The sequence below is a fragment of the Phragmites australis genome, chromosome 2, assembly GCF_958298935.1.
Source record: "Phragmites australis chromosome 2, lpPhrAust1.1, whole genome shotgun sequence".
NCBI classification, from domain to species: Eukaryota; Viridiplantae; Streptophyta; class Magnoliopsida; order Poales; family Poaceae; genus Phragmites; species Phragmites australis.
The window spans coordinates 36,460,936-36,524,727 of record NC_084922.1 but is presented as its reverse complement, the minus strand read 5'-3'; the positions used below and the strand labels follow the sequence as shown (position 1 = coordinate 36,524,727).

At 44.1% G+C, this 63,792-nt stretch overlaps 3 protein-coding genes, 1 long non-coding RNA gene and 1 pseudogene across 13 annotated transcripts; 3 read left to right on the top strand and 2 right to left on the bottom strand.

The window, feature by feature from the left end:
• The first annotated feature begins 15,268 nt into the window (after positions 1-15,268).
• LOC133908599 (ras-related protein Rab7-like) lies at positions 15,269-19,857 on the top strand. Of its 2 annotated transcripts, XR_009908232.1 has the most exons (8): positions 15,269-15,542; positions 15,731-15,757; positions 16,240-16,339; positions 16,424-16,570; positions 18,562-18,642; positions 18,720-18,865; positions 19,549-19,715; positions 19,752-19,857. XR_009908232.1 is itself a non-coding variant. In XM_062350703.1 (7 exons), exons 1-7 carry the CDS (start codon positions 15,487-15,489, stop codon positions 19,610-19,612), a joined length of 621 nt encoding a protein of 206 aa, XP_062206687.1. In that variant the 5' UTR covers positions 15,269-15,486; the 3' UTR covers positions 19,613-19,857. The 2 variants fall into 2 exon arrangements, 1 of the variants encoding a protein (XP_062206687.1); XM_062350703.1 differs by having other exon boundaries at positions 19,549-19,857.
• A 6,806-nt stretch (positions 19,858-26,663) lies between these two features.
• LOC133906407 (probable galacturonosyltransferase-like 3) lies at positions 26,664-27,466 on the bottom strand (annotated as a pseudogene).
• Positions 27,467-30,279: 2,813 nt separating this feature from the next.
• LOC133908598 (probable WRKY transcription factor 24) lies at positions 30,280-32,164 on the top strand. The gene is made up of 3 exons (XM_062350702.1): positions 30,280-30,794; positions 30,931-31,077; positions 31,274-32,164. The coding sequence occupies exons 1-3, from the start codon at positions 30,442-30,444 to the stop codon at positions 31,467-31,469; spliced, it is 696 nt and encodes a 231-aa protein (XP_062206686.1). The 5' UTR covers positions 30,280-30,441; the 3' UTR covers positions 31,470-32,164.
• Positions 32,165-36,795: 4,631 nt separating this feature from the next.
• On the top strand, positions 36,796-54,320 carry LOC133908597 (uncharacterized). 9 transcript variants are annotated; one of them, XR_009908229.1, is made up of 5 exons: positions 36,796-37,053; positions 37,793-38,379; positions 41,245-41,697; positions 42,223-42,329; positions 54,302-54,320. It is a non-coding gene; the product is annotated as an uncharacterized LOC133908597 (long non-coding RNA). The 9 variants fall into 9 exon arrangements; XR_009908227.1 differs by lacking the exon at positions 54,302-54,320 and having other exon boundaries at positions 37,793-38,209; positions 38,320-38,379; positions 42,223-42,446; XR_009908230.1 differs by lacking the exon at positions 54,302-54,320 and having other exon boundaries at positions 41,324-41,697; positions 42,223-42,446.
• On the bottom strand, positions 43,515-44,416 carry LOC133908596 (uncharacterized). Its single transcript, XM_062350701.1, has one exon. It carries the CDS (start codon positions 44,283-44,285, stop codon positions 43,770-43,772), a length of 516 nt encoding a protein of 171 aa, XP_062206685.1. The 5' UTR covers positions 44,286-44,416; the 3' UTR covers positions 43,515-43,769.
• Positions 54,321-63,792: the final 9,472 nt, after the last annotated feature.

Below are 63,792 nucleotides of genomic sequence, written 5' to 3'. Positions count from 1 at the left end.
TTCGTGCCTATTGAGTCATGTCCTAGCGAATTTGAAGTCTTGATCTTTAAGTTCACAAGCAATATGGTTCATACATTTTCTTGGAGTTTTCTCCCTCATTTCTTTTTGGTTCTTATTGCCTATTGTGAGAACTATGTATGGTATAACATTTTTGGGTAAATATTTGCACATGAGTGTTTGAGAGGGTAAGATCTTCACTTAAACTTGTCCAAAAATGTGTTTTTGTTGAGTGTTCATTTGAAATTTGGACTCTATGAGAGATTTTAGTTCAGCAGAGTCTTTTTCTTCTCACCGTATGCTCCGGTGTTCAGTACTTTCTTCTCAGCGGATCATCCGACGTTCTGTTCTGCCAGCACTGCAAATTCGCTAGAATATAGTCTGGCGTTTGCTCATGGTCATCACCGGACCTTCCGACGGTCATATCAATGGCAAGTTATCAGAAGGTCAGGAAATCAGTCTAACGAGAATAAATTTTTCAACACTGGACCTTCCGGCGTTCGTAAGTCAATTTGTGTTCAGAAAAGGTCCGGCGTTCAGTGCCTTGATCAGTGGACATTCTGGCATTTAGAAATTAGTTTTGGTTTAGTTTGCAAGGTCTCTGCAAGAATTAGTTCGGCGCTCCTTCCAACGGTCAGATGGTTTATCGCCGGATCTTCTGGTGTTCATGTTTTTCGTGGGTGCCACCTTTCATATAAGGTTTCATCTCGGTTAACCTTCTCTCTCGATTTTGATCTGTAGCACCGCCACCCGAGCCTTTCCATTGTCTTGCTAACTCCTGTCGACCCACCACCAGCCATGCTCCGCGAGCACTGCCGTAGCCTCACCAACACCACATCCCTGCTCCACCACCCTCGCCGCACCGCTGCTCCACTGCAGCCACCCAGAATCACATCGCCATGCCCTAGCATAGAGTCGGCATCATCATCACTCCAGCACCACCGTTCCCCGCCTCTGGCCACTAGATGTCCTCCCTCACCTATGTTTTCCTCTACAGATCTTCGTGGTGAGCATCAATCTCAGCCGGTTCATCAAATTGCAAACCCTAGATGCAATTTCATGCAAATTTGTCCAAATTCGAGCTAAATTTGATCAATTTGTTCAATCTAAAGTATCAGGCCCTTGTAGTGGCCAATGCAAAATTATCTCAGGCATTCTTTGACATGGACAGTGACAGCGACTCCGATGACGATGAGTACTTCCCTCCAGTCACTAGGTCACGTGATGTTGAGGCAGGAGGTTCGTCTCAGGTTGCACCGCAGACTTCAATGCCTCTTTCTTCAGCACCTCAGATGACACCTCACGTACCTCCTCCTGCTCAGCCTACAGAGCTCACTCTTATCCTGTAGTAGATGCAGCAGTAGCGGGCAGCACATGCAGAGATTCAGCAGAAGCTTCATGCTGACATGGTACGCCAGCAGGAGCAACACTTTGTGCTTACAAAGTCTATTCAACAGTAGCAGTAACACTCCCTCCAGCAGCAACAATAGGCTATGTTTGTAGCTCTTCAGTCCGACAGAGAGAACAATGACACGATGTTCACTTTCATCTCTGGTTGCTTGGGATCTTTGTTCCAAGCTATAGTCCTTCAGCTGCTAGGTGCACCTCAAGCACTTGCTCTAGCTTCTAGTCCTCTCCTAGGCAGTATCAGCGGACTCTTGGGTACTCCGGTGTTAGACTTCCCACTATCAGCGCTCTTCTCCACCGAAAATTGTACCTCTCAGCTTTGAGGACTCTCCACAACCGACAGTCCCAGCTCAGTAGTAGTCAGTTGATCCACCTCCAGTAGCTGCACAACTAGCGCTTGATGAGACAGACTCTACTCTTCAGGTAGTGTAGAGTCAAATCGACCAGTAGATGGCCACCCAGGCGCAAAGTCCTTCTAGCTCCAAGTCCGACTCAGGATCTCAGTTTGTGGTGTGCCCATCTTCTGCAGCGCTGGATCCTTCTTCACCTCCATCTCCAGATGTTTAGTTGTCTCTTTTTGGTGCTTAGATGCCAAAGGAAGAGAGTGCTTAGAAGTCCTAGGGTGAGAGAAAGTTTAGTGTTAGGGGAATTTGGGAGAGAGAGTTAGCTTGAGTGTCTAGAGAGCTTTTGAGTTTCAGCGGGAGCTTGGTTTAGAAGCTTCGGTGGTTTGGTTTGACATGTTGGATCTTATTAGATTTTGATGTAATAACAAACTATTTGACTCTCTCTATTAATGTGTTTCACTTGTCATCGCATTGTGTTTCCTTTCATGCTTTCAACTAGCATATAGGTTGTTCTAGTGTTAGGCTTTCTCTTACTTATTTGTTATATGCCGTTAATTGCCTAGTGTGATCGGGTGTACTTCATTTCATATCTTTATCTTCTTATATGTGTTGTCATCAATCACCAAAAAGAGGAGGATTATAGCATATAGGCCCCTAGATAAATGGTAAGTGTTTTGGTGATTAATGACAACCGTATCATTGTGATTGACAAGTGTGTTTTGAAGGGTATCAAAAATTTGATTCACAATGATGGTTGAGCATTCTTGGTCCCTAAGGTGATTCTATGGACGATCAAAGGATACGAGTATCAAGATTAATGATCTTCTAGTTGTAAGTGTCACAATGATATGAAGGACATTTAGAGTAGTAAATGTTTTTTCTTAGTCTTTTTGACCGTACTATAAAGAGAGGCTAAGAGTAGTAGCTTGACCTAAGTTAGTCTAGACTTAGTTGGACGCATAGTTATGAAATTCTAGCACTAGATAGCTCAGAGAAGCCCTTGAATGAGTTATCGAGAAGTTAGAGATCAAGAATGATTGATTTGGATGAGTTTAGAAAAATTTGCATATGTCAGATGGTCCAGCACCTAGAAGTTTGAACTCGTTGGAATATTCTGATGATGAAGAAAAATTTCAAGTCAACATGCCAGATGGTCTAGCGTTAAGGATAAATAAGCTGGAGTATTTTTTAGAAGATGTGAATTTTTTGAAGAAGATGAAGTACAACGCGTCGGATGGTCCGGCATACTTTTAAAGGCTTCGCCGGAGCACTTCTTGTAGAGAAGATTTCTCATATGGTTTTTTGTGGTTGTACCCGCCGGATGATCCTGCGTGTGAACCGAAGACTTTGCTGGAGCATTTCAGAGCAGTAACAGCTATTGACAGCTGGCTTTGGCAGTGTTTGAAAAAGATACATGCCAGATGGTTCGGCGTGTGTGAGCTGGTGCATGTCAAAACTTCCAATGTTCACAGAAAGTGTGGTTGGTTGGGCAACAACTAGATTCAGACCTCTAGCCTATAAATACCCCCTTATTCTGTCTCACTTTAATCTCTTGGAACTCAAAGGAGTTCATACACTGTGTGTGTCATCATGAAGCAAGAGAGAGCACTAGAGTGATTTGCAAAGTCACTAATTGAGGATTAAGGATATTGTTAGTGCTTAGAGAGTAGCAAGTGTGTATCTAGCTGAAGTTTAGGTTTGATCTTAGTCAAGTGAAGCTATTGGCTTGTTACCCTTGATGGTTGGTAACATCTAGCCAGTCTTTGGTGATTAGAGGTGTCTCGGTGAGCTATTAGAATTCTTGTGGGAACCCTAGGGAGAGTGATGTACATGATTTGATAGCCACCAATTCGGAGATAGAGAAGTGACAATCATGAGGGAGCACTTGAGTCTTGATGACTCAAGGGGTAGCGATATCCTTGGTGGATGCTCCAACATGGACTAGAGCTCCTCGATACCTCGGGAAAAAATCGGTGTCCTCTTTTCCATCTTTTTACTTTCCCGCATTTACTTTGAGCATTTACATTCTTGCAAGCGTTTAATTCCGTAATTTGCTTAGTATCTTTGCTTGCTTGTTTTGTTGCCTTGCTCTAGCTTATTTGCGTAGTTGCATTATATTTCATATAGGATAAGATTGCTACTCATTCTAGTATTTGGTAGAAATATTTTTAATTAGAGCTCAATTTACCGTCCCTCTTGGGCCATTCGATCCTTTCACTATTTTGTAAGCAAAAGCATCTTCCCAATTGGAACGTTTAGTATCATTAATGGGTATTAACAGTAGCGACAAGAGGAAATAATGACCAACAAACTACCACATGAGAAATCAGCAGGGAAAAGACTAAACCAAATAAAAATGTGAATAAAACATTAGGCATGTCATTTAGGTCAATGAAACATACAAACACAAGACAGCTCACTAAAACAAAATATGCTCCAAATTGGTTTCAAAATTTTATTTTCAAACCCAAATTTAGGATACCTGAAATTAATTGATGTAACTCATGCATGCTAAATTTAGGAAGGGACAACTATGACTGTCAAACATATATGAACAACAAATATGTCAGTTTAACTATATATAAGTACTAAATATAGAATTATAGTAACAATTTCCAAACTTCCAGAGGGAAGCTAAATTTTATGTGACATCTTTTTTCAGAGATGCACACAAAAATTTCAAATATGACAAAAGGCATATGAAGAAAAACTCAGCTAAACATTTAATTGCAGAGCCCCTCGGAGAACACAAGAAGTCATCATCTATGGGTATGCCATAAAAAAAAAAGCATGGACCATCAATCAGTTATAAGTACAGCATAATTATGAGCTACAAAGTGCCAAATCCTAACCTTTATAAACAATGACTTAATGGATTTTATCGAAGAACCACCTCATATAGAACCATGTCCAGGCACCCTCTTCATCATGAGTCTACAAACATTTAACAAAATACATCTGACAGTTAGGTATCATTCTTGCTACCTAACACTATAGAAATCCTACATTACCTCCTACTTCAGGGCTTTCATACTATCCTTTATGTACTCTCTTTTTTGTCATCTTGTTTTCTTCAGTAACAATAGCCCTACCCTTTCTTAGTAATCTCAATTCAATGAACAACACATTACAATACCATGAGTTGATCTGTCATCACCAAAGAAACTCTTCAGTTATAAACTTATAATGCAAGAAAGATCAAATGTAGTATAAAAAGAAAAGGGAAATTAATGGTGCCCACAACGTCAAAGCAATGCATCCGTCAGAACACATCATTGTAAAAATCAAGCAATGTAATAGCTATCGGCTACCACTTTCTGTTTCTTCAGTAACACCAAGCACCGAGAAGACCATCCTAGTCCAATTGATCAAGCCAAATATATTTTTCTCCAAAACCCTGTTGACATGAGGATGACTCAAAGTCTGCCACTCATTATATTTATTTATTATAAATGTATGTCTCATGAAACTAAGCCATCAGTTTTTGGTAAATTGTCTTGTGATTCACTTGGTTACCTTCTATTATGAAAACATTGAAACAATGTTAGAATAGATCAAAATTTGTCTTGTAATTCACTTGGTTACCTGCTAACTCCATGAAATTTGGAACTCCGTTTAAGGGTGATGCTTTTGTTAGAATATATGAGCTTGGGTCATTATATTTGTGTAATTCCAAATAAATCTCAAAGGCGTAACCATGTGGAGGTGTGAGTGTATCTTTTAGTCATACCTTGCTAGTGGAGGTGGAGGGAGACCAACTTAAAAGGAATTCTCTCCTTCCCCACTTAGCATGTGTGGATGAGAGGACTAGGAGAATGCATGCGCTCGCTCGCTCGCCTCGCCTTGCCTCACTGGGCCGTGGCCGTGTCACGGGCTCGCGACACCTGTGTGAATGGTCCGCCGAAATCAGGTCTAGTTGCTTGCGTAGGTGTAGCTTCCTTTTGTTGTTTATTATTTTTGCTACATGGGCAAATAGATAAGGATATGAAAATCATGTCAGTTAAGAGTCCGATCGTTGTGCACCTCAACCGCGCAATCCTCCCTCTCTATATATCTGCTAGCCGCCACCACAAAGGAATATACACAATTAGGGTTTTGCCAATTTCTCTCTTTTGTGCTATTGCACGTAGTCTACTTCATCCCGCATCCCGCTGCGCCGAAGTGCACTGACGAACGGGAGAGCAGGTCTCCAGAACCTGTTGCTCTTGGGATCTTGCACCTGGAGAGGGCGAAAAAGATTTTTAGGAAGTGTTCATCGTGACTGCTTGTGATCTGGTTACTCTACATGAATGCGATCTACTTTGACTACTTCATCATCTTCGTCGTCTTCTACTGCTTCGACATCATGGGGGTCTCTGCATCACACATCACCATCGTGTACATACATTGCTATCTAGTCGAACCCTACTCGAGTGATAGTCGAATCTTGTTGAGACTCGTCGAAGCTAGTTGAGCCCTACTCGAGTGATAGTCGAATCTAGTTGAGACTTGTCGGAGCTAGTCGAAACCTAGTTAATATTGATTATCTGCATCTGTTCCTTTTCATATTATATCAGGAACTGAACTAAATTAAATCTGAAAGTGCTATTTTTCCAATAGAACTGAATTAAATTAAATCTGAAAGTGCTATTTTTCCAATAATCCTAAAACCTTATTGTATGCACTTTGATCTAACGATGGTTGGTTTTGCCGATGCTCTGAGACTGGACAAGTTTACCGGTGTGCACTTTAAGAGATAGTAGGTCAAAATCACTCTGTGGCTTATGGCTATGAACTGCTACTTGGTTGCGTCTAGCAGGCCTGAAGGAACTCTTTCCTCTGATGAGGAGAAGTTTGAGGAAGCCAACATGTTCTTTGTAGGATGTTTTCTTAGCGCTCTTGCCGATTGCCTCTATGTTGTGTACATGCACATAAAGGACACAAAGGAGTTGTGGGATGCACTAAATGCAAAATTTGGTGCCTTAGATGCAGTCAGTGAATTATATGTCATGGAGCAGTATCATGACTACAAAATAGTCAATAATCGATCGGTAATCAAGCAGGCTCATGAGATTTAGTGCATTGTAAAGGAACTTGAACTCCTAAAGTGTGCCTTACCTGACAAGTTTGTGGTTGGGAGCATCATTGCCAAATTATCTCCCTCGTGGAGGAATTTTGTCACTGCTCTAAAACACAAGAGACAAAAAAATTTTGTTGAGAGTCTGATCATATCTCTTGATGTTAAGGAGAAAGCTTAGGCTAAAGATGTGCATAACAAAGGAGGTGATGAACAGTTTATCACAAATATGGTGCAATAGTCCTCTAATAGTATGTTCAAAAGAAAAATATCAAGGCAAAATAAACCACCAACTTCAAAAAAAAGATGATGATAAACCTTGTTTCATGTGCGGCGAGGATGGCCACTGGGCTAAAGATTGCCAACAACATAAAGGGAAGAAGGTTAATCAAGGAAACAATACCAAATCCATCAACGTGACCATTGGCAACACTAGAGATGGAGCTAGTCAGTATGGTAATTTACCTATTATTTTTTTAGTGAGTTAGTCTACTAGTTGATGGATTGATAGGGGTTAATGTATATGTGTGTGCTGATATTTCAATATTCTCTTCTTATCAGATCGCTTGGAATTCTTCTATCTTAATAGGGAATAAGTCTCATGTTTCTGTTCATGGTGTTGGCATGGTAGATCTAAAATTTACTTTGAGAAAGATCATGTAGCTGAGAAACATGCAACATGTCCTTTCAATAAACAAGAATCTAGTTAGCGGTTCCCTTCTCTGTGGAGATGGGTTTAAGGTGGTATTAGAGTGCAATAAAGTAGTTGTGTCGAAGCATAGACTTTTTATTGGTAAAGGCTATGAGTGCGGATGCTTGTTCCACTTTTACCTTTCTGATTCCTGCAATTAATTTTTGAACCATATTTTTAGCAATATTAATGGAGATAAGGCTAGTGTTTGACACCCACGGTTATGTCACATAAACTTTGGTCGTATGACTCGGCTTTCCAGCTTGAATTTATTTCCAAATTTTTTCCATTATCAGAGGTTCTAATTGTCAAAGTTATGTGCAATCTAAGTAACCTCATAAGCCTTACTAGGCAGCCGAGAAGAGAAACTTGGCACCATTAGAACTCATACGTTTGGACCTATGCAAAATGAATGGTGTGTTGACGAAGGATGAAAAAAGATATTTCATGATTTTGATGATGCATCTAGATTTTGTTATGTATATTTGTTGAGATATAAAGATGAGGCTCTATACTACTTTAAAATCTACAAGTCAAAAATTGAAAATCAATTAGAAAGAAAAATAAAAAGACTTCAGTCAGATTATGGTGGAGAGTATTTCTCTAGTGATTTCGACTTATTCTATAAGGAATATGGAATTATTCATGAGAGAATGCCTCCCTATTCGCCCTGATCAAACGGGGTAGCCGAGAGGAAAAACCACACCCTGACCAACTTGGTTAATGATATGTTAGATACTGCGGGTTTATCTAAGGCATGTTGAGGAAGGTCTTATTAACGTCATGTCATATTCTAAATAGAGTTCCTACTAAGAATAAGGGGAAAACCCCATATAAAGAAGGGGAAAGAAGAAAATCATCGCTTTCTTATTTGCGCACTTAGGGATGCTTGACGAAAGTCAATGTACCACCTAAAACAGTGGATTATGTCTTTCTGGAATATGCTCATCGTAGTATTGTCTATAGATTTTTAGTAGTTAAATCTGAGGTACCCGACATGCTTATCGATACAATAATTGAGTCAAGAGATGCTGCATTCTTCTCAAAATATTTTTACCATGAAGGATATATATAACACTTCTAATCAAATTTCTGAGATAATTCCTAAACCTGCCATACCAATTGAGTATTTTGAACAACCACATGAGCTAGTTCGTAAGGAGGATGACAGTGAAGCTTCAAGAAGGAGTAAGTGACAAATGACAATGAAATTATTTGGTGATGATTTCACTATGTACCTTGTGGATGATACTCCTAAGTCTATTTTAGAAGCAAATGCATCTCTAAATGCAGACTACTGGAAGGAAGCAGTTCGTAGCAAGATAGATTTCATTCTCTCCAACAGGACTTTGGAAGTCACATATAGACATTATGGTTGTAAACCTGTGGGTTGTAAGTGGGTGTTAAAAAAGAAACTTAGGCTTGATGGTACTATCGGCTCGGCTTGTAGCTAAGGGTTATACCCAAAAAGAAAGTGAATATTTTTTTATACTGTCGGAGGATTAACTCCTGTCGCAGGGATCCCGAGAGACCCCTTTTTAGAGATTCGGCCGGGGGGATGATCCTGAATAAGTTCGTCGGAGAAATAAATGGAGGTGGAAGTAAATGCAACGGCCGATGGTGGGGGATGAAGACCTAGTGCAAGAAGAAGTAAATGCACCAGAATTTAGACAGGTTCGGGCCGCACGGCGGCGTAATACCCTACTCCTGTATGAATGTAAATAACTGTACTGAGGAAGTCCCTCAAGGATGTTTCTGGTTACAAGAATATTTGTCTAACTAAGAGTATGGGGCTCCTTGTTCTTGGGCAGGGACTGTGCCTTGGGTTGGTCTATGGTTCGGCTCTTGGTGCTTCTTTGTTCTCTTGTTCGCTTGTTGGGTCTTTCTTTCGATGGTTTGTTTTTTGGGCCCCCTTCCGGATGTATTGCTGGATATATCCCGGATGTGTCTCGGATCTCTTCTGTGCTGCCGACTCTTTTATGCACTCGCCGCCTGATACATGCCCCGAACGGGAAGTAGGGGGGCACAAGTTTCGAGGCGCCGTGACTGGGAAAGTCATCATCATTTCTTCTGGGCGAAGTGACCGGAGGGTGGAAAACGCGGCGCACGCCCGGTCACCTGTCACCATAAACGCCCTGGCAACGGGCGCCGTAGAGAGGGCCCACCGGGCAGCCGCAGAGCAACCCGGCGTGCCCGCCCCGTCTTGTTCCTCTGCCATAACAGGGTGGCAGATGGAACGCCTTGATCCTTGCGATATTATCCCGAGACACACCGGAGGATACGGGACGGGACCCGTGCAATTAATAGCCCACGCCTCTCTGCCAAAACATGGCAGGAACTGACACCGCGGCGGGAACAGTTGGGGATGTCAGGCCACGCACGCCCATTAAATGCGGCTTTGGACCTCTAACCCCTTAACACCTCATCGGTGGGCCCCTCGGGGGCCTTTCTGGGTCGTCGGGGCACCGAGTGCTCGGGGGTACTGTTCACCTCCCCGAGCACTCTCCCCCGAGAATGCCTATCCTTGCCCTTGGGGTACCGGGTGCTCGGGGGTACTGTTCACCTCCCCGAGCACCCTCTCCCGAGCACTCTTGCACGAACCTTCGGGGAACCGAGTGCTCGGGGGCTGCCACGTGCAGCCCTGAGCACTCCCTCCTGAGTACTTTTGCAAAGGTCTTTCGGGGAATCGAGAGCTCGGGGGCTGCCACGTGCAGCCCCGAGCACTCTCTCCCGAGCACCTTCACACTGACCCTCAGGAAACTGAGCGCTCGGAGGTTGCTGCACGCAGTCCCCGAGCACTCTCTCCCGGAATTTAGCTCTTCTGATCGTCGGGGGACTAGGGTGCTCGGGGGTGACCGGGCACCTCCCCGAACACTTTCTTCTCGGTACTTAGACTCTACGGATCATCGGGGGACTGGGGTGCTCGGGGACCAGGGACTGTGGCCCCGAGCACCTTCTCCCGGGACCTTGAACTTTCCTCACCCCGCAGGAGGGACCTCGCGGGATGGCGACACGTGGCGGATGGCTGGCCTGGCCTCGGGATTCAGGGACCCCCGGTTCTTGATACACCGACAGATACTTATTCACTTATCGCTAGACTGACCACGATAAGAGTACTACTTTCCTTGGCTATCTCACATGGTCTTCTCGTTCATCAGATGGACGTTAAGACATATTTTCTTAATGGAGAGTTGGATGATGAAATCTATATGGATCAACCTGATGGGTTTGTATTAGAAGGTTAGGAGGACAATGTATGTAAGTTGCTAAAATCTTTGTATAGTCTCAAACAAGCTCCTAAGTAATGGCATGAGAAGTTCGATAGAACTTTAACATCTGCGGTCTTTGCAGTTAATAAATCTAATAGATATGTGTATTATCGCTATGGTGGGGGTGAAGGAGTTAGTATGTGTTTGTATGTTGATGACATACTATTTTTTGGGATCAATCTTGATTGATTAATGAGGTTAAGTTATTTTTGTCTCAAAATTTTGATATGAAAGATCTGGGAGAGGCTGATGTGATTTTAAACATCAAGTTGATCAAAGGTGAGAATGTGATTACACTTTCGTAATCTCATTATGTGAAAAAAGATTATGAGCCACTTTGGCTATATAGATAGTAAGATCGCTCAAACACCTTATGATTCTATCTTAATACTATGTAAGAATAAAAGGATTGCTAGGGATCAACTGAGATACTCCCAGATAATCGGATCACTTCTGTAACTAGCTAGTGCTACAATGCCTGATATCTCATTTGTTGTGAGCAAATTGAGCCGGTTTACTTCTAACATGTCTGATATCTCATTGTCATGCACTTGAGAGAGTCATGTGCTACTTGCTAGGTACTATTAATTATGGACTTCACTATCCTGGATACCCATCAGTACTGGAGGGTTATAGTGATTCAAATTAGATATCCGATATTGATAAGATCAAGGCCATAAGTGGATATGTATTCACTCTTAGTGGTGCAGCTATTTCATGAAGGTCTTGCAAACAGATCATATTGATGAGGTCAACCATGGAAGCAGAACTCACAACGTTAGATACAACTATTGTTGAGGCAAAATGACTGCATGAACTCTTGATGGATTTGCTAGTGGTTGAAAAACCGATTCTAGCTATACTTATGAACTGTGATAATCAAACAATTATTATCAAGTGAACAATTCTAAGGATAACATAAAATCCTCAAGATATGTAAAGAGAAGATTGAAATCTATCAAAAAACTAAGAAACTATATAGTGATAGCATTAGATTATATCCAAACGGCTAAAAACTTGGCAGATCGATTTACAAAGAGACTATGATAGATAATGTATCGAAGGAGATGGGTATGAGACCCATGTTATTTATACCATAATAGTAAGTCAATTTTATGTGATTGGAGATCTTGTGAATTAGAACTTAAGAAGAACAAGCTATTTGTTAACTGAAGGAGAGTACCACACAACCCACTCGAGTGAAGATGCAATAATCTCAAAATCTGTAAGACAGGTTGATTATTGCCTTAATGTGTTATATTGGTTTTAATTAGAAAAGATGTTATCCTACAGGGTATTCTTGAAAGAACACGTATATACGAGCCTGACTGTTGGTCGTAGTCTATGAGACTTAGGTGATCTCTAATAAACTCATAAAGAGACCATAGAGTAAGACTTATTTGCTCCACCCGAGGAGTAACTTACTGGAGCCAAGTATCAGTTATGATTTTAAGTAAAATTTGTTTGCACAAAACTTGCAATTCAAGGCTTAGACTATTGTCCAAGTTATGAACGAGTGTAACTTAATGTTCTAGGTGGGTGTTCAACACTAATAGGTCTACATCGAAATACTGGTATATCAAACAATATTGAGAAAAAGACAAATTTTCATAGGACTTTGAGATCTAGTGGGGGATTATTAGAATATATGGATTTTGCACATTATATTATTGTAATTCCAAATAAATCTCAAAGATACAACCATGTGAAAGTGGGAATGTATCTTTTAGTCCCACCTTGCTAGTTGAGGTAGAGAAAGACTAACTTAAAAAGGGATTCTCTCCTCTCCCACTTAGCATATGTGGTTGGGAGGACTAGGAGAACATACGCTCGTGCTAGCTCACCTTGCCTCGCCTTGCGGGGCCGAGCCAGGCTAAGTTGTGGCCGTGGCATGGACGCGCAGCACCTGCCTGTCGCGACTGTTTACGAGAAAGGTTTTTGGAAGCACTCGTCGTGATGCTTACGATTTGCTTTCTCTACATCATTGCGATCTGCTTCGACTACTTCACCATATTCGTCATCTTCTACTACTTTGACATCACGATGACCTCTATGTCATACATCGCCATCGGATACGTATATTGCTATCTAGTCAAATCCTATTTGAATGATAGTCGAATCTAATCGATACTAGTTAGAGCTAGTCGAGCTCTACTCGAGTGTTAGTCGAATTTAATGGAGACTCATCGGAGTTAGTCAAAAATCTAATCAATATTGATTATATGTATCTGTTCTTATTCAAATTATATTAGAAATTGGGTTAAATTAAATCTGAAAATGCTATTCTTCCATCAGCTTTCTGTGGACTTTTCACAGTTGCTTCCGTTGGCGTTGCTTGTGATGGGGTGAGCAGAGATGTCCCCCTTCGTCTCCTTTTGATACTTGTTTCGCTGCCTTCCGACGCTCCAGTCATCATGTTCCTAGAGTACGTTGGCATTGCGTTACCTCGAATTAATAAGATCTCTTACTGATTGTGTTACCTCAGCTGTTCATCATATGCATGAGCACTATGCATAGTTCTAGTCTAGTGTTAGTATGAACATCTACATGCTTTCTTTTTTCCATTTCACTCTCTTTAGTTGAAGATACGGATAATGAGACTCCAAAAACCTGACAAAACCAGGCACTCCTGCAGTTCTGAAACTCTTTAACAAGAAGCCAAGATTGAGTGCAAGGCAAGTTTGGCAGCTTGCTGGGTTCTGGCGAGAGACAAGGGCAGCAAGCTTGGAGCTGAGAAACCTGTGCTCTCCAGTTTGTCTGAATGTTGCTGGGCTTTGTCAGCGCTGTCGAGTCGGATCAGATTGGGGATCGCAGCTCTCTTGTGCAATTCGCCCCTGTGGTGGTCTGCGTTTTGTTCCTTACGAGATGTCAAAAGAGTAATGACGTCATCCGTTTCTGCTGAATGAGTAGAGGTTTCAGGTTTCTTCAGCTCATCATTGCCTTGTCACTTGCTTAGTGACGCAAGAAGAGCCACCCAACTAGCCCCGATCGAAACGACGAAACTCTACTTGTTAGCTGGCGAGCCGCACGAGTTTCACAACTCTCAAGCTCTGCCGACCTTGCCCATGCACGTGCACTTGTGCCTCAAAACTCTCATGTACCACCGACATAGCACGCAGCACACCTGTAGCACACGCAATGTAGGCATGTCCACTAGGCTTGTCACATTGTCAGTCTAATTCCGTTCCGGCTGAAACGACCCATTCCGCTAAACAAAACTGAATGCAAAGTCTCGATCCGCGGCCGAAATTCCGGCTATTCCGGCGCGTGCCACAGTGCCAACCGTAATATGCATACGGAGCTCAACACCGATGGGCATCCAAGCTCAAGCCCTTCGAATCGATTCCATATCTGCAGTTTTTTTCCCTAAGAGAACGTGAGATATCACGGCTTTGACAATACTTTTGAACCAGGGGTGGATTCTAAAAGACCCGTTGATAGTACAGACCCCACTTAAATTCTTATTTTTAATAAAATTTGTTGTACAATTTTAGATAAGTCCGCCCCTGCCTAACCATCCAATCGAGCAAGCTTCATCACCGAGGCACTTGACAATTTCACTACACTAGCATCGGAACCTGTTTCAATGTTATCGATACTTAGAAATTTGGACGCGAATCCCACATGATCTGTAGCGGTTGACTGATCCATAAAGATGGAGGTCACTGTCCCATCTAGACACACAGGCCTCACCACCAGCGGCTCCGTGCCCACGTGACGTGAGGCTCCTCTTTCAAACTGGCGAGGCTGCCTGTGTGGGGCTGTGCAGCTGTGCCTGACGAGGCGCGTGCCCAGTGGCAACCGGCCACCATCTGTATCCTCGCTGCCTGTCAGTTCTGTAGCAGGATCCTCTACATTAATACTTTCTCGGTTTTTAATACTCCATTTAATTATAAATATAGATCATTTTAGATTTATGCATAAGAATTAAGAAAGTAGATTAAACATTCTGGTTACATTTTATTTATTTTGTATTAGAAAAGATAACTCATTCATTTGTGAGAGTGATAGTATTTATTAAATAAGAGCAAAAACAGAAAAAAGAGGAAAAAAATGCATAAAAATTTGAGAATGATTTATATGGAGAGAATAATTGAGGAAACCAAAACGACCTACATTTACAATCAGAAGGAGTACTTATTATTTTTATCAAACATGCATAGTAATACATACTAAAATAGTATAATTTTAAATAGAAAATGACAAAAATATTTTTAGGAACTAGTTCAAAAATTCTAGAACTAACCGTAAATAAATGGATAAAAGATATTTTATAAAGATAAAATTAAAAATTATATTAAAAAATATGAAGTGATAAGCATTTGAAAATAAATAAAATGATAAAAATAATAAATATTAAAAAACGGAGGAAGTAGGCTGGCATGCGGGCTCGAAGCCGTGTGAGCAACCGAGCCGCATGTCAACGGCAGCGTATTATTGCATAGGATTCGTATCCGGCACGCCCTCCCCTGGGCCCCTATCCAAGACTCCAAATCCAAAACTGCACGGCCACCTCACGTCACCTCTTCAAGGTCACATCGATCAAATCCATCAATCCTTCAGAATAAAAAAAAGGGCGGAAGAGGTGAATCCATCGGCTCCAGCGTCTCCGTGATCTCCCTGCTCCGCTGGATTTCGTTTTCTCTGCCCCTAAACTCGTGCGCATCGAGGGTCGCGACGAGACGACAAGCCGCGAGGTGGGGCGATCGCGATCGAGCAGCCATGTCGACGTCGCGGAGGCGAACACTCCTCAAGGTCATCGTCCTCGGCGACAGCGGGTCAGCCCATTGCTCCATTCCCTCCCTCCCTCCCTCCCTCGGATCCGCGCGCCTGTGTTTTCCCGGCTTTTCCCTGGATATTTTGCGGTCTCTAGGCAGCTTGGCCGCTCGATTTGGGTGCGGTTGCTGTAACCGCTGTGTTGGGTCTGGCCTGTGGGTTTGATTTGGTCCGGTTTGGTCTTGTGCAGGGTCGGGAAGACGTCGCTGATGAACCAGTATCCTTGCCTTGACCTCCGATGTGTATTAAGCTATTGATTGATCGATGTGGAGTTGATCTGTACGAGGTGGGGTTTGCTTTGTGCTGCCTTGAATCAACGGACGCCCTAATGTTCGGTAGGCTAGCCAAATCTGCAGGTCATGCTTCAAATTTGTGCTTTTTAACATTGTGAATTTGACCCGTTGAGATGTTGGAAAGCATCTCTGAGCCATATCGTTTTGGGATTTGGAATTATTTGTGCTCGCAGTGAATCTCTATTTAGCTGCATTTTCGTGCTGCTATTTTATACGTTGTGCTGTGCGTTATCCAGGCATTTGTGAACCTCATCATGGATTCTCTGGTACATTAGTATGTCATGCTTACTACAGTATGCTGAGTAAATGTAAGGCGATGCGAATGAAATTGTCTTGATGTGTCTACTCTGAGATGCTAGGTGCATGTTCATACTTCGAGTGCTTTGATATTCTTGACTTAAGTTAGATATGTCCACAAGAAGTTCAGTCAGCAATATAAAGCTACAATTGGTGCAGATTTCGTCACAAAGGAGGTTCTCATTGAAGACAGGCTAGTAACTTTGCAGGTGGGTATTGCTAACCTTAGTTGGAGAGTTTTCACGGAGAAGAGACTGAGCTGTGGTTGTAATCACGGGTTGCTTTGATTCCAGATCTGGGATACCGCGGGACAGGAGAGATTCCAGAGTCTTGGTGTTGCGTTCTACAGAGGGGCAGATTGTTGTGTGCTCGTCTATGATGTCAATGTGAACAGGTCATTTGATACGCTCAACACATGGCATGACGAGTTCCTCAACCAGGTAGCAATGTCTTATCTTATGCATTGTTGTGATGTTTGGTCATTACCTGACAACTTGATGTTCCCAATAATTTTGTGAAGCTTAAGCATGCTTACATATCTGTAGGGGTTTTTGCTATGATATCTGACAATATATTGAGTTTAGCCTTGCCAATTGTCCTAACCAAACATGTGCACTTTATGAACTTAGAATTTTGTAGCATATGTTTAATCCATTTGATGCTATCATATTTTTTGTGTCAATATGCTCACTGTCAATTTAGCATGCTTTGAACACATGCAAGTTGCGAGTGGCTAGCCTTATCAAGAATTTTATCATCCTCTTGAACCTGTATAAGTATATTTAATGGTTTTACAAATTGTGGTTAGATCTGAATTATCACTTCAAGTTGAGTAGAAAGATAAGACAAAGTTTGCATTAAGTCTGATCAAAACAGAATGCAAAGGAAAGTGAACAAATCTTCTTGAAGTTGGAAAATTGGCCTATAGAGCATTCGCTAGTTGATGTCAATCTATTTAAACTAGCAGAAGTTTCTGAACTTTCTAAAACAGTATTTCTTACTGATTTTTGGACAAATGAAGCTATCCTAAATGAGTTTTTTTTTTTATGGTTTGAACTCATGCTTACTAACAGATATTGCAGGTTAGTTATTATGGCGTTTGGTTCCATAAACTATATTGCATTTCCAATTTACTTTACTCAGTCTTTGAATAGCTGATCTCTTTGGTGGGAAACTAATAATTGACATTGATTTCATAATTTATTAAAGATTAACATTGATCATATACTTGGTGAAAAAAGGAATAGCCTAGATCACATAGTTACGCACTGTCCATGTCTTTTGATCACTTGTCTTTGAGGATGGTTTCAGGTAGAAACATCACTCTTCTCTCGTTACTGTTACTTTGATAGTTCTGTTTTCTCCTTGAACATGCTAATCATTAGCTAGCCATGATCTGGGGGAGAGGTTTCACTATGTCTAGACTCTAGTAACGACATGCCATAATTGTACAAGTTCCCATCTACAGTAGTGCTATTGTTTATTTCTGTGGCTTGTAACCAAGGTTGTTACTTTGGCACTTCCTGATCAGAAAGTATGAAAGTTTCACAAAATAAAATCTTGGTAGAAAAAAATACATATGATTCGGTCTTAAATTTTGTGAATTTTCCAAGACTGGAAAAAATAGCTAATCAACTCAATGATCATTTCGTATCAATGGTATCAATATCATTGCCGAGTAGGGTTTAATTGTTTATAGTTGTTATTAGCAGGCTCCTACCTTATTGCATAGCAAATACAGGGATGTTGAAATAGTGAACAGAAGTGTTGATATAGTGACTATTGTAGTCCTAACCTCTACTTGTTACTATGATGACAATGATTGTAGTCTACATGTCTAATGTCATATTGGTACAATTATATTCTTGTTGAATTCGCAGGCAGTATTTTCTATGAGAGGTGTATATCTAGCCATGAATCCATCAATACAAGATAAAATAATGCAATCGAGTCATAGAGTGTACTTTGTGCCATGTAGAACTGTAATCCACCATATAAACTCATTCTGCTCGATTAGTGCTGGAAGTTTTTGATAATTCTGCAGTACATAGCACGCTCATTCAGATTGTTGAACTCTTATGATCTTTTATTATAAATGTGTGTGTGCGTGTGTGCGTGCGAGTGCGCATAACTCATGTACTGCTGTAACAACAAAGCTACTCTTTGCACTTGTTACCTGATTGTTTGCTGTGACAAAAAAAATTCAGTTTATTTTTTATTTTTTATGCAATAATGGCCTTTCATTGATTTTCTAGTTGTAGTTGTTGAGTGGACTATTTGGTAAACTGCCTCGTGCTGTACTATGTTTTGTCTAGAGGTCCGGTTCATTATAATATACCAATATCTGAATACTATAGCATTTGCATCTCTTATAGTGCCCTATAGCATCTTGACAATTTTACTTGACATGGCTAATTTCATTTCTTCTCAGGCTAGCCCATCAGATCCTAAAACTTTTCCCTTCATCTTACTGGGGAACAAGATCGATGTAGATGGTGGAAAGAGCAGAGTGGTTAGATTTGTTTATATATAATAATTTGTAGCTTTCATCTCTTGATATGCCGTTACTTCATTACTATTTCCACACAGGTTTCTGAGAAGAAAGCAATGGAGTGGTGTGCTTCCAAAGGCAATATTCCTTATTATGAAACTTCAGCAAAAGAGGACTACAATGTTGACAACGCATTCCTGTCTGTTGCCAAGCTTGCTTTAGAGCATGAGCGTGACCAGGACATGTGAGTAAATTCATCTTCCTCACTTTGTTGTTTGGTAGGAAGCTCATTCTTTCCTTGGAGTAAGCTTGTCTTGTCAATATGTTTCCTAGCTGCCAGCGTTTATTTAGTTCTTCTAATGTTTTCAACTAGGCTTGTTAATCCTTTCTTTTATGCACCCATCCATTTTGTGCAATATTGTTCACTCCAGTTTGGTAGTTGCTACTCTTCTTTCATCGGTGATCTCTCTTTATGTCGTCGATGCTCTTGTTCAACTCTGTTCCATAAGGAAAGCTCATAATGATTACACATCTAGACTAAAAGAAGCTACCTCTGTGAACATCTTACCACTTAGTGTGAATATGGCCCATATTAGTTTTGTTCTGTGCTGATAACTTGACATAGATATCTTGCCTTTTATGAAGGAACAAATAAAGTAGTTTCACTAGTGACCCCTCACATATCTGAGAACAATAGATGCTTAAGGGGACATGAAAACATTTTGTAGTAGTAGTAGAACTGCGTGACTGCATTGTTGGTTTTAGAATTCAGACTTTCAGTGGCGATGATCTGTGTGTATTAGTAAATACTTTCATGTTGTTTTTATTATATTTTATTACATTGTTTCAGCAATATAGAACAGCTGTTACATATCTTCTAATTTTGCCTGTTTAGTTATTTACACCTTTTTTTTTTCTGCTCTTCAGCTACTTCCAGACAGTTGCAGATCCTGTCCCCGAGACTGAACCTAGAAGTGGATGCGCATGCTAGCAGTTAGTCATCCTTGGTCCCTTCCAGATTTTGTTTATTGATTGCGGCATTCTTTTCAAGTGATGCTGGCAGGCATTCTTTTTAATTTCTCGCAATGTACACTAAGGTTCCAGTCATCAAACTCGCATTTGTAGCCACTGTACGATAGTTAGCAACCAAGGTTTTGGAAATGGAATATTGATGGGATGGCCAGACCTATTTCTTCGTCTGAGCAATAAGAATGCACAGAGGTAGACAATTTATGATGTGACCTGTCAGAGGTCAAACTCCTAGCCTCAATTGTATTTTTGCGGCTTTAACTTGTTGACCTCCAGCGCGTTGAGCCTTTGTTGATACAGGCATATTGCTTTTCCTTCCCCAAGTGATCCTGAACATTTGCAACCGTGCCTTGTCTGTGCAAGATGTAGAGATCGATGTTGCATCGATGTGGGTTGTAGAAGCAAAGTTGTGTTCAATTCATGGGCTCATGGCATTAGTTTGCTGAATCACGGTGCCGAAGTAAGGACCCTTCCTGGATCCTGCAGAGTCGGTGGCTAGAACGTTCGGGATTCAGATACGGTGGAGGAGGATTAAACGTGTCCGTAAGAATTTTCGCCGTCAAGTATCGTCTCAGAGTCAAATCCCGTGAGTCCTGCTGCTAAAATTAGTATGCCGGCGTGCTTCCGCACTGCCATACGTAACTCTGCATGACATATATGACAGCGAAAGGTGTACCAGAACAACACGACCCTCGACTCCTCGCATTTTCATGGCCACCGAAATTACGTGCGCTGCACACAAACGTACGATTAATCGGGAACAGAAAGTCTTACACCGAAAGGCTACGGACGCATGTAGACGGTAGGGTGTGCAAATGCGATGCATTGGGCTGGGTGGGGTTATGCTGACCTAATGACCTTTCGCAAATGCTCACGTGCTTGGATTTATCACTATGGAGACTAGCCCTAGACTTGCGAGCGAGGTAACAAAAAGGAAACGTGATAGGATATGCGAAAAGGAAGCTGGAAATTAAGGTGTCGTGGCGGCTCACTCACCGCCCGGGGGACACATGGACATACAGAAACGTTGGCGATTAGACACGTGTATTTTTACCCGTTGGCCTAGCTTGATGTGCACATTGGTATGCCCCTCTTTCCTTTTTGAGAAGCTCGATTCATGGCCAATGTCGATGCTCGTGCTAGACGATTCGATGGTGGGACTGGAACGCATGCACTTGCAGCTTCAAGCTCTCTTGAAACGGGAAAGCGGGCACATGGTTGATCACTTCCACTGCGCAGGCACTTCTCCTCGAGGTAACATGAGGGGAGCCAAATTGTTTAACGAGAAAGTGAAACCATGAGCACCAGAAACGTTACTTTACGTTTTTTTTTAACGTTGATCGATGGAGCACCTAATAGATCATCGCACAGTGCAGATGATATTGTTAGAAAACAGTAGTGACCAACACCGGTAACCGTCTGGTAGTTGCTCAATCGGCAATTGCCCGACGGTTGTTCATGCTCTTTGGGCAATAGATATCCGTTCATGAGAGATGCCTCTCGAATACATACTCTTTCACCGTGCCTAAAACACCACATCTATCAATGAGAATTAAGAGTTCGAATCCATTTGTTTGTCTCTTTTCTTTACATCGCAATCGACTTTCAACACGTTATCATGCACGCTCTACTGAGTTCAAGCATGGAGGTGCGAAGTCCCTCCTCCATCAAAGGGGAGAACCATGGTGGATTAGGGCTTATCTTCTCTGCCCATGTCCTTGGAGACGGTCTTGCTCTTTGTCTTGCTGCTGCTGAATCGTACCTATTGGCGTCCACTCAGTCATTGCCTTCACTTGGGTAGCCACCGCTGAGCCCATGGGTTCTATCGTGGCCGAGGATGTCGGCCCTACCACAGCCACCGCTGTGCGCCAAGGCGTGGCCACCATGACGGCGGCCCCTCCACTACTGTGACTCCTACGGCCCTGACACTGGCAATGGGTGCTCCTCTGAGCACCTTCGACTCCTCGGCGACCTCACTCGAATACTCCCTGGTGAAACCTCCAGACGACGACGAAGTGACGACCTCCCTCCCTTCTTCGACGCCAGCCACACCTCCTCTATGTCGGAACCTCCTGCGTGATGCAGCTGGCCTCGACCTCGACCACCCTGCCACCGACGTGGGCTTCGGCATCGGTGCCGGCCCACACCTCCCCATCGGCGGCACGGTGACCCCCACCACGACTGGAGGTGAATCCAACCAAGTGGAGGCCACTATGGCGCAACCGATCTGCTCAAGGGCAAAGATATGAAGCACACTTCAACCTTTAATTGGACAATAACAAGGAGCCTAGTTGTTCATAATAAGTTCCACAATAATCAAGTAACAACTAGACTCTCCGACATACAGAAGACTCCATGAGCACGGATAACATGATCGTCGAAAATATGCTTCGAACGACATGTTTGGAGACTTTAACTAGTCTCCCAACTCCTTAGATATTAACTTATTTATGTCTATTAGTTGTTGTAATAAATATGTTGTCATCATTATATATATTGTATGCCACAATATTGTATCAGCACTACATAAAGTTTATATGTATTATATATATCTGATAAAGAAATTTATACTAATTTCTTCATTTCTATATATAGATTTCTACGGGAGTCACTTCGGTGGAGGATGGAATGTGCCTAGTGGATAATTACACCACAAATTCTATACTTAGGGAAACAAAATATTTTCAAACTCTTACTAAGAGACAAGGAAATATTTTGATAGTTGCTGGATGCGATGCAGTAATTGTTTTCTCCGGTCGTGCCATAATTACTTTCCCTATGGGTACTCAAGTCATAATCGATGATACTCTATTGTATCTCAATTCAACCCATACCTTACTAAGTTATAGAGATATTTATCACAATAGTTTACATATTGAACCCATGATAACAACAAAGAGGAATTTCTCCACTTAATCAAAATAACATATATGGCAAGCTTCCCTATATACTACTTGGATTGTACTATACATATATCAAACCCGTATCATATATTGCGTAGAAAATATATTTTCTATCTTGATGAAATCAAGACTTGGCATGATTGCCTTGATCATTCTACCTTGGAGATGATAAGAAAAATTATTAATAATTATATTGGTCACAACATCAATTCCCAAAATTCTCATATTTGTATGCACCGCATGTGTCACAGGGAATTTAATTTTAAGGTACTCTTACCTTAAAATTTATAATGTGCAACACAATTTCTTAAACACATTCAAGAACATACATGCGACTCTATTCAATAATTTTATGGACCATTTATGTACTCTATAATGCTGATTTATACATCTCTAAAATAGTCTCACATGTGTCATGTCAAATATCTAACTATGGAGTATATATGCATAAGAAGTATATCATATATAGACAAGGTATGTTGTGTGCATGTTTAACAACTCTGAATACTACGTAATCGAATCTGCGGTATATGGTACACCTAGAAGTCTAGAAGATATATACTAGGAAGATCTCGATTGGTTACCCAACTCAAGAACGACTAGTATCTAAGTCGGATTTATCTGCTTTGTCTTGGTAGACAAGATGAACAACTCAACTCGACGCAAGCATCAGACCATAGGAAATACTTGGCGATATCATCCTTAGTTTAGCTTAATTTGATAGATTTGGACATAAGTCCCTAATGGACTTTGTATTCTGAATCTATATACAAATCGTAATATATATTATGTACAACTTAAGTCACTCTATGAATTCAAACAGTTAAGTTGATTATGGTGCAACTGACAAAATGAGTTCTTTCCACATAAGAGTTACACCAACCACGACGATTGCATATATGTGTTCATAATGAAATCCCAAATAGATTTTGTATCATCTCCAAACCACATATGACAAAATATGTAATAATCTTAAGACATAATTTGAGATGAATAATTTGGGTAAAACCAAATTTCGCTTTAAGTCTACAACTTAAACATATTCTTTTAGGAATATTTATCCATCAGTACACCAATATACAAATGATATTAGACCATCATATCTATCAAAACACTTATAGTCATCAATCCCTAAATATGAATCAAGATGCATTCATTCCTTGGGTTGACGATGAAAAGATATTGAATCTAAAATTCTATATCTTAATGTCATCAAAGCGTTTATGTATCTTGCAAACTGCATGCCTAATATTACATTTGCAGATAACTTGCTAACAACATCATCAGGCAGAAGTCAAAGATGATATCCACATATATCTTTATGGCACCAAAGATTTAGGTTTATTCTATTAAAAAAAATAAGATATGATCATAGTGGGATATCCAGATACTGGCTATATAACTTATCCTCATAACGCCAATTCATAGACTGATTTTATGATGATATAGCCATCTCATAGGAGTCATCAAAACAGATTACATTGGCTACTTCTAACTATTATTCTGAAACATCACATACATGTGTATGACTTCGTAGAATGATCAATCACATAAAAAAATCATGTGGTATTAGTATCATTGAATCATCAATAATTACCTATAAAGATAATACTACTTGTGTTGCTCATATGCAAACATATTACATAAAGAGCAATATCACTAAATACACCTAAATTATTTTATCCTCATGAGTTACAATAAAATGAAGAAATAAACATCTTGCAAACTAAATCTTATGATAACCTCATAGATTTATTCAGAAAATCCTTATCAACTTTGACATTCCAATATGCTCGTAGTTTTAGTATACGACGACTTTGAAATTTGCAAGGATCAGGGGAGTCTCTTGAATTTTAATATATTCATACATTATATTGTACTCTTTTTCCTTATATAAGTTTTACTTATAAGATTTCTCATAAAAGGTTTAATTAGGCAATATTTATACAAGAATATATGTCATATCTCCTATTTTCCCTACTGGAGTTTTTAAATGAGACATCAAAGACATATTTGATCCATAAATTATACCTATTATTCTCTAAACTCACTTATAGATTTTCCCTTTTAAGGTTTTTTCATATGAGTTTATGATGAGGGAATAATCAACATATGCTATATCATTTTCTTCTTATTTTTTCACTAGGTTTTAAAAGAGTTTTAATAATATATCACCATATTACTAGTACTCTCCTCGTATTTTTCTCAGGATTTTTAAAGAAGTTCTCAAAATAATATATAAGGGAAACAGTAGTGACCAACACCAGCAGTCTTCTGGCGTTTGCTCAACCTGCAACTGTCTGACGATTGTTTATGCCTGTTGAGCAATAGACAACTGCCTCTCGACAGACACTCTTTCCTCATGTATAAAAACATCACATCTATCTATAAGAATTAAGAGGTAATAAACATCCGTTTGAGAAGAATGTCTCCTGAATAAGCACATTTTCATCATGTATAAAACACCACATCTATCAATAAAAATTAAAAGTTCAATCCATTTATTTATCTCTTTTCTTTACATTGTAATCGGACTTTCGGCAGATATGTCAATTTCTGAGTGACGCAAGCTAACGATGTCGTGGCATCCATCTCGGAACCTTGAGAGACGGCCACACCTAGTCTCATGTAGGCTGTATTTGTGTAGTCCGATCATCAGTGTGTTAGGGTCGCATCCCGTTTAGCTTTGACTTGTAGTCTTGTAGGCACCCTCGAACCTGTGGGCAATATGGCGAAGGTGATGTGCATATGAAGAGAAATATTTGTCTCGTATGTTCCTGGCAGGTTCCGAACAAGAGCATGCAGTGATGTTTTTGATAGGTGCCAATCTACAGTGCATTTGTGTTATGCGATCGCAGGCTCGCAGCGCACTAGCTAGACAAGGACGCAGCAAAAAGCAGTGTCCTTCAAATCACGTCGCCATTGAGCCTTCACGTACTTATCAGGTGTTTAGTGTGCAGAAAGGGACATGCATGATGCATGACTGTACTATGATCAGGCAGGGGCGACAATCCAACTCGAGTGCATGTGCCAATCGTTTTGTGCGGCCCAGATCGACGCCTTCGACCGGAGCCTTCTGAGAAGATTGGAGACCTGCTAATTGGCAGGGAGGCAATTCGGCATCAAACTAACTGCAACTTACGACTCCTGCCTGTCCGGAACGGAAGATGGACGCTTCTTAATTACGAGTAACCTTAATTACAAGTAATACCTAATTCCCTACCCAAGCAGGCAAGCAGTATCTGATGCTCTTTGCGTCTTTGCTGGTTCGTATGTGTGGCCACACAATAGTTTCAACTTGTTCCCGGGCAGTTGCGGTTCAATTAGTGTGCGTTCATTCTCTCTGTCAGGTTTGTACTAGTACTACTAGTATATCCTCTGACTTCTCTCTCCAAAAAAAAGAGTATATCCTCTGACTTTTTGGTCAAATAAACAGCTAATGTCCCTTCGACTACATGTATGATTACGAACGCAGTTGTGCGTACATACATTCATTTAGGAGCCGTTTGTTTTGAATCAGAAAATGCTTTCAGGGTCTATATACAGGCATTGTCAATTGCTTTCAAAGCTTCATCTGCCTCTCAAGTCATTGTTTACCACTAAATACATTTATCAACGTCGCATCCGAAGCCACACGACCTCGATCATACGCAGCAAAAGACGATCTCACTAGCACTGCCATAACAGAGACCGAAACTTCCACGCAGCTAGCACTACCGATCATGTGCCGGCAGCTTGCAAACAGCGACGGCACGAGCAACCAGTCAGCGATGGATAGAGCGCACCAAGTCTGCGTACGGGGGAGCAACTTGCAGATTATGGATTATAAAAATTTAAGGTTAAAAGGTTCATAACTATTTGACAACTTAAATTTTAGAGGTTGGGTTGCTGCTTTTAGATGTAAAAAGTTTGTCATGCACTCAGTTGTTTTAGGTTTATCCTTTGTGACATGTTTTATATTACAGCAATTTATTAGGTACTATCGTAATCACAAAAGTTATAAAATATCATTGGGTGTGAGGATGACATGTAAGGCCACATATCATCATCACACCGATGGTACTTTTCAATATAGGCACTTTTGTGATGGTATCCACATAATTTTACCTTTTACATTTGATCAGACTTGATTACCATAACCCTGGTGTTGAAGTAGCACGGCACCCACATCCGGTTAGCGAAGATGGAGGCGTACTCCAGGTGTCACCAGAACATGTCGGTGAAGTAGGAGGTGAAGTTAGTGTGTAGATACTCGGGGACCGCGAGGGTGGTGTCGGGGCCAAGGTCGATGGCCCAGAGGCGGGCAACATCGTCAATGACAAGGAGGTCGGAGTCGATGTAGAGGACACGGGAGACGGAGGGGGGAGGAGGTGGTGAGGTAGATGCGAGCATAGTTGAAGGGCTGGTCGAGCGTGCGGCAAACGAATGAGGAGATCTTGCCGTATATAAGGTGGGAGTCAAAGCGGTGGACAGTGGCGGGGAGCGTAGGGAAGGCCGCAGCAAGGTGACATGCTAGGGAGGCCAAGGAGACGATGAAGTGGAAGGCGATGGACTTCGGGCAGGTGGCATGGTGGAGCACGGAGAGGACGCCGGTGAGTGAGCCTCGCAGGTAGGTGCGTCCAATGTCATCGCAATATGGATTGTCGGCACGCCCACGCAGGCCGCACTGTTACGAAATGCTGATACCTCTCAGAACTTTGGCAGCTCCCCACCCTAGCCTCGGGACACCGCCACTGTCGTGCACGCCGCAGCGAGGAGGACCACGACTAGGACGCAGACACCATGCAGGGGAAGGGATCTACCTCGTTGTCAGCCACAACATGGACACCATCAGCACTGACAACCGCAGCTCTCAAGCCATCCCTAAAGGCGACAGTGATGGCAACGATGAACTCTAGGTCGACGGGATCCATCGGGTCGAGGGGCAGAGCACCGCCTTAAGCCACGCTGGAGAGGAGAGTGACGGGGGTGGGGGTTCGAGTCTCAGGTGAGATCGATGGGCAATAGCAGGAGCAGGTAATTTCGAGCCAACTTTGATGAGCAATTTAGTAAAATAGAGTTTCACAATCTATGAATGGCCAAAGAAAATCAACTTGTTGGGTTATAACAATCTAGAATATGGATTGCTATAATCTATGATAAAAAAAAACTAATGTTTGTTTAAACTTGGAATCGTAGAAGCAATAATCTACTATTCCAAGCTAAAACAAAGAGGGCCTAATGCTAGCTACAGAGACATAGGATTGCATGCATGTAGCCATCCCAAAACGTTGCAAGCAGCAGCAACCATGCCTTGTCCATGCGCGCAATCGTGTCAAGAGATCTGCCACGACTCTGAAGTCTGGACGGCAGATGTTTCCATGTTGGTGACCGATGCACCCGACAGGTTTGTCTAACTAGTTGGCCATATATAACTAGTTATTTATCTAGTTAACGCTTTTCTTTTCTATAATTAACTTTCTCTTTTTGGTAATTTCTTTTTTCAAACAATCCCGTTTCAGAACAACGTTGAATTCAACATTTAAAAAAAAAATGGTATTTCATCATTTTCTGTTTGTTCTTTTTTTAAAAAAAATTTGTTGGTTTAACGTTTTGGTCTCCTTAGTTTACAATCAACATTTTTTTTAAACATTGATTTAACAATTTGCTCGGCAGTCAAGGGCAGACAGGAGGCGATTAGAGAGAGGGAGCGACGATGGGAACGGGGTGGGTGGAATGTGGAAAAGGTTGTCTCCGATGAGCTCAATCAGGCAGAGGCGGTGTGGGTGGGTGCCGGTGATCCAAGATTTCAATCATGAGGGTACGAAGTTAAGCATGCAATTCACCAAATTCAAATGATATAATCCAACTATCGAATGATGAAAAAATAAGTTAAGGTGATATAGATAGAGGTAAGTTATATGTTTCCATTACAACTGACGCCACACAATATCTAATAGAAAATTAAAGCTTCACAAGGCGATCTATCATTACTTGAAACTGTTTGATGACATCATCACTAGCACGTTGAAAAAAGTCACGCTCAATGAACATGACCAAACAATCATTTAAGTATTGATCATTCATTGTATTTTCTAGATTGGTTTTACATAGTCCGTTGTTGAAAATACTCTCTCAACACTTACAGTAGCCACTGGAAGGATCATGACCAATTTCAACAACAAATAGACAAGTTTAAAGCGATTGTGCTTATTTGTCCCAACTAGTTCGATAGCAAGTTCATTGAGATTTTTCACTTCTCGAAACCTATCACCACATTGCATATCAACAATAAACATATTAAATTGCAAAGAAAGACCACATCCGAACTTGAGAAATCATGTGGAAGACGATCAACATCATAAACTTGTTTCTTATATCTCATGTGTTTCCTCCTCACGAGCATTCTCAGATCTTGCCTCTATACCATTGTCCGTGTTCTCTAAGTTGGTTGACTCGGTGTTGATGAAGAGTTTTTTTTTTTGGTGCTTTCTGAGCATGAGCACTGCATAAAGAGGCTCGATCGTTCTTCCTCTGCATGCTTGTTCTACAATAGTACAATTTAACATTTATTGAGTTATTTACGAATGATTTTTTTTCACCCAAACCAAAAAAGTCACTGATTTAACAAGATCAATATGAAAACTTCACAGAGTTGGAACTAAATTGATTGAACAAAATCAAGGATCAATTTTACCTTTTCTAAGTGGCTCCCGTCTCTTGCTGCCGATTCGGCGTGGAGGGCGCCCGCCGGTGTGCCAGTGTGGAGAGCTCGGGGACGGGGACTGGTCTGCAGGACAGAGCAGGAGGGGCTGATCAGGGAGGAGGGAGCACCGAGCTGCCAGCCAGCAGGGATGTGGCAGCGCGCGCTGTCGGCCATCGCGCAAGGGTCGACCGCGGAGGGGCAATCGCTGCGTGACGAGGATTAGCCCTTACGAAGTGTAGAGCAGGAGAGGGGATCGGCCGATCAAGATCGATCGTCGATGTCTTTCGATGCGTATATGCGGGCCACCTAATAGATGTTAACTACGCCAGTTATGTGGTTAATACTAACCGTGTAGTTTCCCCCAGTTGACCCTTGACGGGCCGGACGGAAACTAGCATGCTGCCTAGCTAGAATTAATCATCTCCCGGTCTTCCGGCTGGGCAGTGCCGGTCTCTGGAGCGCATGCACGTAGATGCCCTAACGGTGCCGGATGGGCTCACGGTGCTATCTAATCGGGCGTGCTCTCTCTTCATAGAGACCATGCAGTGATGCAGGTAAATCTCACACCCTCTTTGATGGCCATGGTCATTTGATTGATGACATCAATGAACATGTACAGAGTATAACGTATTGTTACTCCCTACAAATCACTGTACAGTGGTATGCTTCTGCGTTACATGCATGATGTATGCGTATGCGGATATGCCGATAAGCGAATTTCCAACTTAACCTATACAACCTATCGCTACGCATCTAACGTTCATCTGCAAACAGTACAGTAGTTCCTAACAAACACTAATTTCTCCCAGCTCGTGCCGCAGGCCCCCGCGCCGCCTGTGCCACACAAGGGCCCATCCCGTCGTTTTCTCCCGCCACGCACGCATGTTGCGTACGGCTTGCCAAAGTGGCGGCAGCAGGACCGTTGCGGGCCCTGCGGCAACAATTCAACAATTCGGAACGGGGCGGCTGTGCCTGTGCTTAATTGCGTCCCTCCCCCGTGCACCGCGCCCGCCCGCCCGCACCGAAGCTTCTCCACCCAGGAAGCCCGGTGCGAAGGCCACCGCGCGCGACGTCTTCCTCGCCCGCGCCCGCCCACACCACGCAAATCCAATAAACGCCTCGGCGCGCGCGCGCGCTATAATTCTATAAATACGGCGCTTCGGCGGACGTGCCTTGTTGCACAGTTGGCCGGCCGGTTGGCCCATGCACATGGCGGTAGCAGGAGCCCGAGCCACCCCAGCAGCAGCGCCCTTCGCCCTCTCGCACGCTGATCTCTTATCGTTCCCGATGGCGTGTCATCACCCTTGCGGAGGCGGCGGCTCCGCCTCCGCCTACCACGGCGCTGGCCCCGCGGCAGTTTTCCCACCGACCCCCTTCGATGCGGCAGGACCCGGGGCTCTGCTGCAGCACGAGTGGCTAGACGTCTTCGAGTACCTGTCGGATGAAGGCGTGCCGGCTGCTGTGCCTGGCACGTTCGGGACGCCGCCGCCGCCGCCGTCGCGGATTCCGGTCGAGGCGCCGGTCGTGGCGGATGCCGCAGGATACTGTCGTGCTAGGTGAGTATCGTACATGTCCAGTACGTGGTACTAGTCCGGCTACTTTGTACACGGATCGGTTGAGTCGCATGCGCCACGCCGTCGCCACGTACGTGTTCGTTCTGACCAATTGGTTCGTGGGCCTGAACATTTCCAGGGGTGCGGCGGCCGTAGTGGCGGGGGAGGGGGCCAGGAGGACGGACAGGATCGCGTTCCGGACGAGGTCGGAGGAGGAGATACTCGACGACGGCTACATGTGGAGGAAGTACGGCAAGAAGTACGTCAAGAACAGCCCTAACCCGAGGTGAATGTGTACTTCAGCAAGAGATGCTGATTCCTAGTAATAATTTGTACTTCAGTTCAAACGCGACAGTGGAGATCGAAGAATGATCAGAAACGCTTGCTTTTGCTTGTTTGCACGGGGCTGCCTTTACCTGCGTACAACGATGGGTTGGAACGGGCACCGTAGTGGACTGAGCCTTGAAATTAATCGATTGCAGGAACTATTACCGGTGCTCGACGGAGGGCTGCAACGTCAAGAAGAGGGTGGAGCGAGATAGGGACGACCCGAGCTACGTTGTGACCATGTACGAGGGGGTGCACAACCACGCGTGCCCCGGCACGGTCTACTACGCCTCCCAGGACGCCGCCTCTGGCCGCTTCTTTGTCGCCGGGATGCATCACCTGGGCTCTTGAAATTGAAGCACGATATTGTGGACAGTGCATGCATATGTCCAGGGGAGGGCTTGGTGCGTTGTTAGTTCCCCTGATTGCAAAATATAGATGGCCTCGTCTGAAAAATGAACTATGTATAGGCAGTTTTAGATGCTGACACGACGATCACTAACTTGGCAGTTTGTCTAGAAAATTAAGTGTACTTCAAATGGAATCTCTATAGCACCTTATGTGCATCTAGCATAATGGGGGCAACGGGTCAGTCCGGATTGGACGGAGCGAGAACGCATCTGATCCGAAACTCGAGACAGTAAATCCGATCCAACCCTGAAATGCTTATCGGGTGCAAAATTATCTCTAGTCCTGCCCTACTGGGGATCCAAGACTCGACAGCGGCGATGGCGATGACATGCGGCCGGGGCACAGCGACAACAGGCGGCTAGGGCGCGACGACAACGAGCGCGGTCGTGATGCGTGGCCCGACAATGGACTGGCAGCACCGCAACAGATTGGGTTGGCATGTGAGCTAGCTTCCTTGTTTCAGGAGCCATAGGGCACCCCGCGGGGCCAAACGTAGCCCTGGCCTCAAATCTTATTTAGGTCGAAGCCCCAGCCTAATAGCCCTGCGGAGCCATTTTGTAACAGCTCAAATGGCTTAAGCATGTCATTAAGCATCATAAACATCATTGGCATCATGTTTAATTGTTTTGGTGAATTATGAACATGCTTTTTCAATTAAACATAAATTGTGAAAATTGATGTTAATTGGTTCTTTGTTAAGCAACTCACAATATTGCTATACAACATAGAGCTAGAAATATTTTTAGAAATTAGTCCCTATCATGTGGAGAATATAAATGAATTTTCCTAAATTTTTGGGGATGGTTTTGAAGGCATAAAAATTACCACAAGTTAGAAAATGTTTCATGTTTGGAGAATTTTAGTTTGATTTTGGCTTAGGCATTATGAGTCAAACTAGTTTAAATGGGTTGCATATGAATTGTAGTTTCACACAAAATTTGTTCCATAATTTTTCGACCATGGGAAGATATTCTTTTGAATAGAAGAAGTGGAGATGATATTTTCTTTAATCGATCACTGTTCATCGGCCCCACATGTCATCCCTCTCTCTCTGCCTCTCACCTCCTCTCTCAGCCGAGCTGCTTCCAGGGGCGGCCGCCGATTTCCTTGACTGCCAGCCATGTCACCGGTCGAGTCGAGCACGGCACCGTGCTCCTTCCTGAGGTGCTGGCGTCATCTTTATCTCCTTCACCTCGGTCCCTCTCTGCTCCGTCTCTCACTCAGCCGCGCGCACAGAGCAGAGCAGAGTGCAGCACCACGCTGCCGCCCAAATCCGCCGTGCGTGAGCATGAATCCGTCGAGCCCGAGCTGCAAGAAGCAAGAGACAGAACCTAGGGAGCATCACTGACCGCCTCTCATGCGAATTCCACCTTTCTCCGGTCGAAATCACCGCGTGGGCGTCGTCTTCCTCGGCGCAGGCCAAGTGGCTCCGCCCCTCACCGTTGAAACCGCCGGTCCGAAGCTTCTCCGCACCGACCAATCATGTGGTGAGCTTCTCCTCGCTCACCTCTTCCTTTTGCGCGCGTCCGATTTCCTTTAGCCCGTTGCCAGCGCGCTCCTCCTCGCGAGACCCAGCGTCGTCGCCAATGGCCGCAAGCCGCTGGCCGTGCTCCGGTCGAGCCCAGCGGCCGATGAGCACGCCGTTGAGTCCACATGCTTGCGTAGATGCTGTAGGAGTGCTCGACCGGGTCGATTACGCCACCGTTTGGCCGCCGGCGTGCTTGACCGAGCCGCCGTCGTTGATTGCCGTTGTTAGCCGTCGATGGCCGCCCTCCGGTCATCGCCGCTGACAACACGTCCCTCAATCAAGTCCCCCGTGTCACACTGGTGCCACCGGTGCCCTCCGCTGACCGCGCCGTGCTGCCGTTCGCCGCTGGCGAGTTCGCCGTGCCGCCGGTACTGTGTCGCCCGCGCTCTCGTTCAATTTTGACTCGAGTCAAAACCCACCGGGCCCACTGTCGGTGACTATGGCTACCTCGGCATGGGTGCAAAAAGTTTTTGGCCCATTTAATATTCGGGTTTAATCGGTTAATGCGAAATTGAATTTTGGTTCAATGCATAATTCGACTGAAACTTGCAAAATACATAGAAAATTGTGTATAGCTCCAAAAATGATGAAACCAATTTTGTTAGGTTTATATGATCATTATCTATATGTTAAAAATACTGGGAGCTATGAAATGTGTATTTAAATTGCATGGGTTAATAAAATAGGTTTGAGTTTTATTAATCCATAATTAAATATTGGTAACTCCAAAATTGATGAAATTAATTTTGTAAATCTTGTTAATTGTTTCCCTGATCATTAAAAATAATCACCCTCATGTTAGACATGATTAAATTCCTATTTAGGGTTAAGCTTTGTGTTAAGCCTAATTAATCCAGGAAAATGAGTAGATGCTTAACAGCAATCCAAATTAAGAAAATTTTGAGACGTTAAAACTCATGTCATGATGCATTGTATATCCACCTTGTCATGCACTGTGGGGCATCTGTCATTGCACGTCATTCATACTCATCATTGCATGTGTTCTTCAGTAGTGAACGAAGAATCGGAGCGTGACACGAGTGTGATCGAGGGTGACACCGAGGCACACCACTTCTGCGAGTTCTGTTTGGGAAGTATCAGGCAAACCTCGGAGCAGCCAGGCAAGTATCTAAGCATACTGCACCCTTTGTTCAAATTAAATGGAGTCTAAAATTGATAAATTATGCTTTATATATGTTTGCATGTATTGAGTCCAGTGTCGGGCTGATATGGGTAGAACCTATGTTGATGTATCATCTCTACATTGACTTATTGATGAATCCTTATCCTTGTAGCCTTGATGATATAGTTGGTGTCTAGCTTTAAGTATTATTCGAAATGCTTAGCAATGCTTAGGTCCTCGGTAGAAGTCGAGCGACGGTGCTACCGTTGTTCACGAGCATAGGTCTCAATCACTGTTTATAGATACAAAGATGAGGTTGGGATGAATGTTTGAGATGTAAGATTGAGACGAGATGTGGGCGGTGTTAGGGGTATCTTCTGCCAGGAGGAGTCCTCTGGGTAGTTCGGGAGAGGAACTCGGATGTCATAGACCGCTTGCATCGTTTAAGGCCGTCCGTCGGTACAGTTGGCTCTAGCACTTACCGTACTCACCACATGCTGATCTAATGGTAAGGTAAGCCGATTATCTTATGCCGTGCCGACACTTGCCTTGCGGCTCTATGACGCGTAGGAGAAAAAGAAAAGGAGAAGCAAGGTGGCGGGGAGCCGGAGGTGTCCGGGACACGCTCGCGGTAACCCCAGTGCCATAGGGGCATTGCAAGTGGGTGGTTCCTGGTATGAGAAAGGTTGACTCGAGTACCCCCTTGTGTGTACTTTCGTGAGTAGCACAAGCCGAATGGTCCTCAAGTCGTGTGGGTAAAGTTGTACCCCCTGCAGGGTGTAAGAACAATTTGAATTGCCGCGCTCTCGGTCATGAGCATGCTATTGTTTTATTTGTATCGGTCATAGAGTTTACGAATGTGGGATAAGGTTATGGTGTGGTGGTTTGTCGATGAGGTACTATGGTTACTATACATACATGTTCAAGTTGTGTTTTGCAGGGTAGAAAGGTAGTTGTTTTTGGAGTTAAGTATAGATGCTCACACATATGTGTTTAGATTGCTTACCGCATATGTTTTACTTAACCTTGTGGCCTACTCTTGCTAACAGCTCAATGCAAAATCCTTGGAGTTGAGCTACGTATATATGCTCTATATGGATTAAGTCTTGCGAGTACCTTCGTACTCATGCCTGCGCTTTTAGGTTCTGCTGGTGAGGGTGATGCGGTGTTTGGCTACTTCGTGCCCGTCGATGCAGGTGGTGGGCAAGAGTAGTGCATCCTACTCTGGTAAGGCGTAGCTTTTGAGGTGGAGCCTAAGGGCATATGGTTCCACTCTTCTTTTGCTGTTGTTAAGGTTTTATTTTTCGCTGCGTAGTTCATCTTTGTGCAAACTGTTGCAAATGGTTGCGTGCTTAAGAACTTGTAATATAACTTTAAATATTCGCTATTTCTTAAGCTATGTTGTGATATGCATGTTGGAAAGGCATGTGTTCCGATCTTGGACATAAAATATGTGCCAGGACTACCAGAATAGTATTCTGGTTAATCACTGAGGTTGTGATTATGAATAATGATCATCCTAATGATTAATTAGAATACTGTTTGGACGGTTTCTCACACGTTTTTCTACCCAAACTAGTCCCTGTCATATCTGAAACCCACGGAGACGTGACCCGACAGGATAAACTGCCATCCTAATCTAGCACAAATCAAACATTATCTCATTATCACATTGCTACATAGTATTTGCCAAGGCGACGAGGCATCCAATAGTATCATGTTCCAATGAAAAGGCCTATAGATTCGAGCATCAAATACATTAAAGTTATTCAACTTTAAGCATTACTAAATAGCAATCAAAAGTTTGTCGCACAAATATTGCCGCTCATCTCCTCTTTCGTTCTGTGTTAACTTCCTTCCCTATCTCTAGTTGCCACCGCCACCAGATTCACCCTTAGGTGCCTATGGTAGAACTCGTTATTTTTGGCCTTTTCGCACAGTCTTAGATAAGGGTGACAACAGATAAGATTGGGCTAATAGAGCGAGAACAAACCTGATCTGACCTTAAAAGTCAAACCAGGTGCTGCAAAATCACCTCTGGCTCCGACAGGGACCCGAGACCTGTTCGACTATCACATCGCCTCGATGCCCCCATCGCTGTTACGACTCATCTTCTTGGTCCCTCCTCCTCCCCATTCCTTATTCTCCCTAAAGGTTCAAACCCTAGCCTCTCTTTCCCGTACGACCTGATTGTCTTGTGAGGTAGTTTCTAGATATAAACCTAGATCTAATATCAACAGACCCCAATCTGACTTAACCCACTATAATATTCTTAGTCCGAGATGCCTATGGACGGACACTAATGTTCTCGTTCGAGAACACGACGTCTATCAGAGTAAGAGTGTTAAAGCAAGTTGAGAAACTCGTGTGATTTCTTCAAAGTTTTTACTCCTGTTATGTATAATAAATACGTGATACAAACTTTGCGATTCTAGCGCATCTTGGGATTGGAAATCTGGAATGCTCTGTAAAAGAGAACGCAGTAGCGATCTGCTGAATCCATCTCTGCGTATAGGCTGTCGAATCAGAATCTATGCTCTTCGCGAAAAAAAAATTAAAAAAATCAGAATTTATGGTCCGTTTCCTTCCTCGTCCACGTCAGCGACCAGTCCGTTTCCGGTGCTTGGCGTTTGAAGAGTCGGAATCCGTAGACCAAAATGCCGGATGGAAGCGACCACAAGCACCGGCTATTTGCTCGGAATCTTTTATTTATCCCCTCTTCCGCCGAAGAAGCAGATTGGAACACACAAACACCCACCCATCTTGCTTCCATTCGAAGGCGCAAGATCCCGGGATGATTCCATTCGCCTCCCAGTCTCCCCATCCAATCTCGATACGGTCCCGTAGGCGGTTGGGATCGAGACGGGTTCCAGGTACGATCTGCTTTCGTAATTCCCTGCTCCCTTCTCCGGTTTAAAGTTCCGTTGAATCGTGTTCTTGCTATAATTCATGAATTATAACCGATTGATTAGATCTTGGTTTTGCTCGGAGGTCGCCAAATTTTGCGGTAGATCTTGAGCCAGATCGCGGATACAGGGATTCACAGATAGCCACCGAGTTGTCGATAGTTGATATATTTTTTTAAAATCGATCATGGTCTGTGAATTGCTATCATCAATCTGGGGTTAGCTGGATGGATATGGTTTTGGTTTATTTGGTATTTGCGGTAGATCGGAGAGGATCTAAGCAGATATCTTCTAGTGCTGCTTCAGTTTCAAAGCTAGAGAAGCTGAGAGGGTGCCAAATTGTTTTCACTGGAAAGCGTGCACTACTTAGTGCTTAGGACGAAAGTTTGTTTTGCATGTGTTCATCCTGCGTGCACTACTCATGTGCTTTAACCATTTTTGGTGTGTGATAGTTCTAGTATTCAGATGTTTACATGCATGTTTTGGCTACTTATGGTTACACGCTCCCAAATTTCAGAATTTGATTTGGTGCATATATATCTCAAGCTCGGCGCTTGCCATATAGAAGATCTTTAGTTAGTTGTATCAATACAAAAGGCGCCATGCTCAAGGAGTTTCCAAGGCGTGATGTTTCAATTTGTTGCCACGCTATTTAGGTCAAACTAAAAAAGGTTGCATAGTTTTGATATGGTGTGTGTGTGGACAGGAAACTGAAGTTGGAGGCCTTACTTGTCGTTCCCTGGCGTAATTTTCTCAAGAGACACATCATTTCTCCAATAAGGAAAAAGGCATTTTCAGTCATTATTGTTCCCCTTAACATCCACAGGCTTTGCATGCTCCCTTCTCTGTTCCTTTTTTCGTTTAAAAAAAGGCATACAAGTTTAGCTATCAATTCGTAACATAGGGTATCCCCATTTTCATAGCAGACTATACTTAGCAAGAAGAACAGTGTTCTATCTGTGAACCCACATAAAGATCATTATTTCACTTAGTAGCTTCATCTTCCAGACGCCCGCATTTTAATTGTCTCCTCTTTTTAACAAGGGCATGATCTGCAGATATAGCTATGAGGATACCACAATGTTCCTATCTCCATATCACCTCATCAAGGCCATTCTTCAAAGTAGGCTGCAGCAGTAGATCAATTTCTTTTTTCTTTTTTCAAGTTGGCATTGGTAATGAACTGAATATTACTGTCATATCCTGTCAATTATTGTTTTTTTTCTGAACTAGGTCAGAGTTCAGCCTAAGGGAATCTCAAGTTCTCAACCCCAGTGATCATCCAAGGACCTAGTAATATCCCCATTGCCTATTTCCCTCCTGCTACCAAATTATATTGTTCTTCCATCAAATGCATCTAACTAGCACAGATAAGCATCAAAGATCTACATGGTCTGTAAGATAATGTGTCCTCATATACGGTTTCTAAACAATCTCTCTTAGTCCTTCCCAAATGTTGTAATCTTTGTACTCCTCTGCAATTTCCACAATCATTGACACAACAAGACTCCAACTAAGCTTGTGTAGATTTTAAATGTCATCTCGTCCTCTAGGAGTGCATGGTTACAGAAAGTTTCCACCTCACCAGTTGGTGGTGTAACTTGCAGCCATAGGCACAGCAAGTGCGGCTACTCATTAATTATCTCATGAATCAGACGGCATTGACACGACAGGTAGCTACATTCAAGTTCAGCCTGGCCGTGTTCACGTAGATGATATAGGCTGCTTTCTAGAAATAGCTGATTGGGCATAGCTATTGTTATTTCAGTTAAATATCTTCCTTTATAATTCTATTAGCTAACAAGCATGATTTTTTTCATATAACTAAGGAAAGAGGAGAAAATTGCATGGTTCCAAAGTTCAGGGCTTGCTGTTACTTAAAAATGCCTTGTAACTTAGAGAGATATTAAACACCAATTCCAGAGTTATCGTACGCACAAATTCAGACGCCCTGGCATGAACCCAGACAAGAAAAATTGTTGATAGTCCATTCCATGTCTGATGACAAGTTCAAACACTGTATTCTAAGTAAGGTTTTCTTTGAAAACAATGATCCATCTGTTATCTTGTGGATCATCAGCCACCATGTGATTTTTATTCTGATACCAATTATTAGTCCAAAACTTACCCATCAAATACCAGTGGTCCGTATCTGTGTGTGTACACTGTATGTCGATGATATGGGAATCGAGGGTTCCCGAGTCCCGAGGCCAGGACAGCGCAGTGCTACATGGCGCCCTCCCTTGGGGACCATCTCCCTGAGGGCCCGAGAAAAGACAGATCCGGGAGGGGGTGCTCGGGGCCAAGAACAGTTGGTCCCCGGGTACCCAGAGTTCCCCGAGAACCCGAGAAAAACCAGTTCCGAGAGGAGGTGCTCAGGACCAAGAACAGTTGTTCCCCGAGTACCCAGAGTTCCCCGAAGACTCGAGAAGAGCCAGATCCGGGAGGGGGTGCTCGGGGCCAAGAACAGCTGGTTCCTAAGTACCCAGAGTTCCCCGAGGACCCGAGAAAGGCCAGGCCTGGGAGGGGGTGCTCGGGGCCAAGAACAGTTGGTCCCCGAGTACCCAGAGTTCCCTGAGGATCCGAGAAGCCCCTTGCCGGTGGACCCCGCAAGGGCTCCACGATGAGGTGTCAATTGGTGGGAGGCCCGATGCTGCATTTAATGGGGAGCGTGGACGGTCACATCCAACCACTCTCCCCCACGCCTGCTGTACTGATTACGCCAGCCCCTGCCGCCTCCTGGCAGGAAGGCGTGGGCACAATTAATACGGCGGGTCTCATCGCATGTCCCCTCGTGGGGTCTATAAAGGAGGATGGCTTGAAGATATCTTCGATGGGCTCGAGGCTTATCGCCCATCGCCCCGTTGCCTCAGATTGTGTCAGACCGACTCAGTGGCTGGCCGGTGGGCCCCCCTGCGCCTGCTAAAGTTGGGGCATAAAGACCGACGGGACCGTCCGAGGGGCGCATTTTCAACCCTCTGTAACATCAACTGTAGACCCATAATGGTTGTTTTCTATCTATTGTTTACGGGAACTTGTGCTTCCGTTCTGGGCACTCCCTGGAGGGCCTCCCCCGTAGATAAAAGGGGGGAGCACTTTGTAGAGGAACAGAGGATAACACAGCCGGTAGAATAGCAGAAGATCAAGATAGAAGGATAGGGTCTAAATCCTTGTAACACAGAGATTCAGAGAAAGGCATTCCAAGAGTATTAATAACATACTAGACACACAGGAGTATGGTATTACGCCTCTGTGCAGCCTGAACCTGTCTAAATCCTTGGTGCATTTACTCCTACTAGCCGACGATCATTCGTCCCGCCTAAGTCCCACACACACGCATTAACCCCACGTACGAGGTAGATCCAGGACCAGCCCCCCGGCCGAATCTCAAAGAGGGTCCCTCAGAATCCCCGCTTACGGTGTTCATCCACCGACACTGTACAATGAACATCTAACACCTAATGGATTTCCATTCAGATCCAGGGTATTTTACCATGCAAACTTTTAGCCTTGTGCTCTCACAACTTCATAGATCAAGGATCCCCTGGCATTCTGAGTTTTGATTTTTTAGTCAGTTTGTTTTGTAATTTGAATTGCTTTTACCATATGAACTCAATTATTCAAAAGAGGCTGTCAGTGCATGCAGATTGAGATAGCATGTGTTCTACAAGTATGATAACATACGGTCGTTCGTATACTGCTGTTTTATAACGGTTTTGAGTTTGTTTTGAATGTTTAGGGCTTAGGGGCCTGAGCTTTGTTTTAGATATTTGTAATTCAGGGGATGGGGCAGAGGGTTGATAATTGATTCATAGCGAAAGGAGATAGGAATAAGACTAGAGAGATGTTCATGATTGCTTGTTAAGAATGGAAATAAGGGACACATGGGAACGAGATCCTTCCTATCAATCAGTTATTATGAGGCATTTTTTTGGTGCTAACAGAACTGGGCTTTTCACCTTGCTACACTTTCATTAATGTATGTCTGTAATATTCTTGTATGGATTAATCACTGAATGACATGATTATTTTCTCGGTCAGTCACTGCAGATTTATATAGACGAGTAAATATATATCTTCCATTATGAATTCAGGTTTGAAGTAAGTCAAATTGTTGAACAGTTTGCGACTCTATGTGGTTTTGTCATATATCTGTAGGTTTTGATATATGCATAACAAACAGAAAGGAACAGAAGCACATCGAAAACATTAAGTATCTGACTTCATGCTTATTCAGGGCATTCATTTGAGCAGTTTACTGACAGAACATGATTCCATCAAGACCAGGAACAGTTAGTCGCAGAAACAGTAAGTTACAAGGAATCATATGAGTTATGACATGCCATATCAGTTTTTCCCCAAGGGTGCTTCTTTTAGCTAAGTTGTCTGTTATTGTGCTGATTTCTCTCTGGAGATAGGAGAATAACAGTCGGGAACTGCCTATAAATTTGATCAGCTTCAGTCAGGATTGTCTATAGACTCCAAGACTGCACTCAGTTTCAGATGTGTCATGTTCCACTGATGCAGTTAGCTGTTGGAAGTCTGTGGGCATCTATTAAGTACATTGAAGGGCAAGATTCTAAGCAATTCCAGGGTTTCAAGTTACTGTAGGTACTATTTATGTGGTTCTTGTGTATGGGTAGGTACATATATATGGATATGCATACGTATATGGATATATACACATATGTACATGTATACATATATATACTTTTATGTATGTATTCATATACATATGTGTATGTATGTGTACGAATACATATTCTTTTGTGAAATTCTAGGAAATAGCAAAAGTAATAATAGTTATATTGATAAATCGGTTGAAATAATCTAAAATGCATAGGAAAATATCTATAACTTAAAAAATATATGAAACAAATTTAGTTAGGTTCGTATTATTGTCGTCTACATGTTAAAATTATGCGCATGCATGAAAGTATCACTGTTTTTCTCATAATTAAATGAATATATTAAAAAAATATTGAGATGTTCAGAATTGGTGAATCTAATTTTTTATTTTTATTTTATCATGCTCTGTCCAACAAAAAACGAGCGAGGTATAGGCGTGCTAACCCGCCTAGTATATATTGTGCACTCCACTCTGAAATTTGAATCCGCGTGCGCGCTTGATAGCAGGTAGTAGAGCTTGGCCTCTCCTTGGCATGATGAGGAGGCATATTTAGCAGTAACCTGGATTCGGAGGCAGAGAGCTGGAGACTGTAAGCTTCAAGATAACACTAGCTGTGAGTTGCTCTAACTGTTGTTTCGATGATATGGGATTGGGGTAATTTGCTTATGGGATTTGTTTGCTATACCTCGTAATTTCATTCCTCTTACGAATAAAAACTCATTTGTATCTACTCGGTCTATTACTTATCGGGCTGGCTTGATCCAACTTCCCTCGTAAGGCCGTGTGGCCCGGTTCAACGGCGCATTAGGATTAACTAATCCTAGCCGCAGCCGCCACTAGTGCGCGTGTGTGGTGGGCCGCCGCGCTCGGTGCAGTGACCTTCCGCGAGGTGGCGTGCTGGCCGGGGTGGCCGCATGCGGCGACAGGCAGCCGGCCTGGTGGGCGGCAGCACGCAGCAGGGGCGCGACCAGCAGATCCGGCACGCAGCGCATATAGGCAGGTGACGGCGCAGCCGACGGCGTACGGTGCCCGGGGGCGACCGGCAGCAACGCGCCACGCGGCTGCTGGCCTACATGGGCTCCCGGCCCTCCGTTAAGCGGTGGAAGGCAGCAGGCCTGACGGGCTTCGGCCAGCGACTCCCCCCGTCCTTTACATCCGCGGGTGGCGGTGGCCCGGATCTGCATTCAACATGCTGCACGTTTCTTTGCTTGCTCCATGGCATGGCGTGCTCCTGCAATCCTGCATGCGCCGTGCATATAGATGCATCAGCCCTGGCATGCATCAGCCCTGGTGCATGCCAGTCCGAAGTCTGCATGCACATATAGCGCACGACAGCCTGGTGACGTGGAGCACGGCGCGTTGCAGATCGAAGCCGTGTGCGGGTAGATCGGCATGTCCGTCGGGGCTCTGTGGTCATTTGGTCTAGGCCGCGGCTCCTTGGCGTGAGACGCAGTGCGCCAAGTCACGCATCCCACGAGAGGTGCAGTTGCGCGGGGCCGAGAAGGGCTCTCGGCGACGGCTCCCAGCTGTGCGGCGTCAATTACATTCAAATTATCATATAGCAAACTGTTCTATTCCATAAAATGATCGATTTGTTCAGTATACACATACCGTAGGGTCATGTCAGTAGATCCTGTGGTGTAGGATGAATTCGATGGGTATAGTTTGGTTGCAAACGGATTCGTTCCACTAGTTTTGTCTTCGGTAGAGTTTGATACTGGTAACGTATTGAGAAATCGTTGCTATTAGGTGTAGTCTAATGATTTCTTGAGAGAACAATTGCAAATGATATATAATATAGAAGAAAAATTGATTATTCTTTATTCATCTGTTTTTTTACAAAAGTATGTTCTATCTTATATATAATATTAAAAACTCATAAAAAATATAACTGAATCTTTCAAATGATCGAAACAGGTTACATTCAATTACAAATTCCAGATTTTCTAACATGATAAAGGCGCGCCGCATCTCTGCAACCGTGTGGACTGTGGAGCAACACTTTGGATGCCGCCGGTGAGTGTGGGCCCGCAGAGGGCAACTCCTCTGTCCTCTACGCGATATCGGCCAATTTCGCTGGCGCCTCCTCCTCCGTCGCGCCTCTATCGTCACGGCAGACGAATAGCATGTAGAACCCGGCGAAGATGGTGGATCCGGCCATCACCCACACGACGACGGCGACGGGGAGCGGCAAGAGCGCCGCCACGCGGTGGGAGAACATCAGCGTCAGCACGGTCGAGAGGCTCCACACGGCGGCCTTGGCATGGGCTCTCCTGGGCGAACCGCGCGGCAGCGTCTCGAACACGCGGAGCGCGTAGAACAGAGACACGAGTATGAGGAAGGAGGCCAGGACGAACGCGACGGCCCAGGGATCGTGGCGCGAGTTGTAGATGGCAGCTGCGCAGTTGGCTCCGAGGATGATGAAGGCAAAGACAGGCGTCAGGGACGAGCCATGGCGATCACCCGAGGCGCTCGCTGGTTTGGTTCCATCACAAGGCTTGGTTGGTTGGCATGGTTTCAGTGGCTTAGTGAGGGATGTCTGAATGGTGAGCTTCTGAGCGGCTGCCATAGCTTGGTAGCTGAGTTCGGGAGAAGCAAAAGAAATCGCTCTCACCGAGGCGCGAGCTATATAGAGGACGGGAGGACGCCGGTTGCTTAGGTGCTAAGTTATGCTGCCAAGATGCACAAACACAAGATCGACCTTGTACTGAACTACTTATGCTTCTTCTTCACGCGTTCGCGCGGTTTCATGGAAATTCTTGGTCTCGCAATCAGTTGGACACGCCATTGACTGGGATGTTTGCAGCCCACTTCTTGACTCCTTCCTCGAAAGTGCATGTCACATTCCGTTCTATTTGCCATGACGCTGTCAAATATCGTAGCGCGTGGATAACTTAGCACAACCTTTCCATTCATGTGTTTTGATTCATGTAATTTTTCATTTTTCACTTCATCTTGTTCCCGTATTTTTCACCATTCCTATGTTTTGCATTCTTTCGTTTCAAATGAGGCTTTAATATGTTTCACATCATTAAATATAATTGGTTGATGGAAAAACTACTATGCTAGTACATTAATGGGAAAAGTAATCTAGATCGGTATATCCTGAATGGATGGAGTATTTTGTAGCCTTGTATTTTTAGAATTATAGGTTTCCCTTCGTTTTATTCCTGGAATAAAACGAAGTCATCTCGCGCCTCAACGTTTACTTCATTGTCGTTCACATGACCAACCAACTGGTTCATGGTATCAGATACAAAACCATCTCTCTCAGGCTCAATGCCACTCGCAACTGCAACTACTTACTCTGTCCTACTACCTCCTCCAGTATTGAGGTTGTCCATCAATGACCACCATGAAATCTGTGTTACCTGAGGTACTTCCGCAGCCTTCTCCTCCAATATCGCCAAGCAGCCATCCATCTCCTGTAAGCTTGTATCCTTGCACAGTAGCCGCCAATTCCTTAATGTCTACACCATCTGCAGTTTCAGTACTTGAATCTTCTTCCACTCTTTCCCCTGAAAACATATAGAGTCTCTCATTTTACATGTACACCACAAAACAACAGCTGTAGACATATTCAAAATGCTATTCTTCTTGTCACTCACCCACCATCAAGCCACCGACTCAAGTCAGCACCTAGATTTACATTAAAAATGTCTGAAATATCATTCCACATCAACTGTGCCACACAACACTCAAAAAACAAACGAATGATGATTTCATTTTCATCACAAAGCAGACAAGATTTGTTATTCACTTCTCTTAGCAAGATTATCTCTAGCGAGCAGTATATTACTGGTTAAGAACCATAAGAAAGCATGGGTCCTCGTTAATTTCTACATAGTAGGAACATGCACTGGTGTTACTCCTCTGAAACCGAAAAATAGAATATAAAGAATGGGCAGCATATTTGCCTGAAGACTCAAAGCTCCCGATGATAGCATCTTGCTCATCACTAAAAGAAATACTATCAGCTATACTAACCACCTCATACCATAAATTAATGACCGTTTCAGAAACAGTCTTCTGAACGTTAATTTCAAATCAACCCCGTCCCAAGCACCAGACACAGTTATTTGTGTTTCATTCACAATTTATATATATCCCAAAATTGTATGGCTAAACTGGTGGTTCCAAACCACTGGTCTCCCAGAACCTGAACTTTCCCATCTCCAGTTTTCCACCTAAATCCTATGTTAGCAGCTTGTGCTGCCCATAAAAAAATCCTTTCTAAAAAGGGCGAAGCTCCTAGCCTAGAACAACAAAAGATATCTGGTTCATTTATGTCATATTTAACATCTAGAATTTTCCTCCACAAACCCTTGTCAGAATTGTAATATCTAGCTACCCAAGATGTAAGCAAGCACATGTTAAGCATTATTCTCAGACTAGGAATTCCTAATTCTCCATATTCCTGTTTCTGATCAATCAATTGCCAGTTAGGCAAGTGATATTTGTGTTTATCTTCTTGGTAATCCCAGAAGAAATGTTCCATTTGTGTGTTGCTTGTAGCCTGGTTTTACTGGGCGAGACTTCTTAATGCAAAGACACGGAAGTTACTCTTGAGTGTTCTACAAGAGAATAGTGCGCCCACCTTAATTTGTTTATTTCAAGTAGAATAAACTACACAAAGTCAGGTCACCGTTGCAGAAAGACTTGGATATCTTCCTTCGTGTGGCACCTAACCACGTATGTTTAGTTGGAATGTCTCACAAAAACTAACGTGTCAGAGACCATTGTGATTCTGGGCTTTCAAATGCGTTAGCAGCAGGCTGCAAAAAGAACAAAAAGCAAGAGTAGCAGCGTAAGTGGGCAGGACATCTCTAAAATGCAGGCTCGGTTTCGAAACCAAGCACCTGCAGGCTGCAGTCCGTTACTAAAGTAGAGCCCAGGTGTTCGTCTTGTACTTCTCGCAAAGCTACTGACAAGACGACTTTTTTATTTTTATATTTTTTAATTAAAATTTAAATAAATAGATTCCCGGCGAAGATATTTGCAAAATTAGACGCTTGCAGCCCTGCAGCCCTCTGACGCCTGTCCTTAGACCATCTCCAACGGTTTCCCTTCAGGGGCTAGAATCCCTTTATGACGGGATTTTCGTTCCCTTCAGCGCTCCAACGGTTTCCCTTCACGGTTCCCGTCACGACGGGATTCCCAAGGTCATTCCCTTCAGGACGGGATTCTCTCTCCATTCCCTTCGCGATTCCCCTCGAGGGGAAGCTGTTGGAGATGAGAGAAAATAAAGGGAATGAGAACGGGGAAGAGAATCGGGAAGGGAACGAAATGAAGGGAATATGGTTGGAGATGGTCTTACAGCCCCTCAGGGGCATTTTTTTCCTTAAAAATGTTTTTTTTCTATTTTGTCCTCTAAAAATGTATTTTTTTAATTAAAGAAATAAAAAAGTAAGGGGTGTAAGGAAATTAAGAATTTAAATTTGGAGTAGGTTATGTAACAGTGGGAGAAAAAAATCAATAATTAGTAGTTGCAGTATTTTACGTCGGTATGAGGTGCGAACGAGGACAAACATAGTATTAAACACAGGGTGAAAATATTACAATACACTATAACCGCGACGACACGATGAGAAAACAAAGGTGGCATGTACGGTTCACACTAAGACCTACTTATTAGTGCGTCGATCCTAATCATAACATGCCTTAGGGAGGAAAAGTATGTCGGGTTACATTAGGTACTCTCTACTGCATGCATCTAGGATACTTTCCCTTTCAGAGGGCATCGGGACCTGCCGCCTTAGCACGGCGGGCTCTCTCCCGCTTCCTTTCCCTCTCAGCCTCTCGAGCCTGAGCCACGGTACGGTCGTATGCCGCCTTCCTCATGCGCTCTTCTTCCTCCCGTTTGAGGCGAAGTTCCTCTTGTTGTTGCTCGTACTCCCAACGTGCGTACGCTTCCCTTCTCCACCTCATGTTCATGTCGACCCACAGCTTCTGTGAGTCATTTTGCTTATTGTCAAGCCACTGAATAAAATCACAGAGCGGTGGAGGGGACTGAACAAATGGAATAAGATGAGCAGTTAGTAAAAGAGGGTGCGTAATCGGAAGAGATGAGGCGGATATCTGTTACCGTACCGGTCGATAACCAGTTATTGCATGGCGAGGCTTGTCATACTCGTAGTTGGTACACATGAAGAAGCGCAGCTCATAGGTGTATGAGATGTCATGCGACTCGCGGAGCTTACAAAGGTCACCACAGAAGCACATTGGTGGTTCGAGACCTTCAGGTATGGTAGTCCCCCAATGTTTCTTTGGTGGGCTCGATGGAGCTGAGGAAGATATTGCACTTGAGAGATATGAGAAATGAGCGATGCTTCACCGTAAGGAGGTTCGGCTATTTATAGTTGGGGGAGGCAGGAGCATTGGATTCGCTCTTGAAGAAAGGAGTGAGGGCATAGACGTAGCTGGTGGGAGGAGCATCGGATTCCATCTTGAAGAATGAGAAAGTTGTGTCATTGCCCATGGTCAGAGATTCCACGTTTATTGGTACCCGTGTTGTCATTTACTGATTGGAAAAAGCTGGGTAGTGTTGTCACATCTTGTTTAAAGCCTGCGGCAGGAGGCATGTGTTGTCAAGTCATGGTTAAAGTTTAGTGCTATGGTCACTTCTTTATTGAACGTGTTTGAATATGAAATGCATTTACGAAATGCTAAGTCGACCATACAAAGTAAACGTGTCTTAATGAATAGGTACATCACGAAGCGAATATGCATATGTTAGTTACATAAAATGTAAAATGCTACTCATGCCTCCCTCGTTGCCGTCGCCCGTGCGCCCCATCGTGGTCCCGATGCCACTGGTTAACCCTCACGTGATCCCTGGAGTAGGTGAGGGGGTCGGGTGGACCGACGTGTCTGGTAGGCCTAGTAGGGACCACCGGTGTCGAGGGCTCGTCCTGCGTGGGCTGTGTCCGAAGCGGTGCACTGGAAACCTGGGACCGCTGAAGGACGTCGTAGTCAGGTGTGCCCCCGAAGAAGTCACGGACGATGTCGTATGCGGTGTCGGGGCCAGCCTCATCCTCCTGACTAGGGTAGGAGGACTGTGAAGGCTCGGCAGGCATCCATGTGTACTGGCTGGAGAGGCCTATGAATAAATAATCACGTTAGATACGAACAATATGGTATTGAAAGTAGTAGTAAAAAATGTATAATTGTACCTACGTGGTACGACGGTGCAGTAGAAGAAAAGGCCACGCTGACGTGCCGTAGTACGTTGCGGGCGGGGTAGGGCGAGGGGCCGCCGAAGACGGACCGGCCTCGTCACCGAAGTAACCTGAGCACAATATTAACTTATTTTGCTGAAAGTATTAGAAACTAGGAATAAGGGTTCCCGGAGTACCTGAGTGTGGACGCACAGGGCTCGATCTACGAGGCTGCATCGAGACTTGTGCAGGCGGACCTAATGAATGTTTAATAATAATAAGTAAAGAATATTGTTCAACATTATTCAAAAGTATAATTCGTACCATATTGCTCCGACCCTCCATGACGTGGTAGAAGGGGTCGTGTGGGTGCCGACACTGAAGAACGTCGGTGCACGTCTGACGGCCGAGATGACTTGGCGTGGACACCACTCGACCTGGGAGGCGGCCTGCTACATCTGTGGTAGATCGGCAAGAGGTGAGCTTCAAGGCGCGCGTCGTCTTGTCGAAAACCTGTCTAATGAGGCTCGCAACATCCGACGTACTTAGGTGATGCCCTTGCCGGACGCGGTCCATGGCAGCAGCTGCACCCCTATTTACGTCATAAATGATATCTATCTGCGGATACGAACAAAAGTGAACAATTAAAGTATACGGTTATGTTCATTCAAAAAGTTACTTGCCTGCATATCGATGACCCTAACCGCAGCTCTCGCGCAAGGAAGGCCTAAGAGGTAGGAGACGTCCTGCAGGGTCGGGGTCATCTCTCCTCACGGGAGGTGGAATGTATGTGTCTCTGGCCTCTAACGGTCGACCAGTGCTGCTATCAGCGACCGATCGAAGTAGAAACGACGGGCCGCAACCTCGGGGTTCTCCGTCGATCGGGCCTCGACCAACCGGCAAAGCGGTAGGAGTCTGGCCGCTGCCAACCTATAAGTGTTGCAGTATATCAATAATATGTAACAACAACAGTGATATGACAATTTCGTATCAAATTTTCTAAGTACCTGTGGCTCTATCGCTCGTCTATCGTCAGCAGCTCTCCAGGCCCTCGTGGGCGAAACACTCCTAACTCCGTCTGGTGCTCGGCGGATAAGAAGTTGCGATGCTTCTTGTCCACGGCAGGGTCCAAAAGCTTGGGGGTCGAAGGGTGAGCCATCTCTGCATTTGAAAGACATGTACATTAATACATTGATAAATAAATACAACAACAATATACTTTGAATGCTAATTAACTATATGCAAAATTAACAAATATTAAAATGGTACAAAACTAGCTCAACACACATGAAGCTCACCTAGACAACAGGTGCATCACCGCCTACATTTTTGGGATAATATTTATAAGTGTGACCTACTTCATTGCACTGACTGCATCGCTTAATCCTAGGGCCAGCCTCGGATTCATCCATATCGTTGCGAATCCGACGGGTTTGTCTTCGGCCCGATGCGTTCTTCATCTTTCCCAAATCAGGCACATATATTCTTGCAGGCCCTGGGTTACTTGTAAAAGTGTCAACAATACCGTAACCATACAGCTCCTGGTTCCAGGTGTTCAATATTTGATCTTTCATGAAATATTGTGACACATATTGCCTGGGAAGCATATGGTGCTCCGCACACGTAGCTATGACGTGTGTACAAGGTTTGTGGAGTAATTGTGGCTTCTGATAACTACATATGCATGTCCCACTCCTTAGCACACACTCTTGAACATGCCGCTCACGTCTACCCCCCTCCGACCCTTATCCCGACACAGGACATTGAACCTGTGCTTTGCAGTGCCCTCTTGATTTGCGCGATGCATGTAGGCCTTCCTATTTGCCTTCTCCATATACTCACATAGCATCCGCCCGTAAAACATACAATTGTCTTCCATTACAACCTTAGCAGCTGCATACCGATCAATGAAGTACTTGCAGGTCCCATGCAAAATGCCTTCTACAATTCCAACTAGTGGTAGAGACCTCATTCCTCGCATGACCCAGTTATAAACCTCTGCAATGTTTGTAGTTATTACTTCATACCTGGCACCACCACTGTCGTACAACAGAGCCCATTTTTCATTCGGCTCGTTGCGTATCCACTGTGAGAAGCTCCAAATAGATGAGCCCGATCTCCTTACAATCTGTGGAGTATCGGTTGGGAGAGGACCGAGAGCTATTGGTTCGTCACCGTTAGGTGCAGCCACCGCAGTTTATTTTAGAGTCAGTTCATCAAGTCTTGCCCATAATGCATTGAACTTACGTTGCTGGTTCTGACTGCACAACTTCTTGAAGAGCTTCATTAACTCTTTGTTTTTAAACTGTCTGTAGAAGTTCGCACCCATATGGCGCATGCACCACCTGCTTTTGAGATCTGGCCACTGTACTGGTACACCCCGTCGCATGCTACCATTTTGCATATCCAGCAAAGCCTGCAACAATCCTGCATGTCTATCATGAATGAGACACACATCTGGTCGGTCAAGAACAATTGCATGCTTAACCCACTCTAGGAACCAATACTAGCTGTCACCGTTCTCACTCTCCACGAACGCAAACCCTAGTGGCAGGACTTGGTTGTTACAGTCGACCCCTATTGCAAACAAAATCTGCCCTTTGTACTTCCCAGTCAGGAATGTTCCATCTAGGCATATGATGGGTCGGTAATATCTAAATGCTTTGATAGTTGCAGCGAATGCAAAGAAAGCACGCTGCAACACTCTTTTTCCGTTGTACTCCACATCAGTAGAGGGGTAATGCTTGATATCATAGTAGCTGCCTGGATTTCTTGCACAAATTGTGGCTAATTGATGAGGTAGGTTGTGATACGAATCTTCATATGTATCGAACCTCATCTCAATAGCCTTTTGTTTCGCCATCCATGCCTTCGCATAGTTTATTGTGTACTGGAACCTTTGCTCAATAGCACGGATTATTGATCGTGGCTCATACCTTAGGTTGTCCACAATCTCTCCGTACATAACATTTGCAATGAAAGCAGAAGACAGGTTCCGGTGGGCGAACTCTATTTCCTCAATGTGACAATTATGTTCCTTAACTATTGAGCATTGCCAGTAGTCTGCCCATTTCCCTCTGAATGCGTGTACCCGCCAAGGGCACTGAGGCACCAAGCACTTCACATCATACTCTCTTTTACTTGATTTAACAACCTTGAATTGCCTACGAAGAGACAACGACCAGAATTTCACTGCATCAATAACTGCCTCTTTTGTAGGGTACATAGCACCCTGTGACACCTCATTCTCATGGTACTGCCACGGTGTCTGGTCAGCCTCGCTAACCACTAACTTCGAAAATTCATGATCCCGCCACTCTGCAAGAACTGGAGCATTACCCTCCTCATCAGAAGAATCCCCATCGACAAGGCCTTCCTCCAACTCTTCATCCTCCAAATCCATATATTCAATGATGCTAGGGATGTGCTCTCCTTCATCAGCTACACCCATCGGTTGCAGCTCTGGAACGTCACCAACCTCCTCCCTGAACCCTACATTAGCCGCCTCTGACTCATCTTCCACTGCCTCACTTGGTCCTGTTACTGCTTTTGCAGAGTTCACCTCATTTTGATCTTTCAGGTACGCCTTAGCTAACAAAACAAGCGGCAGGCCACGTTCATAGCATATATCTACATACTGCCTCCAAGTTGATGTGGCTTCGATGGGAACAAGCTCACCAAAGTATTCATGACTAGCACGGCTCAGGACAGCTTTCAACTTCAGCTCATATTGCTACGGATCCAGTTAGAAAAACCGCATGAGCCATTTGCACACACCCACAATAGTCCTCTCATTAGCTTTACTAAGCCCATTCATGACATGACGAAATCCAGACAGATCTACACCGTTAGGACCGTACCTAATTTCACCTTCACCATAATATATCTGAAAAATTAATTTATCTGTCATCCCTGGAAACACCCGCAAACATAACCCATGTTAAGACAACAAACTATATTTCTAATTATCGGATAAAATAAATTTTAAATGCTACCCTAGGTTCGCAAATTATCATCTACTGTTGCCTCCTACGTCCGCAGGTACAAATAATATACTAAAAATAATATACTACAGATAACATACTAAAAATAATATACTAAAAATAATATACTACAGATAACATACTGAAAATAATATACTAAAAATAATATTCTATATTTAATTGCTATTGTACCATTTTCTAACTAAATTTGACAATTTTCTAAACCCTATGTCATAAATGTCTAAAATCTATGTCATATACTACTACTGCACTAATTAACAACAATAAAAAAGAAAAAAAGATTTACTCGAAATTTTACTTCAAATCTGTGGCCCAAATGCAGCAGGGCTTTGCCGATCTCTCTTCCTCCCCTCTCCTTTCCCCTCTTCTCCTCTCTCTTCTCAACTTTTCCTTTTTTCGGATTTTTATGGTTTTTTGTCAATTTTTGACCTTTTTATAGCAGCAGGGCGTAGGCGGGCGGTGCGGCGCGGCGGGCGAGGAGGAGCCCTTACCGCCCCCTGAGAGGGCGGTAAGGAGCTCTACCCGCCCCTCCTTAGGGGGCGGTAAGCCTCTGGGCCGGGCGGGAAGGCCTCACCCGCTCTCTGAGGGGGCGATTAGGACCCGTAACCGCTCTCTCAGAGGGCTGTTGGCGCCTAGTTTTACAAATACCTTCGCCGAAAATCTATTTATTTAAATTTTAACTAAAAAAATATAAAAAAAACTCCTGACAAGACTTCAAAATCATGAGGTAAGGACATGGACTTTGTTGGCCCACAATAATTCAGTACAGATCGCCGTTATGGGCCCCACAGCGTTCAAATTCAAACTGGACGCTCCTGGCCCTGGGTCCTGAACCACTTGGTGTGGACTGTAGACTGGAGGGACACCCCATGGTTTGTGTTTATCCTGAAACAATACCTTTTCTAGAACAAAGTGGACCAGCTTTCGATGAAGGGACGATGGGACCAATCAAAAGTTAAGACCTGTTTGGTTTAATGTCTATGCCTGTTCAATTAATTTTTGGGTCGTTAATTAGGAGCAAGTGCCTATTTGGATCGACGTCAATTTATCGATACGTACACGCCAGCTCATTTTTACGTCCACATCGGGTGAAAATGTAGGCGGAAGAATCCTCCACCAAAAAGTTAGTGCGCCCTCGATTTGGCGGGCCTAGCGCGGGTGACAATCAAATAAGTCTTTAACACGTAAGGATTTGGTAAACCTATCTGTTACTAGAGAGTTAAAGACAATCAGATACCTATGCCACTGTTATGGATATATACGCTAAAAATGATTAGATGTCTTTTAATAGACTTTATGCTTAAGTTAATTTCTTTCACAATGTTTTACCACAACTATCGCTATTTGTTGGTATGTAATTTATAGTCTCAGACTAAAACTTATAATAATGAATGACTTAGAAACTTTTATTTTCCTAAAAAAAGACAATCAGAGACCTTCCACCGTGTGCGCACGGCCGGATCACACGAAGGACGCGCGTATCGGCCGGCGGTCGTGTGGGTTCGGTTGAGTTTGTTGCTGCCATGAGCACAAATGCTCGTTGCCCAGCCGCCCAGGCAGGTGGGATTCTGTCGTGCTCGTGCCGAGCTCGGAAGAGGAAATGCCGTCCCAAATGCTCTCCGAGAATATGCCACCGTTGTTTCTTGAAGCTTGACAGACACGAGAAGGGCTGCAAGCTGCGGAAGTTTTTGTGTTGTGGCCTTGTGGGCAGTTTTTGTGTTGTGGCCTTGTTGGCGGTGGCACCTAGCCACCTACCACTCTCTGATGCTGGCCTTGGCAACCTCCGCCGAAAATGACACGGGCAACAACTGTGCGAGAGAGTTTGCATTTGACTTGATAAATCGTACTCCCAAAATGTCCAGTAACAGCATCCGATGTTTGCACGTCAGCATGTACAGTTGACATGCTCCGGCTAACCTGGCCATTATTCCACAAATGTACATCTGCGGCCGTGGTAAACCAGCACCTCGGGAAGCTGCTTGATTTATTTACACACTTTGATTGCTACATCCTGGTACCCGCAAGCCTGGCATCGATGTTTCCCAGTACACCAAACAGGTAGGAGTAAGGTCAACTACAGCAGCTATTATAAATTCATCTACTATCTTCTCTTCTATATTAAATTTATTTTTCTTTAACCATAGTAACAGTCATAGCAGTATTTTTTTTACATGTTTTTGTTGCAACAGCAATTGAATCGTACGATTAAAATTGATGAGCCTTTTTAAAAAGTTATTTGTCAAAAACAAATTTATTTTGTCCCGAGAGACTGTTGCATTACTAATTTGGTCATTCGTGTGATTGAGATGGCCAAAATTTGTTGGCATCAAATTTTTTTGAGAGCACATTTTTTTAAAACCTACATCTACGCAATCACAAATGTTGACTTGCAACGTACAAAACGGATATGGCTTATACTGCAATTTAGCTTGTAGGGGAAGTCACTCATCTTGTGTAACAGCCCAAATTCCTAAAACCAAGAAAATAAAAAAAAATCAAAAGAAATTAAAAAGAGCTTTACAAAATTAAATAAATCCCTATGTGTGTATGTGTGTTTTATAAATATATGCATATATGTGGATATATGTGTTATGTGTATAAATACATGTATGCATTGAGAGCTATTTTTCTATAAAAGAATATTTATAAATATATATGTGTATATATGTATATATATTTGATTGCTTGATTGTTTGTTTATTTTTTAAGCCAATATAGTATAAATATGTAGTATACATTGTATGTTTAAGAATACATGTGTATATACATAAGAGAAAATAGTTTTGAAATAGAAAAACTATTAGAATGAAAAAGGCCTAAACCCATCCCCTCTCCTCTCCTCTTTGCTCTATGATCCGGCCCAAGCCAGCCTAGCCCGCTCTTTCTCTTCTCTCCCTCTCTGCTTAGCTCAGCGTAACATAGCAGCAAGTAGCCGGCCACCATCGCATGCGCCACCATCGCCATGTCCGAACCAGAGGTCACCACCTAACAGCCAAACGGACTCGCCGGGACATTTTAGAAACTTAAGCCGCGCCAATTTTGCTAGAGCCCGAGCCAATCACGAGATGTGCACTTGAGTTCATCCTCTGGCCATACGAAGACTCAACATGATAGAGATAGAGGCGAGCAATGGATCAACAAGAGGAAGAATCTCATAGCTATGTGGAGCTTTTGCTCAAAAGATAGAGACTCGAGCGCGTTTGGGACCTCGGAATCGAGTTTGGATCGCCACTGTCACCTTTTTCAAATTCGAGTTGAATTAGAGATTAGGAGAGCCGCCCGCCTATAAATATGCGATCCTAGAGCCTCCCCAGATCATCCCAAAGCTTTTGCTCAACTCGTCGAGAAGAAATCGACACCTAGAGCCCTTCGCCGACGAGCTCTGAAGCTTCAAGTCATTGTGCGTCGTCGCTAGCCTCTCTCGAGCCTCTCCAACGTCAACATGTGCCCTAGGTGAGTTCACCTTGATGCCCTGATCCTTTTCCACCGCTCGCTGTCGAGATTAGTTCACCGGAGCACTATTTCGACGAGGTTCTGGCCGTGCACTGCCGCCTTCTGTTCGCCAGAGCTGAGAGCCAAAGCATCAGAGCCATCCGATCTCGAGCCAACGGCCAAGATTAGATTCCCTTATACCCCTTCGTGATCTAATCCGAGAGTGACACATGTGGCATCCATAATCCCAGTTAGCAGCCTTTGCTATGTCAGCGAGCCATATCAGTACTTTTGCTTACATGGCTTACATGTCAAGCCACCTCAGCCTGTAGTGACTAGTCAGCTTTTCTTTTCTTTTCAATTGTTTTGCCGACGTCATAAATAGTAAATATTACACAGTAAATAGTTTTCCAGTAGAAAAAATAATTTTGAATAATAATAATTAGTAAATTAATTTATGAAAATATTTAATAATGTTTTATAGGTATATTTAATTCTATTTAATAGTTTTAAATAGTTTTATAATTCAAATAATTGTTAGAAAATTCCAAAAAAAATTCTAGAAAATCATATATGGCTTTGGATAAAAAAATTCATAAAAACATAATTTAATATGTAGATAATCTTTCTAGTCCTATTTTAATCGTTAAAAATCATAACTTGTCAATCGTAGTTTCGTTTTGACCCGTTCTTTCATTAGATTGTCCAAAATATTGTAATAATTATCAAGTAGCTGATACGCATAATATAACAATCGTGGCATCTTAGTCGAACTTCATGTATAATTATTAAGGTTTAGAGTACAAAAGGTTTACAAATCATATTGTATATTACAGACTTTGCCTAATGACCAACAAAAACACACGAAAAGCAACGGCCCAAAGCCACAGACAACTAGGGTGCGAACGTAATGACTAACTCTACTCTTCATCCTCGCACTCACCACCAGCGATGTCGGCAACATTTCCCTCATCTGAATGACAGCAAGAGTGAGTACGGAAGGTACTCAGCAAGCCCTATACTACTTCAAATATTTGATAGATGTATAAAGGGTAATTCAAGGATAAAGCTTTATGGCTCAGTTTTAAGCGCAAAGCAGTTTATGTTGGGATTCAGTTATATTCTCTATTGTTAACTTTAAAATAATTTGAAACCAGGTAACCAATCATATTTGGGAGTTTTTAGGTCCTGGGAGGGGCTACACCTCTCTTCGCAGTGCATATCATCACATCTGGTGTACCTCTAGTACCACACAGATCCTGACAGATTGAGCCAGCAACCTCGTCACACGGACATCTAGTACACACACACTCACTTATCAAAACACACGCACCCAGAGTCTAATCTCGAGTGATCATTCTTTTGCATGTCCATGACCGTGGACATGTCTATTCAAATAGTTTTACACTCTCAGATATTGTACAATGTACCCATGCGATATGCTCAGCCTCCAACCATAGCTTACAGAGGAGCAAATTTCAGAGGTTCTATTAATTGGAGCGGTGTTTTGTCCGGCGCTCATTCCTATCATCACCGGACTATCCGGAGTTCATATTATCGACGGGACCCACCTGTCATATGTCTCTCGTTCGTTCGGCCACTCCCTTTTGACCTAACGCCCGAGCGCCTCCGCCTCCGCCGTCTCGCCGCCCCAGTGCTGCCCTTCTCCACACTTCTGCTCTGCCACCCGAGCACGGCGCCGGCCATCTCTACTTAGTAGCTGCCTGCCACCTCCTCTACTGCAGCCGCCGCACACCGTTTAGCCATCGTCGACCCGCAATACTCAGCGCCTCCACCGCTTGAGTTCTCACCACCGCCGCCGCTAGAGCTTGCCGCCAGCCACATGAGCTCATCTCAAGACTCCAGATCAACATCTTCTCGTGGTGAGCTCATATTCCATCACTTCTCCTAAATCCCTAAACCCTAGCTCGAATTTCCTCAAATTCACTCAAATTCATGCAAAAATCGAGCAAAATTGAGTCAAATTGCTTCAATTAAGGTCATATCCTATGCAATTGGACTTCAATTAGTGTCGCAATCTTGAATCCCTGGCATGTTCATCTAAATTCTCCACAAATTAGGGCTTAGAATTCAAATTTGGGCAAATTTCATTCAATTTTAAAACACCTGAAGCTCTCGCTCATCCATATTGCATCTTTTGATCTTCTAGATGGGTCGTGAGTGCCGCGACAAGGGCAAGGCCGTCGAGCAGCCTAAGAAGAAGAAAACAAAAGAGCAGAAGGAGTGGGATCGGGTGATTGCAGCCGTTGATGCTCCAGTTTCTCAGTGAGGGTTGCAGATCAGAGGCACAGATATGACTCCGTCGTGTCGATCCACCCGCACTCCTTAGGCAACCGGGTTGGCATCGACTCCGTCCGGCCAGGAGAGCTGGAAAAGGGCTCATCAGGAGCCTCAGGGAAAGTCTGAGTCAGAGCAGACAGATGAGCCACAGCCTCAGGGGGAGATCCGATTATTAGACGTGACCTCTTACAAGTCCCCTAGGACAAAGAAGCTCAGATTTGTGCCGATAGACGAGTGGTTTACCCCACAGAGGGATGAGGGGGTCAACCCCAGGTTCTGGACTATCCTCCATGAGAGCTTTCACTCTTCTTATCTCAGGAGGAGAGTCAGTCTGGGTGTGCACAAGAAGATTAACTGACATTATCTTGAGTTGGCAGTTGGTGGAGTTGATATGAGAGCTCACTTTGAGTCTATTCCTAGACTAGCTGAGTTGGTATCTGGAGTGAGCCAATATGTTGAGGATTGGGTGTCAGTGTTCTATACCACAGTCTAGATAGCACCCGAGAGGAACTTCATACAGTTTATGTTCCAGGGTTAGAGCTATAGACTCTACTGGAACAACATATTAGAGGCGTTGGGTCTTCAGGCGAGCTCTCGGTCGTTACATGAGTTTGTTCACCCTCACGCTCAACCACCCCACCGTCCTCTCGTTGGTGGAGTCTTCCCGACAAACAACGAGATCCAATCAATCTTCAGGCCGCTTTTGCTCCAGGATCACTGAGAGTGCTAGATATGCTGATTCTTGAGGCGATGACATTACATATGGCATTGAGACGTAGCCTTCTCCTGAGGATAGGATATGGAGAGGCGATGACCAGTTTGCAGCATTGGCTGATACTTTCCATCCTAACTCACCAGAGATTTGATGTGGTCAATTTGATCCGTTGTGAGATTGAGGATGTGATTGCTAAGGGGGATGACCATGGCTAGAAAGCAGCCATGCACATTTCATATCCCACATGATTGCACATTCGATCAGATTCCCCCAATTCATCTAGGCCTACGAGCAGTCGCCTACACACTATAATGTGTATGCTCCCACGACACCTTCAGACAGGCGATGAGGCCAGCGTGCGATGTTTCATGCTTAGGAGCGGATGCCACCTGATGTTAGAGAGAGAGCACCATCAGAGGATCAAGCCCTTGCAGCGGCCGAGGCAGCGCTCCCGCACGCATTTTACTTGAGTGACAACGACTCGGATTCTTCAGATCTTGAGTTCTTCCCATCAGTCACTAGGTCACATGATGCTGAGGCTGGAGGGTCTTCTCAGGCAGTCCCCACTTCTACAGTTCTTTCAACAACTAAGACAGTGACCTTCGTGCCCCCTGCTGCACCACCGTCCAAGTTTATTCTTATTCTTTAGCAGATACAATAGCAGCAGGCAGCCCAGGTAGACCAGCAGACCAAGCTACAGGCAGACATGCTTCGGCAGCAGGAGCAGGAGCTCATGATGATGCAGTCACTCCAGCAGCAGCAGTAGGCTACCTTAGCAGCTCTTCAAGCCGATAGAGAGAACAATGACTGCATGTTCATGTTTATCTCTGGATGTCTTGGGTATCTCTTTCAGGAATCAGGCCTATAGCTGCCAGTTGCTCCTCAGGCTCCAGCCCCAGCACCTAGTCCTCTCATAGGCAGTGTTAGTGGTCTTATGGAAACACCAGTGTCAGCATTCCCTTTGTCACCTCTCTTCAGCACTAGTGTGTTTTCTCAGCCTGCTGCGACTACTTTGAGGTCAGTTCTACCTTTGTTGTCTACTCCTATGACTGGCGCTCTTCGTTTTGAGGACTCTTCACAACTGACAGTCCCTTCTCAGCAGCCATCCGTTCAGACTCCTCCAGTTGTTCAGTCTGCCTTCAAGGAACTCGATGCAGCACTTCAGGAGATGGCTACTCAGGGTACTACTAATCCTACCAGCTTGGCCCCAGCTACAGTCTCAGAGGCACAGTCAGAGTTAGCTAAGCCTCCTCAGCCAGTCGTTGGCCCCGCAACTGTTGAACTATCGGATTCAGATACAGACTCAGGCTCATAGTTTGAGGTGCGACTGTCTCCAGCAGCGCTGACTTCCTCCTCTCCCCCACCTCCGGATGTTTAGGAATGTGCTCTTTTTGGTGCTTAGATGCCAAAGGGGGAGAGGGGGAGTATTTTGGAGAGAGGTAGATGTGTGACTAGTGAGCTTTCTAGTTCATAGACTTAGGGGGAGCTTGAGTAGTATAGGGTCATAGTGTTGGATCTTCATGGATTTTGATGTAATGACAAGCTATTTGATTCTTAATCGATGTGTTTCACTTGTCATCGTATTGTGTTTTCTTTCGTGCTCTATTTTAATTCTTATTTTACTAGTATGATAGGTTGTTCTAGTACTAAGCTTTCTCTTGCTTAATTGTTATATGTCGTTCAGTGCCTAGTATGATAGGATGTTCTTTATATTCATTTCCTTATTTCTATTTGTGTTTTCATCAATCACCAAAAAAGGGAAGATTGTAGCATCTAGGCCCCTAAGTAAGTGGTAAGTATTTTGGTGATTAATGATAATTGTATCATTGTGATTAATGCGTATGTTTTTAAGGGAATCAATTTTTTTAGTTCATAATGATTGAATGAGTTTTCTTGGTACCTCATGGAATTCTATTGGTTGATCAAAGGACATTTACCTCAAAATTAAGGATCTTCTAATTCTAAGTGTCACAAGGTGATGAATAACACTTAGAGTAGACATAGGTCTGTTTTTGTCTTTTGACCGTACTATAAAGGGGGCTAAGTGTTGTAGCTTGACCTAGTTGAGTCTAGACATAGTTAGATACATACTTGTGAAATTGTAGCACTAGGTAGCTCAAAGAAGTCCATGAGTGAGAAGTTACAACTCAAAGTCGATTGAATTGGACGGGTTCCAGAAAGTTTGTTCTCACCGGATTTTTCGGTGCGAGAAGGATTAAACTCATCGGACTATTTTTCCTCTCTGTGAAGATTTCAAATGATCTCACCGGATTGTCCAGTGATAGGAGGAATTTTGCACCAAAGCATTTAACAGAAGAGTCATTTTTCAAAGAATTTTGAAGTTACATGCATCGGATTGTCCGGTGATCTGAAGGATGCATACACCAGACTATTTAACAGAAGGACTATTTTTTTTGGAGAAAATCTGAGTTGAACTGACTGGATTGTCCAGTGACTTAAAGAAGTTATCACCGAATTATTTAACAGAAGCTTGGTGTTTTCGGAGGAAATGAATTATAAGGCACCTGTCGATGACACAGGAACCAGGGGTCCCCGAGTCCCGAGGCCAAAACAGCAGAGTGTCACGTGGCACCCTCTCGTGGGATCACCTACGCAAGGTACGAGAAGACTAAGTCCCGGGAGAGGGTGATCGGGGCCATGAACAGTGGTCCTCGAGTACCCAAGTTCCCCGATGACCCGAGAAGACCAAGTGCCGGGATGAGAGTGCTCGGGGCTACGAACAGTAGCCCCCGAGCACTCAACTCCCCCGATGATCAGAAAAGCCAAGTACCGGGAAGGGGGTGCTCGGGGCTGCGAGCAGTGGCCCCCGAGCACCTGAGTACCCCGAAGACCCAAGGGAAGTCAGTTCCGGGAGAGAGTGCTCGGGGCCATGAACAGTAGCCCCCGAGCACTCGGTTCCCCGAGGACTCGAACAGTCAGTTCCGGGAGAGAGTGCTCGGGGCCGTGAACAGTGGCCGCCGAGTACTCGGTTCCCCGAGGACCAAGAAAGGGTATATCCGGGAGAGAGTGCTCGGGGCTGTGAACAATAGCCCCTGAGCACTCGGTTCCTCGAGGGCCTAAGAAGTTCTTCGCCGGTGGCCCCCACAGAGGTCCAGCGGTGAGGTGTCAACTAGTGAAAGGCCCGATACTGCATTTAAGAGGGTGCGTGGCCTGTCACTTCCAACTGCTCCCCTCACGCTTTCTGTCAGTCCCTGCCACGGCCTGGCAGGGAGGCGTGGGGACATTTAATGCCCGGGTCCCATCACAGGACATCCGGCACGCCTAGGGATAACATCGCAAAGCCCATGGCGCCCCTCCTGCCGCCCTGCTGTGTCAGACTCGCTCTGACCGGGCGGGCACGCTGGGCTACTCGGTTGCTGCCCGGTGGGCCCTCCCCGCGGCGCCCATTGAAAAACGGCATGATGACCTACAAGATCGGACGGGGGCGCGTTTTCAACCCTCCCCGTCACCTCACGCAGCAGCCATGATGGTTGCTTTCCATTTATGGCTCCTTGAAACTCGCGCCCTCCCTTTCTGGGCACGCTACCGCCCCGGCGGGTACTTAAGGCGGGGCGGGCTCCCCGGAGAGGACAAGTTAGTTACAGCCAAGTTAGTGGAAGTACGACTTCAGGCCAGCTCGAGCCCACGACAAGCCGGACGAGCACCGAAGAACAAGGAGCCTGAAGCTCTAAACAAGACAAATATTCTTGTAACCCAGCAGAACCTCTGAGAGACATTCTCAGAGCATTTCTAGCATACACACAGAAGTAGAGTGTTACGCTCAGTGCGGCCCGAACCTATCTAAAAATCTCCTGAGCATTTGCTACTTTCTGCATCTGACCCTTCCATTCCACCTGTATCGCATTTACGCCCATTTATTTCACCCGCAAAACAGATTCAGAATCATCCCCCCGGCCGAATCTCAAAGGGGGTCCCTCCAGATCCCTGCTTGAGGAATTCACCCTCCGACAGCACCAGATGATCCGGTGATGAGATGGATATCACACCGAAGCATTTTGTGACTTGTATCACGGTGCAGAAGACTATAACTCATCGGATTGCCCGGTGCTACTGTGTGGACGAACACCGAAGCATTTTGCCACAGCTACTGACAACTGTCAGACCAGCGTGTGGAAAAAGTATACTCACCGGATTATCCGGTGTTAACAGAGGCGTGTGCACCAGACCATCCGGTGTCCACAGAAAAAGTGAATAGTTAGGCAATGGTTAGATTTGGACTTCTAGCCTATATATACCCCCTCACTTGGTTTCATTCGTCTCCTCTTGCAACCCAGAAGCATTCATACAAAGTGTGTATCATCTAGAGGCAAGGGAGAGCACTTGAGGTGATCTGTAAGTCCTTAATTGAAGATTAAGGATTCATTTAGTGCTTCAAGAGTAGCTAGTGTGCATATAGCTGCTATTTAGGCTTGATAGGGATCAAATGAAGCAGTTAGCTTGTTACTC

What these genes read in the sequence shown, in the direction of transcription:
- LOC133908599 (XM_062350703.1), top strand. Translation starts at nt 15,487, where the DNA reads ATGTCGACGTCGCGGAGGCGAACACTCCTCAAGGTCATCGTCCTCGGC. An exon ending in ATGGTGGAAAGAGCAGAGTG is followed by an intron (nt 18,643 to 18,719) that starts GTTAGATTTGTT and finishes ATTTCCACACAG; the next exon opens with GTTTCTGAGAAGAAAGCAAT. An exon ending in CATGAGCGTGACCAGGACAT is followed by an intron (nt 18,866 to 19,548) that starts GTGAGTAAATTC and finishes TCTGCTCTTCAG; the next exon opens with CTACTTCCAGACAGTTGCAG.
- LOC133908598 (XM_062350702.1), top strand. Translation starts at nt 30,442, where the DNA reads ATGCACATGGCGGTAGCAGGAGCCCGAGCCACCCCAGCAGCAGCGCCC. An exon ending in GCAGGATACTGTCGTGCTAG is followed by an intron (nt 30,795 to 30,930) that starts GTGAGTATCGTA and finishes GAACATTTCCAG; the next exon opens with GGGTGCGGCGGCCGTAGTGG. An exon ending in AAGAACAGCCCTAACCCGAG is followed by an intron (nt 31,078 to 31,273) that starts GTGAATGTGTAC and finishes AATCGATTGCAG; the next exon opens with GAACTATTACCGGTGCTCGA.
- LOC133908596 (XM_062350701.1), bottom strand. Translation starts at nt 44,285, where the DNA reads ATGGCAGCCGCTCAGAAGCTCACCATTCAGACATCCCTCACTAAGCCA.